Raw genomic sequence first — 69,225 nt, 5'->3', positions numbered from 1 at the left:
CCAAATATAAACTTGAAAATAAAAGACGACAATTTTTGCAATAAACCGGGACTTCTATTAAGATCCTTTCGTCCCTGTTAACTAACCACGAAAGATGTCTGATATACCTCTATTCTGAAGCAACAAAGTGTGCATGCATTTCAAGATGAAGTGCATTATGTGAAGTTCTGTGACGGAGATAGGAACCCAACACGTAATCGGATTGTTTACTATGTAAAATCAAATGTTACGTATCGGTTTTTCTGCCCAGCTGCTAGGTGTTTGAATATAAAATAAGGATACAAACTTTTGCGCCTAAGCGGCAATCGAACTACACACCTACCGTGCATCCACGAATATAGCTTAAGTAACAGTTGTTTACTAACCAATAGTAAGATGTGTGCGTGTTTGACCAGAAATAACGGTACCTATTGTGATTGTTGGCAACACATGAACAGAAATTAAAAATGCACGTTAATTTTCACTTACAGGCCGGTATGCACGTGATAGAGCTTGAAATGAAATTATGAATATTTTTGTACTGTATCAGGATTCGAACCCACACACTTGCCTTTGGAGGAGACCTAGAGAAGATTGGAGTCTTGAGAAAACGAACGAAATGATTGAACTGTACTGTTCCGAGGGATTCAGATCCTCGAAAGAGGAGATACGAATTCGAATCACAGTCCAGTATAAAGTTTTCAACGTCTCTATTTCAGTCACGTACAAGTAAAGTAAGAGCCCTGTTCCTTTAAATGCCTATCGGTTCATCAAATAAAATAAAATTTTCTAATGTAAGTAAGCTTGCTGGCGATTGTATTTCTGTTTACCAAGACTTCCACTATGTCATTTCCCAACGTAAACCAGCTCTGCCCAGTTGGTAATGAAGGAACGTGATGTTTAATGCGGGTTCTGGATTATAACGTCTTTCTCTTGACGTTACCAGGGGTAAAGAAAATCTGTTTGTGCCTCTTAAAAGTAAATGCCTGAACCCACGCATTGCACCTGTGATAGTTCGTCCCGCCAGACCATTGTGGCCACATTTCCCAGCCCCAGGAGTGTGCTGTAACAGATGATGTGCTTAGCTTACAAAAGTAGTCACGTTGAAAAAACTCGAGTCTATTAAATAGTTAAGTAGAAGCAAGCTTCTGAAGCGGAGATTATGCTATTCTCATGTCAGCAGGATGTAAAGACTCTTCTAGGCATCATAGGCTCGACGTGAAGCCATTTTGAAATTTTCACAAATTCTGTGAATTTCTTAGTTCGAGAAAATCCACTGGAAAGCGTGAAGTTACCGGATAATTCGATTATTACCGTCATTATTACTATCATTTTCTTGATACTACTGCTGGAACACTGTACTTGAACATCAGTTGATGCCTTTTGGTCATTATACAAGTATTTTCCCAAGAACAGGTTCTTTCCCTGTCTACGGAATCCTTTTCATGTTAATATCAAACATCAGTAATTAGTCGTAGATTACATTAAAACTAAAGTAACTGCCAAAGCAAAAGGCAAGAGATCTTACTGCCTTCCGATACACGTCGCTGTCAGTTCTTCCATATGATTTGGTCGACATGACCTGTTTCAAGTCGTGTATGACAGACAATGTTTTAGAAAACCAATTGTTTTAAGGCAAGAGATCTTACTGCCTTCCGATACACGTCGCTGTCAGTTCTTCCATATGATTTGGTCGACATGACCTGTTTCAAGTCGTGTATGACAGACAATGTTTTAGAAAACCAATTGTTTTCCTTTGCAATAAACAGAAAGATATTCATTCTAAGCTATCCAAGTACAACATTTTCGCAATATTAGTTCTAATTTAATATTCGCTTCTATAATGTAGGAAAGTCTTTCACAGTTTCAAAACCAGCATCCGACTCATTGTCCTTACACTTAGTCGCTTACCATAAATTCTAGCTCAAAGTGGCACCAGATTGAGTAACCTAATATAGCGAAGACTGTTTGCCAGTGCTCTTTCTCACCGGAAAATACGCAATTCGCTCATTGGGCTCCATAAGTACACTGTAGCAGTAATTTCTGTGTGTATGCAATGCATGCGGATTAGAATTTAGTGGTGCTCTCTCTTCCACTTCTGCATACAATATGCCTGGCCTAGACGGGCCCTTTATTGTTACAGGCCCTGGGTAGTGCATCATAATACTGACAACAGTAATGTGCTTACACTGACAACCTGATTTTGTAATAATTTAAATAAAACAACATGACCTTCCAGTGGGAGACATTTCGTCCCCCTTTTCCTTCTGTGAAATTTGTCAGTAAGCTTTTTGCCTTCCACCCAGTGAAATGCGGTAGAGTACGGCCGGTAAATCATTCACAAACCATTATTTAGTGCCGTTAAGACGGCTTATTTAAACGTCACAAGTTTGCACATAGGTGCAATCGATTTCGAGGTGCCAAGTGTTTGTTGCCTTACTTTTGTGACAGGTGGGCATAAGTGATTTCCACAGACTTTTTATTGTACTGAAATAGTCTTTTGTCACAAAGTAACAAGGGAAGTGTTTCATTCGTATATATTTTGTAGGGAACTGTAATCGTGATGGAAGATTACACACCTGAATGTTTGACACAACTGGTAGGAGAAAACGCTGCATATTAACCAAACCCGCGCCTCCTCTCCGTATCCTCCTATGACACGAGCACGGGATTCTCCTCCCATAATGCTACAGAGCTGTTCCTAACACAGCTGAGAATTGGCAACATCGTCACAAACATTAGGCAACACTGTGACAGTGCAATCACTTCCGCGTATGGTGCTGAATTGATTCGCTAAATTCACTTGATATTCCCTTTCCATTTGAATGACTCGGGCTATATAGCCCTCATGTAAACTAAGACACTGAGACATAAAATTCAATATTTTCCCTAAAGAAATGTTATTCTTCACATAAGTGACAACTTTTAGTATCTTTAACGATGCGTTATGAGGCTGAGCGACCAATACCATGATCAGAGTGGCGTACAGGCAGCAGTGTGTCCGTAGCCCGGTGGTACGGGCAATGTCTCGTGTCAGAACGGCTCAATCAGTCGTCAGTTCTAATCGTGGTAGGGGCCAGCTTTTTTCTGATTTATTTTATGGAGCTGGGAATTTCCAGAAAAAATTCTATATCGAAATCGGAAGAAAATCTTTACGCATCAAATCGTCTTGGTAGCTCGACTCAGTAAGTTGTGTTAATGGTCATAGATCTTGGCTTTCTGATTGCCAAGCTGCTTCGCAATAACAGCGTCTCTGAAGAAATTCGAATCGACCATCTGCGATACGAATTTCAATATTGTTATAGTTTTTCTATTGCACTGCATGACATTTTAAACAAACAGGTAGCGCAAGAGAGTAGCTCAAGTGGAAAGGAACACTTCTTATTTAAATTTCAGCATCCTACACTGTAGGCCGTTCTGTGTAGGTGGCAGTTACGTGATTTTATTTCGGTGATTAAAAAATAGTGTCGAATGTTTGCACTGGGTAGCTCTGGCAGCTAGTTCATGGCGATTCAGTCTAGTTCATGGCGATTCAGTCAACCAAGTAAATGAATATACTAAACATGGTGCAAACCACTGCAGGGAGCCTCTGTGTCAGACTTCTGATCCAGTGTGAGGAACTAAGCAGAGGATTCGGTGGTCTGTTGGATTGGTAATAGTTCCGTATACTTATGCTCTGGGTTCGATTCTAACTTCTGCTTATAATTTTTGCTAGGGAGAGACAGATTCTATTCTCTTCTGGCTATGCCAAGTGAAGACGTTGTAATGGAATTGTGGTCTGAAATTCACATTAATCATGATGTTCATTCTCTACCAAGTAGACGTTAGGTTGAACCACAATAAAGTCAGGAGTGACGACATGTAGAAACTCTATTACCAGTAACCTTTATTATACTAGTTATATACTACTAGTGACGAAACAAACGCTATGTAGGGTCACAGACGGCTTATTCCATCTTCTATTTGAGTTCCTGTATGTCGATAAAATTGGTTCTGAACTGGGAATGCAACTCAGACCACCCTTAACGCGGAATTTGATACCTTCGTGACAATACAGCTCGACTACAATTTGTTGTTTGTTCAAAACTCTCCACATATTGCGCGTGAATAGGTTCGAATCCTGGCCCAGTACTATAGTTTTCATTATGTATTATCAAGCTCTAGCATGAGAACACCTATCTGCTGGTGGATAATAATTTTGATTTTTAATGTATTTTCATTCGTTGTCAACACTAACGATATCTGACGTTTTTGACTCCCAGTGAGACACTATTTGCGAGATCACTGTAAGCTCAAGGATGCTGGTGGAGAAAAATTCTGTAGCTGACGTCTCTTTGTGTGTAGTCAACAACGATATGTGTGGTGTTCGATTCCCAGTCAGCACTGAACTCTTCGTCATATTATTTCTGGTTCAAACATGCTCACCTATCGCTGCTGGTGTAACAAACCCATATTTAGCGTTCGTTTTCTCTAGATTATAACAGCGATAGTGTCGGGTTGGAGTCCTGGGAAGGAAAAAATTAATGTTTCGTTTCGTCATTTCAGTTAAAATCCGATATGCACAGTTGATTGTGCTTCGATAACAATCTGAATAGGTTCTGGGTTCGAATACCTGTCCAACACAAAGCTTTACCTCACTGCATTTCAAGTAAGTTACTTGTTAAGAAGCAATATTTAACACGTCTCGTAGTTCGTTAACAGGGCAATGGATGCTGGGTAGGGATTCCCGTCCGTTAAAATTGTTTACGCTATGTAATTTAAAGTTGATACTTGCAATCGGAAACTGTCCAAAATCGAGGTATATCACTCTCTGTATGCACATTCAGGAATGACTGTTAATTTCCATCAGTCACGAAATCTTTGTTTAGTCTGCATGACCTGGGTTTGAATCCATGGGCAGATCGAGACGGTTCGTCGTGTCATTGGAAGTTCATACATATTCTCAACTAGCTGCACGTGAATAACTTAAATTTTTAATGTTATTGTGTGTTAAAGAATAAGTACGTTATGTTACTTTGAAGAGGAAATCATGAATACGACGAACTTACTACGTGCATAACCTATATGACGTAATAATGAGAGTGGTAACATTTCAGGTATGTCATTTATTGTAATAAATGTGAGCTTACAAGCCTTAACGGGGTCTTATCTGTGATAAAGTGTTCCCTGATATTTGTAGTATTGTGGTATAACCTTACATCTTGAGTTATTGCGATACAGAGCAGTGTTTTCTAGTGGTGACTTGTTGGAACCATTTTCAATAATCAAACGACTGCACTGAGGAGCAATTAGAGGACCTGCTAGACAGCTGCTTTATGTGGGTTGCATGCGAATCAAGCGAAATGCAATTCAGGTCGTTCGGATACTTTTGAGCATGACTGTACATAATGATGTTGCACTGAAACGACACCTGAACATATGGTTTATGCACCACGGGCGCTCCAGTACATTTTCACTTACGAATGCGCTGGCTTCTAGCTCGGACACGTGGTTCACTTCGGGAACGCCCTGTATACATGATGATAGCTGTCTGTGACACAGTGAAGGAACGGTGCTACTGTGGTATGAGGACCGTGACACTCGGCTCAGGTTGATGCATCGCCCCCAAATTCGCCTGATCCGAACTCAATGGAACGCAGCTGCGTCGCTGTCGTGCACCAGCCCCACGCCTGTAAACCACAGGGCAGCGATTTGTGTGAACTGCGTCACCTGCGCGTAGACGTCTGGTTTTACATACATCTTGAGATAGAGGATTTGTGGGATCCGTGCCGCGCAGAATCACAGCTGTGTTACGTTCTAAAGGCAGGCCAAGAAGTTTGTCACAACGTATCGGTCAGTCAGTGCATTTTCTTCAGCTAACCACCGCAACCTCTTATTCTAGGAGCAACATTTCAAATGGACTATCTGTACCTGCCACAGAAATATCGACTGCGTAGATGCTGGCCGCTCACCACTCTGCTCACTTTACTTGAACCAGGGATACGACAACGAGGGATTGCTTGCCCCACGATCCAGGACTGCGACGAGGACGGCGCAGCAGCTAATCACACAGAGGATCGGAGCGCGTGCTTTGATGTCCCCGGCTCATTGTCCCATGCGAACAAACTGTACGGAACACTGGTCAATGCGCTCGCCGGCCGTCTGTCGCGCGGTCGCACCCGTCAGCTGCGTGCGGCGCAACCTGCTGCTCGTTACGGGGGCCGTGCTGCTGCCCGCCTCCAAATGCTTCAGCTGCTTGTTACTTGTAACAGTTACAGCAACAGCTGCGTAGCGACTCATTTATTACGACACACGTTTTTCCTACTGTTGTTGCAAATTAAGAGGGAGTGCCTAAATTTACCATAAAAAATTATTTAAATCTCATCGATGTTATCTGGAATTTTATTGAAGTATCACAGGTAATGTCCTACGTGTTCAAACAAATTTCGGGCTTGCAGCCGGTCGTCGTTCAATACGTCGCACGATATTTCAACTGGGCGCCTGCCAGTCATCTTCAGGTGAGCCGTCGCAGACTGTTCACCATGGAAATAGAGAAAGATGGTTGTTTGCCTTTCTTGGATGTCCTGGTTCGAAGGAAGAATGATGGTTCTCTAGGGCATTCAGTTTACCGGAAACCCACTCGCACGGATTTGTACCTGCAAGCATCGAGTTGCGATCACCCATCGCAAGCCATGAGTTTGCTTGAAACACTTGTTCATAGAGCTCTCAGATCTAGATAGCTTACCTCAAGAACTCGCCCATCTAAAGACTGTATTCAGCGAAAATGGCTATTCCATCCGGCAGATTAACAGGGCACTAACAGTTAAAACTAAGAAGCAGGAAGTGAATAAAGAGGAGAACATGCCGGACCAATCTTTAGCTTTTTTTCCTTTCGTTGGCTTCGTTTAAAATAGCAAGAATCCTCCGAAAATTTCAGGTAAAAGTGGTTTTCCGCCCACCATCGAAGATTGCGGACCTTGTGGGATCAGTTAAGGACAATCTGTTACTACGAAAGGCCGGAATTTACAAGATAGCGTGCCAATGTGATATGGCTTACATAGGTCAAACCACACGCACCGTGAAAGAACGCTGCACTGAACATCAATGTTACACCCGCCTTTTGCAGCCAAGCAAGTCCGCTATTGCTGAACATTGTATTTCTACTGGACATTCAATGGAGTATGAGAAAACAATGATTTTGTCCACAGCAACGTCTTTCTGGGACTCCATTATTAAAGAATGCGTAGAAATACGACTGGCGGAAAATATGTTAAACCGTGACAGCGGCTACCAGCGGGACAGTGCATGGAATCCCATCATCTCCACGATTTGCTCAAATCGAAGACGACAGAGTGCGTCGACGGCCGCGGCAAACAGCAACGCAGAGGGCGACTGAGTTCCGCTATTCCACCAGCGAGGGCGCTGCCCGCGGGCAGTTTGGTTCAACTATCAAGTTTTTTTTTTCTTTTTTTTTCTCCGTCTGCGACGGCTCACCTGAAGATGACTGGCAGGTGCCCAGTTGAAATATCGTGCGAAGTATTGAACGACGACCGGCTGCAAGCCCAAAATTTGTTTGAACAGTCAATTCGCCGGGAAAATTTTAAAATTCACAATGTGCTACGTATTTACGTAATGTTTTTGGAATTACCAATGCGCTTATGGCACTGAAGTTCAGCGGAGGAGGTCTTCTGCTGCTAAGTTCGTCGTAGGCTTTAACTCCAAAAGAAATGAGACTTCTCTTAATAGAACGTTCGCCGGCCGCGGTTCTAGGCGCTACAGTCCGGAACCACGCGATTGCTACGGTCGCAGGTTCGAATCCTGCCTCGGGCATGGATGTGTGTGATGTTCCTATGTTGGTTCGGTTTAAGTAGTTCTAAATTCTAGGGGAGTGATGACCTCAGATGTTAAGTCCCATAGCGCTCAGAGCCATTTGAATAGAACGTTCGGAACTTGTCTAGGCACTGACACCACTCTAGATTGAAATCTGTTTGTATCAACCGTCCAAGTAAAACCTCAAAAAGGAGGAAAATGATTTTGTAGTGAGTAAAAATTCTCCCAGGGAAGTTCTGACCGTGCGCAGGTTAGAGTATTTGGTACCAAAATCCATCCATCCGAACGTATGTTCCGACGTCGGGTTTTATATATACTGTATCACTTGAAATAAAATCGTAGTTAACTATCTAGCCCGCCCGGCTAGCCGCGCAGTCTGAAGCACAGCTACCCGAGCGGGAAGGCGTGCGGGTCCCCGGCACGAATCCACCCGCTGGATCCGTGTCGAAGTCCGGTGTGCCGGCCAGCTTGTGGAATGCTTTTTGAGGCGGTTTTCCATCTACCTCGGTGAATGCGGGCTGGTTCTCCTTATTCCGCCTGAGTAACACTCTGTCGGCGATTGCTGCGGAAAACTCCACGTACGCATACAACATAATTACTCTACCACGCAAACATTTGGGGATACACTCTGGTATGAGACGTTCCCCGGGAGGGGGGGGGGGGAGTTTAGTGGGGGCCGAACCACACAACAATCCTAGTTTCGCCGGCCGGTGTAGCCGTGCGGTTCTAGGCACTTCAGTCTGGAACCGCGTGACCACTACGGTCGCAGGTTCGAATCCTGCCTCGGGCATGGATGTGTGTGATGTCCTTAGGTTAGGTTTAAGTAGTTCTAAGTTCTAGGTGACTGATGACCACAGATGTTAAGTTCCATAGTGCTCAGAGCCATTTGAGCCAATCCCAGATTCGATGTGGGGCGACGGTGGGGTGGGTGGACTGCTGTGGCCTGTTGTCCCCGGTTTAATACATACATACATAAGTAACTTTCTCAATTAGAGAGTGATGTATTTTTCTATGCTCTTCTAATGCTGCAGACAACGGCCTTGCCGCAGTGGTAACACCGGTTCCCGTCAGATGACCGCACTGGGCTAGCACTTGGTTGGGTGACCATCCGGTGTGCCGAGCGCTGTTGGCAAGCGGGGTGCACTCGGCAATTGTGAGGCAAACTGAGGAGCTATTTAACTGAGAAGCAGCGGCTGCGGTCTCGTAAACTGAGAAATGGCCGGGAGAGCGGTGTGCCGAGCACATGCCCCTCCACATCCGCATCCCATGACGCCTGATGACACGGCGGCCGGTCGATACCGTTGGGCCTTCCAAGGCCTGTTCGGGCGGAGTTAAGCTTTGATTTTAGTTTTAGTAAGTCTTGGGGGGGGGGGGGGGAATTAGCATTCACATTTAACTATATATGACGGTAGTATCTGTTCCCGAAAGAACAGTTACCATCGATGACCATGCAGCTTTGCTCGAAATGAAATGATAATTAAATAGACACCCTAGCTGCAAGCAGGCGTTGATAAACTTCATTGGGGACATGTTGAAAATGTGTGCCCCGACCGGGACTCGAACCCGGGATCTCCTGCTTACATGGCAGACGCTCTATCCATCTGAGCCACCGCGGGCACAGAGGATAGTGCGTGTGAAGTGTATCAACGCCTGCTTGCAGCTAGGGTGTCTATTTAATTATCATTTCATTCACATTTAAATTATTTCAATTAGAAAATTTACAGCACGACTGGCTGTGAACAATTCCAAAGACCCGAGACAAGCGCTAAACGGGGAAGCGTGGTGTCCCAGAAATAAATAGATACGATCCCAGCGCCTAGATTCCCACCAAGGTCTTCGGGACGCTGGAGCTGGTAATAGCGTCCTGTTTGTCCGCAGTTAGGGTGCCGCACATTCCTACTACCAGCTTGTCTGAGAATTGGCCGAAGAGAATCGCGACTCTTACTGGACAAGAACTCGAATGCGCGCTCCACTTTCTAGGAGAAGAGAACGAAAAGAGCTTCTATTTCTCAAAAAAAAAAAAAAAAGGCTCTGAGGACTACGGGACTTAACAACTGAAGTCATCAGTCCCCTAGATCTTAGAACTACTTAAACTAACCTAAGGACATCACACACATCCATGCCCGAGGCAGAATTCGAACCTGCGACCATAGCAGACGCGCGGTTCCGGACTGAAGCGCCTAGAACCGCTTGGCCACCGCGGCCAGCTCCATTTCTCATTGTAATGTAAACATTCGCAGCTCACAAACGGAAGAAACATTGTAGATGTGATATTACAGTATCCTTTTACTGCGAACACTGCATTTGTTTTATTTTTTATTTTACATATGCAGGGTGTTCAAAAAATAAGTGTCGAATACTATCAGAGATTGTAGTACTCGTAGAAACAAGAAAAATAATTCCAACAAACATGGGTCCGGAAACGCATGGTTTCCGACTTAGCCACGTGTTTATGGGAAGATGTGCGCTACGCTTGGTTGCGAATATTAGCACAGTCGTTGCATTGGCACTCCGTCAAATGTGTCGCCAGGGTATTATGATGTCTTACTCACAGTACTCTACCTACCATTAGGTGGTCTGCTGTCAGTTGTGTGGTTCGAATCGTTAGTTTTCGTCGTGTTTGTGTGTCTCGTTCTACAGTACTTCAAAAATACACTCCTGGAAATTGAAATGAGAACACCGTGAATTCATTGTCCCAGGAAGGGGAAACTTTATTGACACATTCCTGGGGTCAGATACATCACATGATCACACTGACAGAACCACAGGCACATAGACACAGGCAACAGAGCATGCACAATGTCGGCACTAGTACAGTGTATATCCACCTTTCGCAGCAATGCAGGCTGCTATTCTCCCATGGAGACGATCGTAGAGATGCTGGATGTAGTCCTGTGGAACGGCTTGCCATGCCATTTCCACCTGGCGCCTCAGTTGGACCAGCGTTCGTGCTGGACGTGCAGACCGCGTGAGACAACGCTTCATCCAGTCCCAAACATGCTCATTGGGGGACAGATCCGGAGATCTTGCTGGCCAGGGTAGTTGACTTACACCTTCTAGAGCACGTTGGGTGGCACGGGATACATGCAGACGTGCATTGTCCTGTTGGAACAGCAAGTTCCCTTGCCGGTCTAGGAATGGTAGAACGATGGGTTCGATGACGGTTTGGATGTACCGTGCAGTATTCAGTGTCCCCTCGACGATCACCAGTGGTGTACGGCCAGTGTAGGAGATCGCTCCCCACACCATGATGCCGGGTGTTGGCCCTGTGTGCCTCGGTCGTATGCAGTCCTGATTGTGGCGCTCACCTGCACGGCGCCAAACACGCATACGACCATCATCGGCACCAAGGCAGAAGCGACTCTCATCGCTGAAGACGACACGTCTCCATTCGTCCCTCCATTCACGCCTGTCGCGACACCACTGGAGGCGGGCTGCACGATGTTGGGGCGTGAGCGGAAGACGGCCTAACGGTGTGCGGGACCGTAGCCCAGCTTCATGGAGACGGTTGCGAATGGTCCTCGCCGATACCCCAGGAGCAACAGTGGCCCTAATTTGCTGGGAAGTGGCGGTGCGGTCCCCTACGGCACTGCGTAGGATCCTACGGTCTTGGCGTGCATCCGTGCGTCGCTGCGGTCCGGTCCCAGGTCGACGGGCACGTGCACCATCCGCCGACCACTGGCGACAACATCGATGTACTGTGGAGACCTCACGCCCCACGTGTTGAGCAATTCGGCGGTACGTCCACCCGGCCTCCCGCATGCCCACTATACGCCCTCGCTCAAAGTCCGTCAACTGCACATACGGTTCACGTCCACGCTGTCGCGGCATGCTACCAGTGTTAAAGACTGCGATGGAGCTCCGTATGCCACGGCAAACTGGCTGACACTGACGGCGGCGGTGCACAAATGCTGCGCAGCTAGCGCCATTCGACGGCCAACACCGCGGGTCCTGGTGTGTCTGCTGTGCCGTGCGTGTGATCATTGCTTGTACAGCCCTCTCGCAGTGTCCGGAGCAAGTATGGTGGGTCTGACACACCGGTGTCAATGTGTTCTTTTTTCCATTTCCAGGAGTGTAGTTCAAATGGCTCTGAGCACTATGGGACTTAACATCTGAGGTCATCAGTCCCCTAGAACTTAGAACTACTTAAACCTAACTAAGGACATCACACATATCCATGCCCGAGGCAGGATTCGAGCCTGCGACCGTAGCGGTCGCCCGGTGCCAGACTGTAGCGCCTACAACCGCACGGCCACTCCGGCCGGCTACAGTACTTCCAAACCTGCGTACGTGTCATGGTGTCATACGTTCTTCCAAACGCACATTCACTAATTTGTTTACTGTTCAAAAAAATGGTTCAAATGGCTCTGAGCACTATCGGACTTAACATCTATGGTCATCAGTCCCCTAGAACTTAGAACTACTCAAACCTAACTAACCTAAGGACATCACACAACACCCAGCCATCACGAGGCAGAGAAAATCCCTGACCCCGCCGGGAATCGAACCCGGGAACCCGGGCGTGGGAAGCGAGAACGCTACCGCACGACCACGAGATGCGGGCTGATTACTGTTGTTGCAGTGTTCGTACATATAAATTGTGTAGTAGACTTCCACCACTTGTTAGCAATGGAAGCCAACTACTCGACAAACGAAATGGTGTATATGATACCCTGCTATGGTTTAGCAACTGGACGTAGCCTGTGAGCGTCTGGCCACTACGCTGGAAAATATACACAGCGCAGAGTGGCTTCTGAAAAGCTGTTGGGTAGACCTCTCCATCGTCAGAAGGACACAGGTAGCCTCGCACCTCGGAAGTCTGACAGTGGGAGGCGCTGCACGGTCCTGACATGGAGGACCGTGTGTTACGTTCGATGGAACGACGATTAGCAGCAGCAGAAGCCGTGTATCACTCTCTTATCGGGGGGGGGGGGGGGGGGGTACTTCATGAACAGTTGCTGTACCCATACCATCTACAGCGCATTCAGGCCCTAAGGCCACAGGATCTGATGTGTTGGTGAATGTGCCAACACCTTGTAGATAGAGGAGGCCGAAATGCACGCTATCTAACGCAGACGGGCGTGAATTCTGGAACAGGATAAGTAGTGAATTCTAATAAGAAAAGTATGCAGCTCCTCTAATACTTAACTTTTATTTATCCTTGTTGTGAATACAGCATTCTTGATGAGACATTTCATACGATAACTATCAAACTATGTAAGGCTAATGGCGCCTTGCTAAGTCGTAGCCATTAACTTAGCTGAAGGCTATTCTGTCTCTCGGCAAATGAGAGGCTTCGTCCGTATAGTCGCTAGTAACGTCGTCGTACAACTGGGGCGAGTTCTCGTACGTCTCTCGAGACCTGCCGTGTGGTGGCGCTCGGTCTGCGATCACACAGTGGCGACACGCGGGTCCGACATTTACTAATGGACCGCGGCCGATTTAAGCTACCACCTAGCAAGTGTGGTGTCTGGCGGTGACACCACAGGATCATCATGGTAGATGGCGGTTCTGCCAATGGCTGTTGCAGAAGTTTGCCACAGGGCCACTGTTTACATCCAAGATTTTATTTACCGGTGAGGCAGGGCTCACAAGAGATGCTGTTGTGAATTTCCATAACCAGCATGTATGGGCAGATGTAAATCTCCAAGCAATTCAGGAAAGAGGGCATCAATCAACGTATGGGCGGTAGATTACCACAATTCTGCTACCAGAAAGGTTAACTGGTCCGCATTATCCGGTCTTTCTCATTAATGTATTGCTTACCTTGCTGGAGGCTGTGCCATTGCACCAACGAATACAAATGTGGTTCATGCGCGATGGCGCGCCAGCATACTTCCGTCACAATGTGCGCGAACATCAGGTGCAGACATTTCAGGACTGCTGGATAGGTCGGGGAGGGGGAAGAGGCGTATCGTGGCCTGCTCGTTCCTCAGACCTCAATCTCCTACACTCTCAGTTATGCCAAGAAGCAATGGTCTACACCACGTCAAACAACGATGTACGGGCCCTACAAGATCGCTTGTTCATAGAGTACAACAACAGCCACCGGGTGTACTCCGAAGGGTGCGCCATTCGTACGCCAGAGGGAAGAGGGGTGTTGGTGTTCTGTCGTGAATGGACCCCACGTTGCACACCTCCTGTAAACGCGCGTTTATTGCGAACTGTATGCGTTCCCAGACCCATGTTCATTGTTTTTCTTGTTTCCATGAGTACTGCTACCTCTCAAAGTATTCGACACTTTTTTTTCGAACACCCTCTGTATACATTTTGGGTCATCAGTCTTTCGACTGATTTGATGCAGCCAGCCACGAATTCTTCTCTTGCGCCCACCGCTTCCACTCAGTGCAGCACTTACATCCTATTGTAATGCGACTCAAAGACTAAGCGTTGTCACGGCAGAGGTCGTCACACTACCGTAGTTACAGACTCGTATGATTTGATTAATATTTTTTGCCTGTATGATTACACGTTTATACAGGGTATAAGAAAAACGCACGGCACAAATTGTAGGACACTTTTCTCAGACGTAGATGAAGAAATTATGTTATATGAACAGGGGTCTGTAAATTTACGCATTCGGTACGTATGGGTAGACGTCAATCGTCACGCAGCTCCTGAAGCAAATCATCAACAACGGTTTTTTGTCAATGTCTGGTCCGGCAGATTTGGTGAATATTCGGTAGGGCTTCACGGGCAAAGTTATCGTAATTTAGTAGAGAATGTTCTACATGATCTGTTGGCAGATGTGCCTTTAGCTGTGCAACAAAGCATGTACCTTACGTACGTTGAGACACTTCCTCATTTTAGTGTTAATGTCCGTCGACTTTTAAATAACAAATTCGTTGACAGATGAAGAGGTACAGATGGACTAGCTTCCTGGCCTGCACACTCTCCGACTTTTATTTGTTGGGGCATTTGAAAGCTCGTGTGTTTGGAACTCCAATACTAGATGTTCAGTGTCTCCGTGCCCATATTGTGGAAAGCTGCGAAATCAAACGCAGTACTATAGGGATACATCAGTGAATCCTAAATTCACTACGACGGTGGATTCATGCACGTATCAATGCCCACGGAGGGGATATTGAACATCTCCTGTGAGAAAGAGTTGCATGTTGTACGCTGATGCGTGTGTGTTTCCCAAGACTAACGAATTGGAGAAAATGATGGTAACATGGAAATAAAGCGTTTCCAGACCCATGCTCATATAGCATAATTTCTTCATCTACATGTGAGAAATATGTCCTGTGATTCGTGCCGCACATTTTGTTACACCCTGTATATTTCGACTTTATTTCTTTCATATGTAAAGCTTGTAAATAAAATGTGTTGTAGATGTGTTAGAACAAGGAGAAAGCTGCTCGAAGGGATAAAGTGGTGAAAATGACGCAGGTAGAAGCCCTGAAATGCAGCGACGGCCACGTACAGAAGCTGAACTATTGTTACAAGTGCTGAAGACGCCGCTATCTTGATGATGTTAAATGGTTTGGTAGTAATATACTACCAGATTGTTGGCAGTGAAGTTGATAATGGTTCAAATGGCTCTAAGCACTATGGGACTTACCATCTGAGGTCATCAGTCCCCTAGACTTAGAACTACGTAAACCTAACTAACCTAAAGACATCACACACATCCATACCCGAGGCAGGATTCGAACCTGCGGCCGTAGCAGCAGCGCGGTTCCGGACTGTAGCGCCTAGAACCGCTCGGCTACAAAGGCCGACAGTGAAGTTGATACTTTGCTCCTACAATGATCATAGTTGACCTGAGGTACTGAACCATTACTGAAACTGCGTACACCTAAGTGTAAGTTAAATTCTGCGGATTTTGTTATATAAGATCGTACCGACGAATTTGTGATCCTGTCTGTGAATTTAAGAAACGATCGACTATCAGAGAACAGTATTTTTGTAGCTTGATGTCGAAGTTAGATCGAATAACCACAATTTGCTGTGGTAAATCATTGAGACCAGTAGTATAGACAGAAACAAAGGCCTGAAGAGGTTGAGAATTTCTAAGATTTTAATATCAGACGGGCTTAAAGTGGCGGGGGCGATCTTTTTCTTTGAATAGCTCAAATGAAAAGAATAAAATAAAAGACTGGTTTATATATTTTTTGAAGTTGGATCTAGTCAAAGCCGCGTGGGATTAGCCGAACGTTCTACGGCGCTGCAGTCATGGACTGTAAGGCTGGTCCCGGCGGAGGTTCGAGTCCTCCCTCAGGCGTGGGTGTGTGTGTTTGTCCTTAGGATAATTTAGGTTAAGTATTGTGTAAGCTAAGGGACTGATGACCTTAGCAGTTAAGTCCCATAAGATTTCACATACATCTAGTCAAAATATAGCTTTAAATATACCCACTCTACTAACATTAAAATGAAAGATGAGGTAATATAAAAGAAAGGTACAGAAAATTAGGAAATCTCAAAAACTTTAAAAAAGAGCATTTAGAAAAACGAGTGAAGTAATTACGTATGTTTCGTTCGATATCCTCAATTCCTAGAAAATGACCGTCTTTCAAACTGTAGTATCTTTGACTGAAGCGTTGTTAGATCTTTGTCCTATTACTGTGTGTGCAGGAACAAATGAAGGAGATTCATCTGAATTTCAAAAAGGTTTACTGCATGAAATTAAATATTTTATTCCAATAAAAATGACTCATGATAACTTACGAGTCGTATATCATCTGAAAAGGGTGGGAATACATGTGATCGTCTGAGGAATTATGATACAGCAGTAAAGTTTAGGGATTGCTTGAATAGTATCGTAGTACATTGGCAAATATTATAACTCAAGTAAAGCAGACGATATTGTAAATCATGCAGATTTGTATATGAATCCGTCCTTAGGAATACTGGTATTGAGTAATTGCCTATTAAATATAGAAGCGGCTCTTTTTGTCAAGAGAAATGTATTAATAGATTTTTGTAACCGACAGCTCTAGTCCCTTAAAGGCGTGAAGCACAGGGAGCTAGAGAGTAGTTACCTCCGTATTCCCTACGTTTTCTCTAACCGTTAAATACCAGTTCTCCTGTATTCCGTACACTATTTAAGCAGTACCAGAACTATCATGGACAGACGGAGAATTGTTTATATGCAATTTCTAAATTCAGAGCCTGTTGGAGTATATCGCACTGCCTCGTTGAACGAATGCTTTCAACCATCTGGAAATGCAAATCGATATGTATAGCACGTTTCAGCTGACAGTTAACAATTTTAATGAAAATAATCGTCTGTTGTCGGAAATGATGGTTTCTTTTATTGCTGGTGACCTGTTTCAGTCTTAATAGTCCATCTTCAGATCAGTGTTGGTGATAAGATGGTGCGACGATGAGCAGAGCTGCTACGCAAAATGATCAGAAAAACCCTCGAAAGCTTGTAATGCTATTGCGGGGTAGGTTGTGCTGGGAAATAATTGTTAAGGAAAACATTCGATACGTTGCGCCGTTTCCAAGTTAATTGACACTGAAGTTAGCTAATCAGGCCGTTATGCGCCCAAATTCAACCAGCCTGCCATATAGAGTTAGTGTCATTTATTCTCAAGGCGTAATAACAGCGCATAAGACCGCTCAACATTTGGCTCTGGTTCGATCCTTACCAACGTTCCATGTCCAATTTCTACATCGCTCTAATGTTCGGTTTGCCTAACTTCAATGCTAATTAACTCGGAAAAGTATCAAGGTACTGAATTTTTTACTTAACAATTTTTTTTTTTTTTGCACCACCTACAGCCTTACAAGCTTTACAGACAGTTTTTGTCCACCCTGTACATGCCGAGGGGCACCAGTTGTCGATGCACTATACTAGACTTCAAATATCAGACATATCAAACTCAGCAATCTATATGTGGTATCGTGCTGATTGTGATAAAAAATTGATAAGACAAAAGGGAGAACCTAAGAATCATAAGCACTGAGCTGTTAAAAAACACTTATAAAATGACAAACATAGTGCGACACATATAAATAATAACCTGCAAATACCTCTTATTAGGCAATAAATGTGGGCGAATAAATGCAGTGAAAGAAATATACATTTTCATCCAGTTGCTTAAAGATACAACAAATATGATAACTGAAAAGGCCAAACTTAAGAGGGGAGCACTTTTCAACATATTCCATGTCATCATACCATGGAAATAATCAGTGTTTGTCTCTCAGAGAATAACGAGGCAATTCATATGTAAGGTGTCAGGCAAATCCAACACCTTCCATGAAAACCCTGACATGATAAGCAAATCCAGTAGTGTGTCACATAGCTCCGAATAAATCGTGACATTAAATTGACCACAGTAATACGAGTCACGTGTGAGTAAATGGAATACCACAGACTAACACAAGAATGCCTAAATGCATGTCATACCTTCCCACCGTGAGACAGACGCAGTTCCGAGGGGAGAAACGAGAACAGAAGCGAGAGGAGAACCGTGTTAAGCTGGAAGGCCCTACGATAAGGGACGGACACCCACGTCGCCAGCTAACAGCTAGGACCACCCCCCCCAAGCCCATGTTAACAGCTAGAGCCCTCCAGAAGAACAGTATAGATCTTACGATAACACAAAAAGGGCTACCCCAGCCGCAAGTTTTAGCGTGAGACTTTTTCGCGTCTCTGTTACGTCAGGAACACCCCCCAGCCTATGTTAAAAGATAGAGCCCTCCAGAAGAACAGTATAGATCTTACGATAACACTAAAAGGACCACACCAGCGTGAGACTTTTTCGCGTCTCTGTTACGTTGCAAACTTTAAAAACATTGCCCCACCAAGAAAAGTATAACGTTTCTCATTGGATGGACAGAATTTTTGTAGGTGGAGCTTAAGGTTAACATTGTGACCCTGATTGGTCAGATGAAAACACAGCCAGATAGTTTTTTTAAACCAACTTCGGTAAATTGTGGTAAGGAGAGAGTTACTTCCGAGACGGCGAGGTGAGCGGAGCTGTGATGCCCGCCGCCCCCTGACGAACACCGACAAGGTAATGAACGCACGCGATGCCGCATAACGGCGCATAAAGCTTCACTCAGAATTGAAGAAGTCTCATCTGTTACACCCCCTTTTTGCGTAATACTAGTGTCGATCGTCAATTAAAGCTCATGGTGTTCACATTTGCCACTTGAAATAAAAATTTGAAACGCGATGATTTTTCTGTTATACAGTTATTGAGAAGCCACATCAGCCACTGTAATTTACGACAAGTTAGATAAGTAATTAAAGATAATTGAGGGTCACTGTAGACCATTTTGATAGTTTTCTCTTTTGTGAAACTTAATTTAAACCTAGATTATAGATGTGATATGGCATAGGTCATCCCTCGATCCATTGTAGAACTTGGAAACCCACTCAGGGAATATTCGTTCACATTTTTGTTGAACGCAGTTGGTTTTTATCGTCCTGTATTAAAACATTTCCTTTTATCAATAGTGCAATTTATAAACAATGTTTTGTGAGTAGAATAAAATTTCCAATGGTAAAATTAACTGCTTTTTCGACGTTATTTTACCAGCTAACTAAAAATAGGAAAGCCTTGAACCCCTTGCACTAAATTTAGTTAGTATTAAGATTCTTTTACAGGGAGTGCAGTGGAGCTGACGCTGAAATCATTAAGTATTTGGTTATATCATCGCTAGTCTCACTGAACTCTTCTGAACTCTACATGTCATGTGTGGTCTGGCGTCTCCTTACCAGCAACAGGTCCCAGGTTCAAACTAGTCAATTCCCTAAAAAACACACTCAGACCGTTGTTGCGCGAAAGTGGTAGGGAGACACGACTTAGAACAAACAGATACCACGCAGAATGTTAGAGAATGGCGACCCTGCCAGGATGGTAAAATACCATGATTGAAGGTCGGCCACATGCCCAACTTGGTCAGAAAAATATCCTGTTAAAAAAGTTTCGTAATAAAAAATTTTTTTGAAAGGCGTAAATAGTTTAAAACAGTAGCTGCAGCGATAGATAGTAAGAAAGTATTAAATAGAAAGTGAGACATTCTAGCAGAGACAATAGCATAATTAAGTTATGAATTTTAATATTGTTAGAATTATGTTTTCTCTCCAATGCAATGGCACAGGTGGCGGATATATCGTTGACAAGTTGGTTCTGACCCAACAAGTAAGTGAATGGATTGTCAGTCTTGGGTGTAATAAGTGTCAAGTCGTTTGAGCAAAAAGTTTATGAAACGCGTGGGATCGTATGAGCGCAGATTGACGCGAAGTAGGGCGCGTGATTTGCTTTTAAAACAGAAAATAAGGGATTCGGAAAGATTAGCAATGGCAGATAGAGACATTGACCGAATTGAGGTAGAGACCCAGCATGAAGATGGACAGAGAATAGAGGACAGTACAACAGACGATGCAGTATCGCGAGAAATAGGCAGATAACGCACCATAACGAGGATAATGTACGCCAAGGCATAGAAAACGTAGGTCAGCATACGACAGAGGAGCAGGAAAGTAGAGAGGCAGTCGATGAGGATTCTTACTTGCGTATTGAATACGTAGAACCTATAGTACAAGTAATCAGAGCTCCCTCACAAATGAGTACAAGGAATTCGAGCAGAAATGTGTCACCGCACAGTACAATGCAATCGGTTGCGAACCAACACTTGGGCGAAAACACAGAGCGTCGGACGTCGGAAGAAAACGCAATAGGACCCACCAATCTGGCAGAATTATTACAACAAATTACGGAAACCATGACAAGGCAAAATGAAGAAATAGCGAACCAAATTCAAATTCAGAATGCAGAAACCACGAGAAAACTGCGTAAGATTAAAGAACAAACCAAAACAATTCAGTTACACCTAAGTCATATTGAAGACGAGGCAAAAGAATCTCTCCCAGAAATCTTGGTATTCCAGTTTGTCTTCTATACATTCATTTATGTTCCTTTCCCTACCAATGCTACCAGTACTACCGGTAATACTACCATTTACTACGCCGTTTATATAGCGCACCAAAACTACCGAGCCGTATTTTTGGTAGAGTGCAATTTTAGTCTTGAGGAGCTGTCCGAAGGCGATACCTAGCAAGTCTGCAGTGCCATCTGGCCTCATTCCGGTAACTATGTAAAGTAGATAAAATTATTCTATTGTAAATTGAAACATTTAAATGTTACTTGCTTTATGTATTAACACATTTTGCTTATCATGAGAATGTGGAAACAATCTGTAAAACCTCTGTATAAAAAAATCTGTAAACAGCACATATTTTGTCTAGTGGCCAGTCAGGCATTGTCGTATTTTCAAATTAATGGAGTAGAAAGAGGTCCTGCAATAGCCTTTGAATGTGTGTGGACATGTAAATTAAGTGTTGGGCGCTCATTAATGGAGTTTTCAAGTAGACGACGTGCGTATCAGTTCTCGAGAACGTCCATGACGACTACGCGAATGAGGTTCCGTGTGAATTATTTTATCGCTGCCTGAAACCTGTACCTAAAAGCGTGTTCTTATCAAAGAAATCAGATATTACAAATTGGCCTGATTGTTCGATGGCTCAAAAATGTTAATGGAAATCATACCGCATTGTACCTGGCGCTTTGCATTAGCAATTAACATTTATTTGTAGTTGTACTAGGTGCCCCCAGGTACGGAACGCGAGTAATGTTTGTTATTTAAGTCTCGGGCCCAATTCACACGGAAATGGCGCGCGGCGCGGACCCCTGGCCAAGTCGGGGGCGTACGTGGAGGGGGCGTGAGCAGTTCACACTGAACGTGGCGCTGGCAGAGAGACGCGGGACAGCAGTGCTACGACTGGAGTATGTTGTCTTCATCAGACGCAGCTACTGATGCACTGGATCTTTTGTTCTCGCAAATGTTGAGCAGTGAAAAAGATATTGTGTACATCCGATATGGTAGAAAAATAGGAAGAAACATGATACAGTCGCGTAATGGAAGAACTAAATACGTATCCAGAACGTTCCCTAGGCACCTTTACAGAATTTCTCAAAAGTGCTTCTATACTGCGTTAGCCAGAATGAAGGGCAGCATTCAGAGAAAAGCAAGGAAATTATAGAATGAAGGCTTTCACGGCAGTTGTTGTCATCACTCAACACTTCCTGACTGAGATGCCGTGGTCCATACATAAAACTCTCCCCTGACGTTTCGCCTTCGACTGCGGAAGGCATCCTCATAGGTCAATGGGCGAGCTGCCACCTTGACACGAGGCCACTTGGCGGGTACGCTGGACGACCGAGCGGCAGCCCGACGCCGGGCGCCGTGTCGCTGCCCGACGCCGGCACGCCATTCGTCGGTGAGCAAGAGTAAGTCGCGAGCTTCGCTTTGCGGGAGGAGACGCCGCCTGCTCCGGTGCTGCCTCATACGTAATCGAGAGCGGCCGCCGAAGACTTGTTGTTTGTTTTGGTGTCTGTATCTTACAACTGACAACGACAATATACAGAAGAACGGAAAAGTAAATTGAGGATCTCTTGAGTGTCGGTCAGTTTGGATTTAGGAAAGGTAAAGGCACCAGAGAAGAAATTCTGTCTTGGTAATGGAAACGAGACTGAAGAAGAATGAAGACAAGTTCGTAAGAGTTGTCAACCTGGCAGTAGCATTCGACAGTATAAAATGGTGCAACTTGTTCAGACTCTGAGAAAAATAGGGGCAAGCTATAGGGAAAGACAGGTAATATACAATATGTACAAGAGCCAAGAGGAAACAGTAAGAGTAGGAGACGAAGAAAGAAGTGCTCGGATAAAAACGGGTGCAAGGCAAGGATGTAGTCATTCTCCCCTAATGTTCAATCTAGACATCGAAGAAGCAATTACAGAAATATAAGAGAGATTAGAGAGCAGAATTAAAATTCAAGGTGAAAGTATATCAATGATAAGATTTGCTGATGACATTGCTATCCTGAGCGAAAGTGAAGAAGAATTACTGGGTCTGTTGAAGGGAATGAACAGGCCAATGAGTACAGAATATGGTTTGAGAGTAAAACGAAAAAAGACGAACGTAATCAGAAGAAGCAGAAATAAGGACAGCGAGAAACTTAACATCAGGATTAGTGATCGCGAAACATTTGAAGTTAGGGAATTCTGCTACGGAGCAACGAGGACATCAAAAGCAGGCTATCGCTGGCAGAAAGGGCATTCCTGACCAAGAGAAGTCTGCTAGTATCACACAGACGCCTTAATTTGAGGAAGAAATTTCTGAGAATGTACGTTTGGAGCTCAGCATTGTATGGTAGTGAAACATCTGTGAGAAAACCGGAACGAAAGGGAATCTAAGCATTTGAGATGTGGTGCTACAGACGAATGCTGAAAATTAGGTGGACTGATAAGGTATGCAACGAGGACGTTCTCTGGAGAATCGACGAGGAAAGGAATAAATGGTAAATACTGAAAAGAAGTAGGGACAGGATAGGAGGACATTTGTTACGACGTCATGGAATAACTTCCATGCTGCTAGAGGTAGCTGTATATGGTAAAATTTGTAGAGGAAACAAGGATTGGGATGCATCCGACGTGCTATTTTGAGATAAAGAGGTTGCAACAGGAGAGGAATTCGTGACGGGCCACATCAAACTAGAAAAAAAAAAAAACTAGGGAGAGAAATGGAGAAGTTTAAAACCATCACTGGATCACACGAACAGCTGCGACTGGATCGTGATATGCATGCAAGCCTTGATCAAGTCTGGGTAGAGAATGAAGATCTGCAAAGGCGCCTTAATAAACCAGTAATAAACGCGACGCCGCAAAGCTGGGAGCCTCACTTCCCCGTTTCTAGGGTTCCCACAGCCGGATCCCTCCTGGCCTGTAATTGATGTTGTAATGAGTTCCCACCTTCGCGAGTAAACGAGACGAAAATAGGTACACCTTCATATAAAATTTAACCTCTGTAGAGAAACTGACCACATGGGGTGCCGAAGTGTTGTCAGGAGTCTGTACGGAGAGACACGCACTTATGTAACTTCCATGGAAGGGCTCACAAATACCGAGGCATCTTACGTTCTTTCAAAACGGCTAGTGGATAGATATGGACCACCTTCCCACCCTACGCCAAAATTCTGGAGAGGATAGGAGTTCTGTCGTGTCGTACATATTAGTTAGTGGAATGTGACGCAGAAGCTTGCTGTGTAGATGTATTTATTCGTGGGACTGACCCATAAGTAGCGTCTCTACGCTAGGAATCTCGTTAATTCATCCAGTCTTCTAAAGTGGTAGACCCCGCTAAATGTGCAGCAATTGCGGAGGTGTACTGCACTCCGACCTGGTTTCAAGGCTGTTGAGTGTTTGGCACCGGGATGTACCTGTTGTAGAAAGATCTGACATGAGGGAGCAAACTGTAGGTCCGTATAGCATTGCTCGGCTAACCAAATAGGTTAGCAAGGTGCATAAAGGAAACACATACGGGAGTGGTTCTGTGGCAAAAGTAATGCTGCGAGGTAAAATCAACAGTAGACAGTCTTCCTTTATTGCCGATGCAGGTGCACAACTAAGCGTTTTGATCAGAATTAAGGCTGACACATTGCAGACTAATTTGACAAAAAAGATAATTTACCAGATAGTAAAACTGGTTCCATGCCATACTGGGCGCCTCGTACAGAAACGGTCATGAATTTCTTGAAATAAGATAGTCTCGGTTGCAAAATCTTTTCTGTTAACAGGAAATGACGAATTTCGGCCCTTTGGATCATCATCAGAGTGGCGTAAAGTCAATGTTCGATTTCCACATTAATTTTTACGGCCATCTGAAGATGCCCAAAAAGGGCGAAATGCGTGATTACCTGCAAATTAAAAAGATTTTCCAAGCGAGACTGTCTTATTTCAAGTAATTTACCCAATAGGTTTGCAAACTGTGGACCTGGAAATAGGTGGAAGAAGTACCAGTTCATATTCGAAATGGTTTGGAAGCATGACTTCGATTTCGATGTAATTTTAGCCAACAATTTCCTCCGCGATTTTGAAGACATAGCTAACTTTGCTCCCGCTGTAAGAACCCAAGGTCGTCCAGAACGAATGGCCCTTTTCTCAGTACCCACTAAACCACGTACCACGGCAGTGAAGTTCAGCAAAACCGAGAAAATGTCGGGCCGTACAGGGAAAATACACTCCTGGAAATTGAAATAAGAACACCGTGAATTCATTGTCCCAGGAAGGGGAAACTTTATTGAGACATTCCTGGGGTCAGATACATCACATGATCACACTGACAGAACCACGGGCACATAGACACAGGCAACAGAGCATGCACAATGTCGGCACTAGTACAGTGTATATCCACCTTTCGCAGCAATGCAGGCTGCTATTCTCCCATGGAGACGATCGTAGAGATGCTGGATGTAGTCCTGTGGAACGGCTTGCCATGCCATTTCCACCTGGCACCTCAGTTGGACCAGCGTTCGTGCTGGACGTGCAGACCGCGTGACACGACGCTTCATCCAGTCCCAAACATGCTCAATGGGGGACAGATCCGGAGATCTTGCTGGCCAGGGTAGTTGACTTACACCTTCTAGAGCACGTTGGGTGGCACGGGATACATGCGGACGTGCATTGTCCTGTTGGAACAGCAAGTTCCCTTGCCGGTCTAGGAATGGTAGAACGATGGGTTCGATGAAGGTTTGGATGTACCGTGCACTATTCAGTGTCCCCTCGACGATCACCAGTGGTGTACGGCCAGTGTAGGAGATCGCTCCCCACACCATGATGCCGGGTGTTGGCCCTGTGTGCCTCGGTCGTATGCAGTCCTGATTGTGGCGCTCACCTGCACGGCGCCAAACACGCATACGACCATCATTGGCACCAAGGCAGAAGCGACTCTCATCGCTGAAGACGACACGTCTCCATTCGTCCCTCCATTCACGCCTGTCGCGACACCACTGGAGGCGGGCTGCACGATGTTGGGGCGTGAGCGGAAGACGGCCTAACGGTGTGCGGGACCGTAGCCCAGCTTCATGGAGACGGTTGCGAATGGTCCTCGCCGATACCCCAGGAGCAACAGTGGCCCTAATTTGCTGGGAAGTGGCGGTGCGGTCCCCTACGGCACTGCGTAGGATCCTACGGTCTTGGCGTGCATCCGTGCGTCGCTGCGGTCCGGTCCCAGGTCGACGGGCACGTGCACCTTCCGCCGACCACTGGCGACAACATCGATGTACTGTGAAGACCTCACGCCCCACGTGTTGAGCAATTCGGCGGTACGTCCACCCGGCCTCCCGCATGCCCACAATACGCCCTCGCTCAAAGTCCGTCAACTGCACATACGGTTCACGTTCACGCTGTCGCGGCATGCTACCAGTGTTAAAGACTGCGATGGAGCTCCGTATGCCACGGCAAACTGGCTGACACTGACGGCGGCGGTGCACAAATGCTGCGCAGCTAGCGCCATTCGACGGCCAACACCGCGGTTCCTGGTGTGTCCGCTGTGCCGTGCGTGTGACCATTGCTTGTACAGCCCTCTCGCAGTGTCCGGAGCAAGTATGATGGGTCTGACACACCGATGTCAATGTGTTCTTTTTTCCATTTCCAGGAGTGTAGTTTGGGTAGAGATAGATGCAGACTTTATGAGAGGAGATATTTTCTTAGCGGAACCATTAACAAGAAATAAAGCTTTAGACAGTAAACAGATGCATGTGAAACGTAGTTTATTTCGAATAAATTCAACAGAAGACCTTACATTTTTACCACTGAGTATAGACAATTTTGGAAGGAGAGACGTTAAAATTCCCTGGGGTACCATACTCGCCAAAGTTCAGGAAGTAAATAGTAATGAGATAACAGTATACGAAGAAAACGAACAGCCTGAGAGAACAGCTTGTATAAATTCTACCTCAGTTACATTACAAAAGCGGAAATTGAAAAGAAACTTGAAAACCTGTGTAAGGCATATAGGTACGTGTTGCACCCTGTTCTAGCAGAGTTTGCGAGTTTGTTGAAGAAAAGGAACAACTCCCGGCAGCCTCTCTGGCGTGTCATGGGACTCCTACAGGTGATGCTAGACATATAGTCCAGCAGCCTTATCACTTACTGCATCAATTGAAACACCTAGTAGGAAAACATATTTCAGACCAGCTAGAAGCAGGAGTAATTCAACCTTCGTTAAATCCCTGGGCTTCACCAATAATGGTTGTCCCGAGAAAACCACTGATGGAGGATGAAGTTATCACATTTGTGTAGATATGAGATTTGTAAATAAGGTCTCATACGGAATACTTTTGCCCTTTCAAAGAGTAACGACACTTCGGATCACCTCGGCAAATGAAAATTCTGCATTTCCTTATATATGCTCTCTGGATATACCTGTAGCTATGGAGATCGGGAAAAGACAGCTTTTATACCTAAGGATGCTCTTTGGCCTCCGAAACGCTCCTGTACATTTCAACATTTTTTCTGATTTAATTCGCGAGGTTTAACGCCGATCATGTGTATAGTATACCTGGATGACACAATTTTATTTTCAAGTACAATGGGAGAACGTGCAGAACGACTGAGAAACGTGGTAAGTCGTCTTAGTGACGTTAATCTGAATTTGAAATCAGGAAAGTCTACTTTCGCGCAAGTGCATAACGTTGCACTTACGTAGTTGGTGTTGTTAATTCCGATCATCGTTTGACGTTTCCAGCAATGTATAACAGTGCAGACAATATCTTCAGTAAACACTTCCTAATACGTATAATGCGTTATTAAGAAATTATTCTCTTTCAGAAATGCTTTTCTTTGATTGCCAGTATGCAGTTCTCCCTACTTCGACCATCGTCGAATCATTTGCCGTCCAATAAAGAAAATATCTATCACTTTTAGCGTGTAATTTCCTAATACAGTTGCCTCTGCAGTGCTTGACCTAACTGGACTAAATTAAGTTACCCTCGTTTCACTTCTGATAACATGCATCTTGCAACCTCTTTGCAATACACAGTACTCTCGGTGAAACTGATATTTCAAATCATTTGTTGTATCTGACAGAATTACAGTGTCACACGTAAACCTCAAACTTTAAATTTTTCTCCCTGAAATCTAACTTCGTTGACCTCCTCTGTAGAGACCACCGAGAGTTGAACAGGGTCGTAATGCGTAATAGGCGGACATCTATCCAGACCATCACACAGGAATTCCAAACTGCATCAGGATCCACTGCAAGTACTATGACAGTCAGGCGGGAGATGAAAAACTTGGATTTCATCACGGCGGTAAATGCCAAATGACGCCTCGCTTGGTGTATGCACCGGAAACATTGGACGATTGAACAGTGGAAACACGTTGTGTGGAGTGAAGAATCACGGTAGACAACGTGGCGATCCGATGGTTGGGTGTGGGTATGGCGAATGACCGGTGAACGTCATCTTCCAGCGTATGTAGTACCAACAGTAAAATTCAGAGGTGGAGGTGTTATGGTTTGGTCGTGTTTTTCATGGAGAGGGTTTGCACCCTTTGTTCTTTTGCGTGGCACTATCACAGCACAGGCCTGCATTGATGGTTTAAGCACCTTCTTGCTTCCCACTATTAAAGAGCAATTCTGGTAAGGCGATTGCATCTTTCAAACGAAGGAGCACCTGCACGACAATAACATCCCTGTAATGGACTGGCTGCACAGAGTCCAGACGTGAATCTTATGGAACACCTCTGGGATATTTTGGAACGCCGACTTCGTGCCAGGCCTCACCGACCGAAATCGATACCTCTCCTCAGAGCAGCACTCCGTGAAGAATGGGCTGCCATTCCCCAAGAAACCTTCCAACGCCTGATTGAACGTATGCCTGCAAGAGTGGAAGCTGTCATTAAGGCTAAGGGTGGGCCAACACCATACTGAATTCCAGCATTACCGATTGAGGGCGCCGCTAACTTGTCATTTTCAGCCAGGTGTCCGGTTACTTTTGATCACATAGTGTGAGCTGGAGGGTCAGTACTGCCTTGTGTGTTCGTACCTTTCTCTGGATCCCAATCTCATCTTCCTCGAAGTCGGCTTCCCTCAGTCTTCCCATTCTTCAGTAAATAATTCTTGTCAGAATTACACAATTATAACTGTGGTGTCACCGCAAGGCACCACACTTGCTAGGTTGTAGGCTTCAAATCGGCCGCGGTCCGTCAGCACACATCTTACCCGCGAGTCGCCACTGTCGACGCTAGCAGACCGAGCGCCGCCACTCGGCTGGTCTTACGAGACAAGCTAGCGCACTGGTGAGCTCTACAGCCGACTTTAATAGGAATGGTTCACGTGTTATAGCTTCAGAGATCTCAAATGCAGAGACGCTAGTTAGCATAGCTTTCAGCTAAGTCAGTAGCTACGACCTAGCCAGGCACCACACACTGTTTATGCAGTGACAATTGATCTATATGTGTGAAGCAATTAGAATTGTAAAGAACGATTCACAGTTCCACTTGTAAGTATTTTTGTGCAAAGTCAAGATCGAGGTTCACCGCTGATGCTGAATTAAAGTTAAGTATTTCATTGTATTCCTGTCTACTAACTTTCTAATCACGTAAGATGTCCCGTCAAGTATAGTTCATTGATCCTCACGTCAACCTACGTGATCAACGCGTGCAATTAATGGCCGCACCTCGTGATCAGACTAAGAGCCAAATTGCGTGACTCAACCGGGTCACCCTTTTTTCATGAGGCCCATAGTTCCGCCTCATACATAACAACTGCCGACGAGTTGCTGCTAATTGGTTAGCTGTGATACAAAGATAAAAAGTATCTTTTTCTTGTCTTTTAACGAACCATACTGTTGGACGGATTATATACTTAGGCCAGACGAGTAAATGTGTGTGACAGTGGTTTGCGTAGCTCCCATACTGCCCAGTTGAGTTTGCCCTGATTTCATTTGTACAATGGTTACGCCACCATCACCAGATGTACTGTCAGAATTTTACCGCTTGCCGAATCAGCAAACGCAGGCGTTACAGGATGCACTTGGACAGCTGGTCTAAGGTCAGCGTGCGGTACAGCAAGATTACTTTAGTTTTAATGTAATCTACGAGTAATTTCTGATGTTTGATATTAACATCAAAAGGATTCCTTAGACAGGGAAAGAATCTGTTCTTGGGCAACTACTTCTATAATCACCAAAGGGCCCGGCCGGTGTGGCCGAGCGGTTCAAGGCGCTTCAGTCTGTAACCGCGCTACCGCTACGGTCGCAGGTTCGAATCCTGCCTCGGGCATGGATGTGTGTGATGTCCTTAGGTTAGTTAGGTTTAAGTAGTTCAATGTTCTTCGGGACTGATGACCTCAGATGTTAAGTCCCATAGTGCTCAGAGCCATTTCAACGATTTTTGACCAAAAGGCCTTAAATGATCTTTAAGCACATGTGTTCCAGGAACGGTATGAAGAAAATGATAATAATCGAATTATCCTGTAACTTCACATTTCACAGTGGATTTTCTCGAACTAAGAAATTTCCTGATTTAGTGAAAATTTCAAAATGGCTTCACATCGAGGCTATGATGGCTAGAAGAGTCTTTACATCCTGCTGACGTGAGAATAGCATAATCTCCGCGTCAGAAGTTTGCTTCTCCACCGTGACTAATTTTGTAAGCTAAGCACATCATCCGTTACAGCACACTCCTGGGGCTGGGAAATGTGGCCACAATGGTCTGGTGCAACGAACTGACACAAGTGCAATGCGTGGGTTCAGGAATTTACTTTTAAGGGGCACAAACATATTTCCTTTACCTCTGGTAACATCAAGAGAAAGATGTTATAATCCAAAATCCGCATTAAACATCACGTTCCTTCATTCCCAACTGGACACAGCCGGTTTACTTTGGGAAATGACATAGGCGGAGGTCATGGTAAACAGAAAGACTGTCGCCAGTAAACATACTTACAATTAAAAATTTCATGTTATTTGATGAATCGATAGCCATTTAAAGGAACAGGGCTCTTATTTTACTTGTACTTGATTGAACTAGAGACGTTGAAACATTTGGTGCTGGACTGTGATTCGAATTCGTATCTCGTCTTTCGAGGATCTGAATCTCTCGGAACAGTATAGTTCAATCATTTCGTTCCTTTTTCCAAGACTGCAGTCTTCTCTAGGTCTCTTCCTAAGGTAGGTATGTGGGTCCGATTCCTGATCCAGTACAAAAATATTCATAATTTCAATCCAAGCTTTATCACGTGCACACCGGCCTACTAGTGAAAATTAACGTGAATTTTTAATGTCTGTTCATGTGTTGCCAACAATTTCTGGTCAAACAAGCACACATCTTACTGTTGGTGAGTAAGCAATTGATACTTAAGCTATATTCGTGGACGATAAAGAAGAACGATAGGAGTGCGGTTCGATTGTTGCTCAGGCACAAAAATTTGTATCCTTATTTGGATTCAAACACCTAGCAGCTGGTAAGAGGAACCGATACGTAACATTTGGTTTTACTTAGTTAACAATCCGATTACGTGTTGGGTTTGTATCTCCGTCACAGAACTTCACATCATGCGCTTCATCTTTAAATGCATACACACTTTGTGACTTCTTTCGTGGTTAGTTAACAGGAATGGAAGGGTCTTGAAAGGAGTAACGGTTTATTACAAAAACTGTCGTCTTTTATTTTCAAGTTTAGATTTGGTTACAGATATTGGCGAAAATTTCAGTAATTCATGACTCTTCACGGCTAGTCAGCAATATGATATGGTTAGATTAGATTAATACTTGTTCCATAGAGCATGAATACGACATTGCGTAATGATGTGGAACGTGTCATTTTAATGAAAGATTTCTTTACATACCGGTGTTCAATTTCTTTACAGCAATTTTTTACCCTCTCTCTCATTCTTTTTTACTTTTCTCTCTCTCTCTCTCTCTCTCTCTTTCTCTCTCTCTCTATCTCTCTCTCTCTCTCTCTCTCTCTCTCTCTCTCACACACACACACACACACAAACACACACACACACACAGGCTTTTTTTATTTTTATTTGTTTGTGTGCTCGACTATCGGCGAGGCACGAAAACGTCCATGAATGAGTTTCTTAGTTTTGAGTACAGTTACGAAAGAAATATAAAACCAACTATGAGAGTTACTGATTTATGATGCTTAGTTGACAGTCAGTTCTGAGTATTGTTAGTAACTACGCTCCAGTCCCTAAACCTAGTTACAGATATGCGAATCAGACGCATTACGTATTCCAGGCCGAAGCAGCAGCGTCTTTGAGACGCCAGCTGTGGTCACTTCCCAGCCCGCTGTAGTATCACATCGGCTTGTCTTCTTCCTGGTGGTATTGTAACTGAGATTTGGCAACAAGGCAAGGTATGTTTGGCAACTCTGTGATCGACGAGTTGCTTCCTGGTATGCACGGAATTAGGCCTCGAAGTTCACTTGATTTTTCCTGTCGTTTCCATTGATTAATCTGAGTTAATATCGCTTGAGGTGTAACAAAAGATTGTAAATTTACGGTTTTCAGCCAGGAAAGTCGTTACACGTAGATATCACTACTAATCTCGTCCTTTAAATAGCAGTTTACGTGTTCTATCCACTATTGGCCTCGTAAGAGGAAGGCCCAGCACATACCTCTTCGCTAGCTCTGTGGTGGGGTGCTGACCTGTGAAAAAGCGTCCCTTATGGTTCGCGGTTCCAGCATGATGTATAGAAAGATTTTTACCCTCTCTCTCATTCTTTTTTACTTTTATCGCTCTCTCTCTCTCTCTCTCTCTCTCTCTCACACACACACACACACACACACAGTCTCAAAATCAATGTGTCGATGCTACATATAAATTATTATGCCTGTCCTGCAATGTCTAACCCCAAAACAATAAGATGAGAAATGGCCATCTATAAGGGTTCAAGGAACAACAACAAAAGAAAAACGAAAAAGGAAAAAATATAAAAAAGAAAACCTATAAAATGACTGTAATACTAACCAACACTAGAAATATAATAGGTTAATAGAATAAAATGTCTGTTTCTTAAATGTATGGTTGTTAATATACACTCCTGGAAATTGAAATAAGAACACCGTGAATTCATTGTCCCAGGAAGGGGAAACTTTATTGACACATACCTGGGGTCAGATACATCACATGATCACACTGACAGAACCACAGGCACATAGACACAGGCAACAGAGCATGCACAATGTCGGCACTAGTACAGTGTATATCCACCTTTCGCAGCAATGCAGGCTGCTATTCTCCCATGGAGACGATCGTAGAGATGCTGGATGTAGTCCTGTGGAACGGCTTGCCATGCCATTTCCACCTGGCGCCTCAGTTGGACCAGCGTTCGTGCTGGACGTGCAGACCGCGTGACACGACGCTTCATCCAGTCCCAAACATGCTCAATGGGGGACAGATCCGGAGATCTTGCTGGCCAGGGTAGTTGACTTACACCTTCTAGAGCACGTTGGGTGGCACGGGATACATGCGGACGTGCATTGTCCTGTTGGAACAGCAAGTTCCCTTGCCGGTCTAGGAATGGTAGAACGATGGGTTCGATGACGGTTTGGATGTACCGTGCACTATTCAGTGTCCCCTCGACGATCACCAGTGGTGTACGGCCAGTGTAGGAGATCGCTCCCCACACCATGATGCCGGGTGTTGGCCCTGTGTGCCTCGGTCGTATGCAGTCCTGATTGTGGCGCTCACCTGCACGGCGCCAAACACGCATACGACCATCATTGGCACCAAGGCAGAAGCGACTCTCATCGCTGAAGACGACACGTCTCCATTCGTCCCTCCATTCACGCCTGTCGCGACACCACTGGAGGCGGGCTGCACGATGTTGGGGCGTGAGCGGAAGACGGCCTAACGGTGTGCGAGACCGTAGCCCAGCTTCATGGAGACGGTTGCGAATGGTCCTCGCCGATACCCCAGGAGCAACAGTGGCCCTAATTTGCTGGGAAGTGGCGGTGCGGTCCCCTACGGCACTGCGTAGGATCCTACGGTCTTGGCGTGCATCCGTGCGTCGCTGCGGTCCGGTCCCAGGTCGACGGGCACGTGCACCTTCCGCCGACCACTGGCGACATCATCGATGTACTGTGGAGACCTCACGCCCCACGTGTTGAGCAATTCGGCGGTACGTCCACCCGGCCTCCCGCATGCCCACCATACGCCCTCGCTCAAAGTCCGTCAACTGCACATACGGTTCACGTTCACGCTGTCGCGGCATGCTACCAGTGTTAAAGACTGCGATGGAGCTCCGTATGCCACGGCAACTGGCTGACACTGACGGCGGCGGTGCACAAATGCTGCGCAGCTAGCGCCATTCGACGGCCAACACCGCGGTTCCTGGTGTGTCCGCTGTGCCGTGCGTGTGATCATTGCTTGTACAGCCCTCTCGCAGTGTCCGGAGCAAGTATGGTGGGTCTGACACACCGGTGTCAATGTGTTCTTTTTTCCATTTCCAGGAGTGTATTTAAATAAATACATATGGTTACAAAAAAAAAGTCTCGCTGACTGTAACGTTTTTATCTCTTCTGTGAAAGAGCTACAAGCAGTCAGATCAAACATCGATAAGGAAATCGCAAGAAAATACTTTCAGCTCATAGTGCAATGGTGAAAATCTTACAATGCTGCACAACAGGTAACGCCTCTTTCCGCTGCTGACAAGCAAATTTTGGGTTTCTAGGAACACATAACTTTATTTATGAAATGCCACATTTGCATATCTGTTGAGTATGACACAGCATACCACAGCAGACCCAAGTGAGTAGTATTTTACTAATTCATGCTGATAGAGGCACGCTTGTGTACAGATACTTAGTTTTATTAATTCCCCACTAGATTAATTTCTCACTAGAATACGGTCCCCGAAAGGAACCGCTGACAGCTCCCCGACATGCCTCCCACTACTGCCCATCACTTATGCACCTTGGTTATGGTCTGTAACACACGACAGATAATATCAACACAAGATAAAATTCTAAAATCAAATAACAATATAGCATCCTGAGAGGACATGATAACCATGGCGCCGTTAACTCGAGCGCTCGTAACAAGTGCCGGAATCCAACACACACAAATCTTAATAGACAATTCTCGCTTCTTAAAACAAAACAAGAAAAGCCAAGCGCACATGAATAGTCAAACCATAGTCGTAGAAGTGCCTTAACGACACCAAACGTGACTAATCCACCAAGTTAATAATAACACAGTATATAAAAATACAGAACATACCACTAAATGCTGTTACACAAACCAAATTCACGAGATCGTGTTGTTCAGGCCCCAGAAGACCACATATACCAAGCATCAGTAATTCACTATGCATATACCGTCCAAAATACATAAAATGCCAAATATACCACACATGAACGCAACTCCGGACAGGTAACAGGAACCACCTACGTGAATTCCTTCAAAAAGGAACAAACAGGCACCACCAAAGGTAACACTGAGGAGACCGGGTGGGCAACGACCCACTCAGCGGGATAACCAAAAGATACTCCGTGGAGCAAATAAATTGGTACCAACAAATATCGTAATGTGCCACACACACACACACACAGCAAAAACAACCAACAACGCTGTCCCACATCAGAATGAAGTTCAGAAACCGCTGCTGGAGCTTCTAGTGGAAGATCAGATGAGCCAACCGAGCCCAGACCCTAACCTGGCAGACGACTCCAAAATTCAGCAGCCAGATGTCTCCGGGCAGGAATATCACAGGACCCCACCGGACCTCCACATCAGACAGGCAGGCAGAACAAGTACGCCGACTTCCATTAATCACCACCGCATAGATAGTGCAGCGGCGAGTTGCCTCCATCCCAGACCACTCTGCTCGTATTTCGAGGCACAACCACCATGGCACTAGTCACTGGCAGGTCAGGCAGAGCGAACTTCACATTCTGTAAAAAAAACCCGGAAACCGACTACCCTCTCACTTATCGCTGGCCACCACAAACACACACCAGCGACGTAATAGCAAGTCACCACCGGAGCGCCACCCGCACCAGAACAAAGAACTATAATCGATTGTAGCAGGGGCTCTAAACTAGATCACAGGAAAGTGGCGTGCACAATATCAGTGATCTCTCCAACAGTAGCGAAATCCTGTGGTGCGCTGTCCCACAGGAGGCGTGTTTGTGCTGGTGCTGAGGCTCTTCAGCGCAGTGCAGCAGATGTGAGCGTGGTGTGTGGGTGTCTGGGGAGGCGGTGATATTTGTTAAACAGGAGACACGATCCCCCAGAGGCTGAGGCGCTGTGGCGCAGCCCGACATGTAGGGAGTGTGGGTGGCTGGGCAGGCAATGATGTTTGGTGGTGTCCCACAGGAGACACGTTCCTCCTGAGGCTGGAGCGCTGCGATGCGGCCCGGCATGCAGGCAGTGTGGGCAGCTGGGCAGGCGGTGATGTTTGGTGGTGTCCCACAGGAGACACGTTCCCCCTGAGGCTGGAGCGCTGCGGTGCGGCCCGGCATGAAGGCAGTGTGGGCAGCTGGGCAGGCGGTGATGTTTGGTGGTGTCCCACAGGAGACACGTTCCCCCTGAGGCTGGAGCGCTGCGGTGCGGCCCGGCATGCAGGCAGTGTGGGCAGCTGGGCAGGCGGTGATGTTTGGTGGTGTCCCACAGGAGACACGTTCCCCCTGAGGCTGGAGCGCTGCGGTGCGGCCCGGCATGCAGGCAGTGTGGGCAGCTGGGCAGGCGGTGATGTTTGGCGGTGTCCCACAGGAGACACGTTCCTCCTGAGGCTGGATCGCTGGGGTGCGGCCCGGCATGCAGGCAGTGTGGGCAGCTGGGCAGGCGGTGATGTTTGGTGGTGTCCCACAGGAGACACGTTCCCCCTGAGGCTGGAGCGCTGCGGTGCGGCCCGGCATGCAGGCAGTGTGGGCAGCTGGGCAGGCGGTGATGTTTGGCGGTGTCCCACAGGAGACACGTTCCCCCTGAGGCTGGAGCGCTGCGGTGCGGCCCGGCATGCAGGCAGTGTGGGCAGCTGGGCAGGCGGTGATGTTTGGCGGTGTCCCACAGGAGACACGTTCCTCCTGAGGCTGGAGCGCTGCGGTGCGGCCCGGCATGCAGGCAGTGTGGGCAGCTGGGCAGGCGGTGATGTTTGGTGGTGTCCCACAGGAGACACGTTCCCCCTGAGGCTGGAGCGCTGCGGTGCGGCCCGGCATGCAGGCAGTGTGGGCAGCTGGGCAGGCGATGATGTTTGGTGTTGTCCCACAGGAGACACGTTCCCCCTGAGGCTGAGGCGCTGCGGCGCGGCCCGGCATGCTGGGAGTGTGGGCGGCTGGGTAGGCGGTGATGTTTGGGGGTGTCCTACAGGAGACATGTTTCCCCTGAGGCTGAGGTGCTGTGGCGCGGCCCGGCATGCAGGGAGTGTGGGCGGCTGGGTAGGCGGTGATGTTTGGGGGTGTCCCACAGGAGACACGTTCCCCCTGAGGCTGAGGCGCTGTGGCGCAGCCCGACATGTAGGGAGTGTGGGTGGCTGGGCAGGCAATGATGTTTGGTGGTGTCCCACAGGAGACACATTCCTCCTGAGGCTGGAGCGCTGCGGTGCGGCCCAGCATGCAGGCAGTGTGGGCAGCTGGGCAGGCGGTGATGTTTGGTGGTGTCCCACAGGAGACACGTTCCCCCTGAGGCTGGAGCGCTGCGGTGAGGCCCGGCATGCAGGCAGTGTGGGCAGCTGGGCAGGCGGTGATGTTTGGTGGTGTCCCACAGGAGACACGTTCTCCCTGAGGCTGAGGCGCTGCGGCGCGGCCCGGCATGCAGGGAGTGTGGGCGGCTGGGTAGGCGGTGATGTTTGGTGGTGTCCCACAGGAGACACGTTCCCCCTGAGGCTGGAGCGCTGCGGCGCGGCCCGGCATGCAGGGAGTGTGGGCGGCTGGGTAGGCGGTGATGTTTGGGGGTGTCCTACAGGAGACATGTTTCCCCTGAGGCTGAGGCGCTGTGGCGCGGCCCGGCATGCAGGGAGTGTGGGCGGCTGGGTAGGCGGTGATGTTTGGGGGTGTCCACTGGAGACACGTTCCCCCTGAGGCTGAGGCGCTGCGGCGCGGCCCGGCATGCAGGCAGTGTGGGCAGCTGGGCAGGCGGTGATGTTTGGTGGTGTCCCACAGGAGACACGTTCCTCCTGAGGCTGGAGCTCTGCGGTGCGGCCAGGCATGCAGGCAGTGTGGGCAGCTGGGCAGGCGGTGATGTTTGGTGGTGTCCCACAGGAGACACGTTCCCCCTGAGGCTGGAGCGCTGCGGTGCGGCCCGGCATGCAGGCAGTGTGGGCAGCTGGGCAGGCGGTGATGTTTGGTGGTGTCCCACAGGAGACACGTTCCCCCTGAGGCTGAGGCGCTGCGGCGCGGCCCGGCATGCAGGGAGTGTGGGCGTCTGGGTAGGCGGTGATGTTTGGGGGTGTCCTACAGGAGACATGTTTCCCCTGAGGCTGAGGCGCTGTGGCGCGGCCCGGCTTGCAGGGAGTGTGGGCGGCTGGGTAGGCGGTGATGTTTGGGGGTGTCCTACAGGAGACACGTTCCCCCTGAGGCTGAGGCACTGCGGCGCGGCCCGGCATGCAGGGAGTGTGGGTGGCTGGGCAGGCAATGATGTTTGGTGGTGTCCCACAGGAGACATGTTCCCCCTGAGGCTGAGGCGCTGTGGCGCAGCCCGACATGTAGGGAGTGTGGGTGGCTGGGCAGGCTATGATGTTTGGCGGTGTCCCAAAGGAGACACATTTCTCCTGAGGCTGGAGCGCTGCGGTGCGGCCCGGCATGCAGGCAGTGTGGGCAGCTGGGCAGGTGGTGATGTTTGGTGGTGTCCCACAGGAGACACGTTCCCCCTGAGGCTGGAGCGCTGCGGTGCGGCCCGGCATGCAGGCAGTGTGGGCAGCTGGGCAGGCGGTGATGTTTGGTGGTGTCCCACAGGAGACACGTTCCCCCTGAGGCTGAGGCGGTGCGGCGCGGCCCGGCATGCAGGCAGTGTGGGCGGCTGGGTAGGCGGTGATGTTTGGGGGTGTCCTACAGGAGACACGATCCCCCTGAGACTGAGGCGCTGCGGCGCGGCCCGGCATGCAGGGAGTGTGGGCGGCTGGGTAGGCGGTGATGTTTGGTGGTGTCCCACAGGAGACACGTTCCCCCTGAGGCTGGAGCGCTGCGGCGCGGCTTGGCATGCAGGGAGTGTGGGCGGCTGGGTAGGCGGTGATGTTTGGGGGTGTCCTACAGGAGACATGTTTCCCCTGAGGCTGAGGCGCTGTGGCGCGGCCCGGCATGCAGGGAGTGTGGGCGGCTGGGTAGGCGGTGATGTTTGGGGGTGTCCCTCAGGAGACACGTTCCCCCTGAGGCTGAGGCGCTGCGGTGCGGCCCGGCATGCAGGCAGTGTGGGCAGCTGGGCAGGCGGTGATGTTTGGTGGTGTCCCACAGGAGACACGTTCCCCCTGAGGCTGAGGCGCTGCGGCGCGGCCCGGCATGCAGGGAGTGTGGGCGGCTGGGTAGGTGGTAATGTTTGGGGGTGTCCTACAGGAGACATATTTCCCCTGAGGCTGAGGCGCTGTGGCGCGGCCCGGCATGCAGGGAGTGTGGGCAGCTGGGTAGGCGGTGATGTTTGGGGGTGTCCTACAGGGGACACGTTCCCCCTGAGGCTGAGGCGCTGCGGCGCGGCCCGGCATGCAGGGAGTGTGGGCAGCTGGGCAGGCAATGATGTTTGGTGGTGTCCCACAGGAGACACGTTACCCTGAGGCTGAGACGCTGTGGCGCGGCCCGGCATGGAGGGAGTGTGGGTGGCTGGGCAGGCAATGATGTTTGGTGGTGTCCCACAGGAGACACATTCCTCCTGAGGCTGGAGCACTGCGGTGCGGCCCGGCATGCAGGCAGTGTGGGCAGCTGGGCAGGCGGTGATGTTTGGTGGTGTCCCACAGGAGACACGTTCCCCCTGAGGCTGGAGCGCTGCGGTGCGGCCCGGCATGCAGGCAGTGTGGGCAGCTGGGCAGGCGGTGATGTTTGGTGGTGTCCCACAGGAGACACGTTCCCCCTGAGGCTGAGGCGGTGCGGCGCGGCCCGGCATGCAGGCAGTGTGGGCGGCTGGGTAGGCGGTGATGTTTGGGGGTGTCCTACAGGAGACATGTTTCCCCTGAGGCTGAGGCGCTGTGGCGCGGGCCGGCATGCAGGGAGTGTGGGCGGCTGGGTAGGCGGTGATGTTTGGGGGTGTCCCACAGGACACACGTTCCCCCTGAGGCTGAGGCGCTGCGGCGCGGCCCGGCATGCAGGGAGTGTTGGCGGCTGGGTAGGCGGTGATGTCTGGTTGTGTCCCACAGGAGACACGTTCCCCCTGAGGCTGAGGCGCTGCGGCGCGGCACGGCATGCAGGGAGTGTGGGCGGCTGGGTAGGCGGTGATGTTTGGTGGTGTCCCACAGGAGACACGTTCCCCCTGAGGCTGGAGCGCTGCGGCGTGGCCCGGCATGCAGGGAGTGTGGGCGGCTGGGTAGGCGGTGATGTTTGGGGGTGTCCTAGAGGAGACATGTTTCCCCTGAGGCTGAGGCGCTGTGGCACGGCCCGGCATGCAGGGAGTGTGGGCGGCTGGGTAGGCGGTGATGTTTGGGGGTGTCCCACTGGAGACACGTTCCCCCTGAGGCTGAGGCGCTGCGGCGCGGCCCGGCATGCAGGCAGTGTGGGCAGCTGGGTAGGTGGTGATGTATGGTGGTGTCCCACAGGAGACACGTTCCTCCTGAGGCTGGAGCTCTGCGGTGCGGCCAGGCATGCAGGCAGTTTGGGCAGCTGGGCAGGCGGTGATGTTTGGTGGTGTCCCACAGGAGACACGTTCCCCCTGAGGCTGGAGCGCTGCGGTGCGGCCCGGCATGCAGGCAGTGTGGGCAGCTGGGCAGGCGGTGATGTTTGGTGGTGTCCCACAGGAGACACGTTCCCCCTGAGGCTGAGGCGCTGCGGCGCGGCCCGGCATGCAGGGAGTGTGGGCGGCTGGGTAGGCGGTGATGTTTGGGGGTGTCCTACAGGAGACATGTTTCCCCTGAGGCTGAGGCGCTGTGGCGCGGCCCGGCATGCAGGGAGTGTGGGCGGCTGGGTAGGCGGTGATGTTTGGGGGTGTCCTACAGGAGACACGTTCCCCCTGAGGCTGAGGCACTGCGGCCCGGCATGCAGGGAGTGTGGGTGGCTGGGCAGGCAATGATGTTTGGTGGTGTCCCACAGGAGACACGTTCCCCCTGAGGCTGGAGCGCTGCGGTGCGGCCCGGCATGCAGGCAGTGTGTGCAGCTGGGCAGGCGGTGATGTTTGGTGGTGTCCCACAGGAGACACGTTCCCCCTGAGGCTGAGGCGCTGCGGCGCCGCCCGGCATGCAGGCAGTGTGGGCAGCTGGGTAGGTGGTGATGTTTGGTGGTGTCCCACAGGAGACACGTTCCTCCTGAGGCTGGAGCACTGCGGTGCGGCCAGGCATGCAGGCAGTGTGGGCAGCTGTGCAGGCGGTGATGTTTGGTGGTGTCCCACAGGAGACACGTTCCCCCTGATCCTGGAGCGCTGCGGTGCGGCCCGGCATGCAGGCAGTGTGGGCGGCTGGGCAGGCGGTGATGTTTGGTGGTGTCCCACAGGAGACACGTTCCCCCTGAGGCTGAGGCGCTGCGGCGCGGCCCGGCATGCAGGGAGTGTGGGCGTCTGGGTAGGCGGTGATGTTTGGGGGTGTCCTACAGGAGACATGTTTCCCCTGAGGCTGAGGCGCTGTGGCGCGGCCCGGCTTGCAGGGAGTGTGGGCGGCTGGGTAGGCGGTGATGTTTGGGGGTGTCCTACAGGAGACACGTTCCCCCTGAGGCTGAGGCACTGCAGCGCGGCCCGGCATGCAGGGAGTGTGGGTGGCTGGGCAGGCAATGATGTTTGGTGGTGTCCCACAGGAGACACGTTCCCCCTGAGGCTGAGGCGCTGTGGCGCAGCCCGACATGTAGGGAGTGTGGGTGGCTGGGCAGGCAATGATGTTTGGCGGTGTCCCAAAGGAGACACATTCCTCCTGAGGCTGGAGCGCTGCGGTGCGGCCCGGCATGCAGGCAGTGTGGGCAGCTGGGCAGGCGGTGATGTTTGGTGGTGTCCCACAGGAGACACGTTCCCCCTGAGGCTGGAGCGCTGCGGTGCGGCCCGGCATGCAGGCAGTGTGGGCAGCTGGGCAGGCGGTGATGTTTGGTGGTGTCCCACAGGAGACACGTTCCCCCTGAGGCTGAGGCGCTGCGGCGCGGCCCGGCATGCAGGGAGTGTGGGCGGCTGGGTAGGCGGTGATGTTTGGGGGTGTCCTACAGGAGACACGATCCCCCTGAGGCTGAGGCGCTGCGGCGCGGCCCGGCATGCAGGGAGTTTGGGCGGCTGGGTAGGCGGTGATGTTTGGTGGTGTCCCACAGGAGACACGTTCCCCCTGAGGCTGGAGCGCTGCGGCGCGGCTCGGTATGCAGGGAGTGTGGGCGGCTGGGTAGGCGGTGATGTTTGGGGGTGTCCTACAGGAGACATGTTTCCCCTGAGGCTGAGGCGCTGTGTCGCGGCCCGGCATGCAGGGAGTGTGGGCGGCTGGGTAGGCGGTGATGTTTGGGGGTGTCCCTCAGGAGACACGTTCCCCCGAGGCTGAGGCGCTGCGGTGCGGCCCGGCATGCAGGCAGTGTGGGCAGCTGGGGAGGCGGTGATGTTTGGTGGTGTCCCACAGGAGACACGTTCCCCCTGAGGCTGAGGCGCTGCGGCGCGGCCCGGCATGCAGGGAGTGTGGGCGGCTGGGTAGGTGGTGATGTTTGGGGGTGTCCTACAGGAGACATATTTCCACTGAGGCTGAGGCGCTGTGGCGCGGCCCGGCATGCAGGGAGTGTGGGCAGCTGGTTAGGCGGTTATGTTTGGGGGTGTCCTACAGGGGACACGTTCCCCCTGAGGCTGAGGCGCTGCGGCGTGGCCCGGCATGCAGGGAGTGTGGGTGGCTGGGCAGGCAATGATGTTTGGTGGTGTCCCACAGGAGACACGTTCCCCCTGAGGCTGAGACGCTGTGGCGCGGCTCGGCATGCAGGGAGTGTGGGTGGCTGGGCAGGCAATGATGTTTGGTGGTGTCCCACAGGAGACACGTTTCCCCTGAGGCTGAGGCGCTGTGGCGCGGCCCGGCATGCAGGGAGTGTGGGCGGCTGTGTAGGCGGTGATGTTTGGGGGTGTCCCACAGGAGACACGTTCCCCCTGAGGCTGAGGCGCTGTGGCGCAGCCCGACATGTAGGGAGTGTGGGTGGCTGGGCAGGCAATGATGTTTGGTGGTGTCCCACAGGAGACACATTCCTCCTGAGGCTGGAGCACGGCGGTGCGGCCCGGCATGCAGGCAGTGTGGGCAGCTGGGCAGGCGGTGATGTTTGGTGGTGTCCCACAGGAGACACGTTCCCCCTGAGGCTGGAGCGCTGCGGTGCGGCCCGGCATGCAGGGAGTGTGGGCGGCTGGGTAGGCGGTGATGTTTGGGGGTGTCCTACAGGAGACATGTTTCCCCTGAGGCTGAGGCGCTGTGGCGCGGCCCGGCATGCAGGGAGTGTGGGCGGCTGGGTAGGCGGTGATGTTTGGGGGTGTCCCACTGGAGACACGTTCCCCCTGAGGCTGAGGCGCTGCGGCGCGGCCCGGCATGCAGGCAGTGTGGGCAGCTGGGCAGGCGGTGATGTTTGGTGGTGTCCCACAGGAGACACGTTCCTCCTGAGGCTGGAGCTCTGCGGTGCGGCCAGGCATGCAGGCAGTGTGGGCAGCTAGGCAGGCGGTGATGTTTGGTGGTGTCCCACAGGAGACACGTTCCCCCTGAGGCTGGAGCGCTGCGGTGCGGCCCGGCATGCAGGCAGTGTGGGCAGCTGGGCAGGCGGTGATGTTTGGTGGTGTCCCACAGGAGACACGTTCCCCCTGAGGCTGAGGCGCTGCGGCGCGGCCCGGCATGCAGGGAGTGTGGGCGTCTGGGTAGGCGGTGATGTTTGGGGGTGTCCTACAGGAGACATGTTTCCCCTGAGGCTGAGGCGCTGTGGCGCGGCCCGGCTTGCAGGGAGTGTGGGCGGCTGGGTAGGCGGTGATGTTTGGGGGTGTCCTACAGGAGACACGTTACCCTGAGGCTGAGGCACTGCGGCGCGGCCCGGCATGCAGGGAGTGTGGGTGGCTGGGCAGGCAATGATGTTTGGTGGTGTCCCACAGGAGACATGTTCCCCCTGAGGCTGAGGCGCTGTGGCGCAGCCCGACATGTAGGGAGTGTGGGTGGCTGGGCAGGCAATGATGTTTGGCGGTGTCCCAAAGGAGACACATTCCTCCTGAGGCTGGAGCGCTGCGGTGCGGCCCGGCATGCAGGCAGTGTGGGCAGCTGGGCAGGCGGTGATGTTTGGTGGTGTCCCACAGGAGACACGTTCCCCCTGAGGCTGGAGCGCTGCGGTGCGGCCCGGCATGCAGGCAGTGTGGGCAGCTGGGCAGGCGGTGATGTTTGGTGGTGTACCACAGGAGACACGTTCCCCCTGAGGCTGAGTCGCTGCGGCGCGGCCCGGCATGCAGGGAGTGTGGGTGGCTGGGTAGGCGGTGATGTTTGGGGGTGTCCTACAGGAGACACGATCCCCCTGAGGCTGAGGCGCTGCGGCGCGGCCCGGCATGCAGGGAGTGTGGGCGGCTGGGTAGGCGGTGATGTTTGGTGGTGTCCCACAGGAGACACGTTCCCCCTGAGGCTGGAGCGCTGCGGCGCGGCTCGGCATGCAGGGAGTGTGGGCGGCTGGGTAGGCGGTGATGTTTGGGGGTGTCCTACAGGAGACATGTTTCCCCTGAGGCTGAGGCGCTGTGGCGCGGCCCGGCATGCAGGGAGTGTGGGCGGCTGGGTAGGCGGTGATGTTTGGGGGTGTCCCTCAGGAGACACGTTCCCCCTGAGGCTGAGGCGCTGCGGTGCGGCCCGGCATGCAGGCAGTGTGGGCAGCTGGGCAGGCGGTGATGTTTGGTGGTGTCCCACAGGAGACACGTTCCCCCTGAGGCTGAGGCGCTGCGGCGCGGCCCGGCATGCAGGGAGTGTGGGCGGCTGGGTAGGTGGTGATGTTTGGGGGTGTCCTACAGGAGAAATATTTCCCCTGAGGCTGAGGCGCTGTGGCGCGGCCCGGCATGCAGGGAGTGTGGGCAGCTGGGTAGGCGGTGATGTTTGGGGGTGTCCTACAGGGGACACGTTCCCCCTGAGGCTGAGGCGCTGCGGCGCGGCCCGGCATGCAGGGAGTGTGGGTGGCTGGGCAGGCAATGATGTTTGGTGGTGTCCCACAGGAGACACGTTCCCCCTGAGGCTGAGACGCTGTGGCGCGGCCCGGCATGGAGGGAGTGTGGGTGGCTGGGCAGGCAATGATGTTTGGTGGTGTCCCACAGGAGACACGTTTCCCCTGAGGCTGAGGCGCTGTGGCGCGGCCCGGCATGCAGGGAGTGTGGGCGGCTGGGTAGGCGGTGATGTTTGGGGGTGTCCCACAGGAGACACGTTCCCCCTGAGGCTGAGGCGCTGTGGCGCAGCCCGTAATGTAGGGAGTGTGGGTGGCTGGGCAGGCAATGATGTTTGGAGGTGTCCCACAGGAGACACATTCCTCCTGAGGCTGGAGCACTGCGGTGCGGCCCGGCATGCAGGCAGTGTGGGCAGCTGGGCAGGCGGTGATGTTTGGTGGTGTCCCACAGGAGACATGTTCCCCCTGAGGCTGAGGCGGTGCGGCGCGGCCCGGCATGCAGGCAGTGTGGGCGGCTGGGTAGGCGGTGATGTTTGGGGGTGTCCTACAGGAGACATGTTTCCCCTGAGGCTGAGGCGCTGTGGCGCGGGCCGGCATGCAGGGAGTGTGGGCGGCTGGGTAGGCGGTGATGTTTGGGGGTGTCCCACGGGACACACGTTCCCCCTGAGGCTGAGGCACTGCGGCGCGGCCCGGCATGCAGGGAGTGTTGGCGGCTGGGTAGGCGGTGATGTTTGGTGGTGTCCCACAGGAGACACGTTCCCCCTGAGGCTGAGGCGCTGCGGTGCGGCCCGGCATGCAGGCAGTGTGGGCAGCTGGGCAGGCGGTGATGTTTGGTGGTGTCCCACAGGAGACACGTTCCCCCTGAGGCTGAGGCGCTGCGGCGCGGCCCGGCATGCAGGGAGTGTGGGCGGCTGGGTAGGTGGTGATGTTTGGGGGTGTCCTACAGGAGACATATTTCCCCTGAGGCTGAGGCGCTGTGGCGCGGCCCGGCATGCAGGGAGTGTGGGCAGCTGGGTAGGCGGTGATGTTTGGGGGTGTCCTACAGGGGACACGTTCCCCCTGAGGCTGAGGCGCTGCGGCGCGGCCCGGCATGCAGGGAGTGTGGGCAGCTGGGCAGGCAATGATGTTTGGTGGTGTCCCACAGGAGACACGTTACCCTGAGGCTGAGACGCTGTGGCGCGGCCCGGCATGGAGGGAGTGTGGGTGGCTGGGCAGGCAATGATGTTTGGTGGTGTCCCACAGGAGACACATTCCTCCTGAGGCTGGAGCACTGCGGTGCGGCCCGGCATGCAGGCAGTGTGGGCAGCTGGGCAGGCGGTGATGTTTGGTGGTGTCCCACAGGAGACACGTTCCCCCTGAGGCTGGAGCGCTGCGGTGCGGCCCGGCATGCAGGCAGTGTGGGCAGCTGGGCAGGCGGTGATGTTTGGTGGTGTCCCACAGGAGACACGTTCCCCCTGAGGCTGAGGCGGTGCGGCGCGGCCCGGCATGCAGGCAGTGTGGGCGGCTGGGTAGGCGGTGATGTTTGGGGGTGTCCTACAGGAGACATGTTTCCCCTGAGGCTGAGGCGCTGTGGCGCGGGCCGGCATGCAGGGAGTGTGGGCGGCTGGGTAGGCGGTGATGTTTGGGGGTGTCCCACAGGACACACGTTCCCCCTGAGGCTGAGGCGCTGCGGCGCGGCCCGGCATGCAGGGAGTGTTGGCGGCTGGGTAGGCGGTGATGTCTGGTTGTGTCCCACAGGAGACACGTTCCCCCTGAGGCTGAGGCGCTGCGGCGCGGCACGGCATGCAGGGAGTGTGGGCGGCTGGGTAGGCGGTGATGTTTGGTGGTGTCCCACAGGAGACACGTTCCCCCTGAGGCTGGAGCGCTGCGGCGTGGCCCGGCATGCAGGGAGTGTGGGCGGCTGGGTAGGCGGTGATGTTTGGGGGTGTCCTAGAGGAGACATGTTTCCCCTGAGGCTGAGGCGCTGTGGCACGGCCCGGCATGCAGGGAGTGTGGGCGGCTGGGTAGGCGGTGATGTTTGGTGGTGTCCCACAGGAGACACGTTCCCCCTGAGGCTGAGGCGCTGCGGCGCGGCCCGGCATGCAGGCAGTGTGGGCAGCTGGGTAGATGGTGATGTATGGTGGTGTCCCACAGGAGACACGTTCCTCCTGAGGCTGGAGCTCTGCGGTGCGGCCAGGCATGCAGGCAGTTTGGGCAGCTGGGCAGGCGGTGATGTTTGGTGGTGTCCCACAGGAGACACGTTCCCCCTGAGGCTGGAGCGCTGCGGTGCGGCCCGGCATGCAGGTAGTGTGGGCAGCTGGGCAGGCGGTGATGTTTGGTGGTGTCCCACAGGAGACACGTTCCCCCTGAGGCTGAGGCGCTGCGGCGCGGCCCGGCATGCAGGGAGTGTGGGCGGCTGGGTAGGCGGTGATGTTTGGGGGTGTCCTACAGGAGACATGTTTCCCCTGAGGCTGAGGCGCTGTGGCGCGGCCCGGCATGCAGGGAGTGTGGGCGGCTGGGTAGGCGGTGATGTTTGGGGGTGTCCTACAGGAGACACGTTCCCCCTGAGGCTGAGGCACTGCGGCGCGGCCCGGCATGCAGGGAGTGTGGGTGGCTGGGCAGGCAATGATGTTTGGTGGTGTCCCACAGGAGACACGTTCCCCCTGAGGCTGGAGCACTGCGGTGCGGCCCGGCATGCAGGCAGTGTGTGCAGCTGGGCAGGCGGTGATGTTTGGTGGTGTCCCACAGGAGACACGTTCCCCCTGAGGCTGAGGCGCTGCGGCGCGGCCCGGCATGCAGGCAGTGTGGGCAGCTGGGTAGGTGGTGATGTTTGGTGGTGTCCCACAGGAGACACGTTCCTCCTGAGGCTGGAGCTCTGCGGTGCGGCCAGGCATGCAGGCAGTGTGGGCAGCTGTGCAGGCGGTGATGTTTGGTGGTGTCCCACAGGAGACACGTTCCCCCTGATCCTGGAGCGCTGCGGTGCGGCCCGGCATGCAGGCAGTGTGGGCGGCTGGGCAGGCGGTGATGTTTGGTGGTGTCCCACAGGAGACACGTTCCCCCTGAGGCTGAGGCGCTGCGGCGCGGCCCGGCATGCAGGGAGTGTGGGCGTCTGGGTAGGCGGTGATGTTTGGGGGTGTCCTACAGGAGACATGTTTCCCCTGAGGCTGAGGCGCTGTGGCGCGGCCCGGCTTGCAGGGAGTGTGGGCGGCTGGGTAGGCGGTGATGTTTGGGGGTGTCCTACAGGAGACACGTTCCCCCTGAGGCTGAGGCACTGCAGCGCGGCCCGGCATGCAGCGAGTGTGGGTGGCTGGGCAGGCAATGATGTTTGGTGGTGTCCCACAGGAGACACGTTCCCCCTGAGGCTGAGGCGCTGTGGCGCAGCCCGACATGTAGGGAGTGTGGGTGGCTGGGCAGGCAATGATGTTTGGCGGTGTCCCAAAGGAGACACATTCCTCCTGAGGCTGGAGCGCTGCGGTGCGGCCCGGCATGCAGGCAGTGTGGGCAGCTGGGCAGGCGGTGATGTTTGGTGGTGTCCCACAGGAGACACGTTCCCCCTGAGGCTGGAGCGCTGCGGTGCGGCCCGGCATGCAGGCAGTGTGGGCAGCTGGGCAGGCGGTGATGTTTGGTGGTGTCCCACAGGAGACACGTTCCCCCTGAGGCTGAGGCGCTGCGGCGCGGCCCGGCATGCAGGGAGTGTGGGCGGCTGGGTAGGCGGTGATGTTTGGGGGTGTCCTACAGGAGACACGTTCCCCCTGAGGCTGAGGCACTGCGGCGCGGCCCGGCATGCAGGGAGTGTGGGTGGCTGGGCAGGCAATGATGTTTGGTGGTGTCCCACAGGAGACACGTTCCCCCTGAGGCTGGAGCACTGCGGTGCGGCCCGGCATGCAGGCAGTGTGTGCAGCTGGGCAGGCGGTGATGTTTGGTGGTGTCCCACAGGAGACACGTTCCCCCTGAGGCTGAGGCGCTGCGGCGCGGCCCGGCATGCAGGCAGTGTGGGCAGCTGGGTAGGTGGTGATGTTTGGTGGTGTCCCACAGGAGACACGTTCCTCCTGAGGCTGGAGCTCTGCGGTGCGGCCAGGCATGCAGGCAGTGTGGGCAGCTGTGCAGGCGGTGATGTTTGGTGGTGTCCCACAGGAGACACGTTCCCCCTGATCCTGGAGCGCTGCGGTGCGGCCCGGCATGCAGGCAGTGTGGGCGGCTGGGCAGGCGGTGATGTTTGGTGGTGTCCCACAGGAGACACGTTCCCCCTGAGGCTGAGGCGCTGCGGCGCGGCCCGGCATGCAGGGAGTGTGGGCGTCTGGGTAGGCGGTGATGTTTGGGGGTGTCCTACAGGAGACATGTTTCCCCTGAGGCTGAGGCGCTGTGGCGCGGCCCGGCTTGCAGGGAGTGTGGGCGGCTGGGTAGGCGGTGATGTTTGGGGGTGTCCTACAGGAGACACGTTCCCCCTGAGGCTGAGGCACTGCAGCGCGGCCCGGCATGCAGGGAGTGTGGGTGGCTGGGCAGGCAATGATGTTTGGTGGTGTCCCACAGGAGACACGTTCCCCCTGAGGCTGAGGCGCTGTGGCGCAGCCCGACATGTAGGGAGTGTGGGTGGCTGGGCAGGCAATGATGTTTGGCGGTGTCCCAAAGGAGACACATTCCTCCTGAGGCTGGAGCGCTGCGGTGCGGCCCGGCATGCAGGCAGTGTGGGCAGCTGGGCAGGCGGTGATGTTTGGTGGTGTCCCACAGGAGACACGTTCCCCCTGAGGCTGGAGCGCTGCGGTGCGGCCCGGCATGCAGGCAGTGTGGGCAGCTGGGCAGGCGGTGATGTTTGGTGGTGTCCCACAGGAGACACGTTCCCCCTGAGGCTGAGGCGCTGCGGCGCGGCCCGGCATGCAGGGAGTGTGGGCGGCTGGGTAGGCGGTGATGTTTGGGGGTGTCCTACAGGAGACACGATCCCCCTGAGGCTGAGGCGCTGCGGCGCGGCCCGGCATGCAGGGAGTGTGGGCGGCTGGGTAGGCGGTGATGTTTGGTGGTGTCCCACAGGAGACACGTTCCCCCTGAGGCTGGAGCGCTGCGGCGCGGCTCGGCATGCAGGGAGTGTGGGCGGCTGGGTAGGCGGTGATGTTTGGGGGTGTCCTACAGGAGACATGTTTCCCCTGAGGCTGAGGCGCTGTGTCGCGGCCCGGCATGCAGGGAGTGTGGGCGGCTGGGTAGGCGGTGATGTTTGGGGGTGTCCCTCAGGAGACACGTTCCCCCGAGGCTGAGGCGCTGCGGTGCGGCCCGGCATGCAGGCAGTGTGGGCAGCTGGGGAGGCGGTGATGTTTGGTGGTGTCCCACAGGAGACACGTTCCCCCTGAGGCTGAGGCGCTGCGGCGCGGCCCGGCATGCAGGGAGTGTGGGCGGCTGGGTAGGTGGTGATGTTTGGGGGTGTCCTACAGGAGACATATTTCCACTGAGGCTGAGGCGCTGTGGCGCGGCCCGGCATGCAGGGAGTGTGGGCAGCTGGTTAGGCGGTTATGTTTGGGGGTGTCCTACAGGGGACACGTTCCCCCTGAGGCTGAGGCGCTGCGGCGTGGCCCGGCATGCAGGGAGTGTGGGTGGCTGGGCAGGCAATGATGTTTGGTGGTGTCCCACAGGAGACACGTTCCCCCTGAGGCTGAGACGCTGTGGCGCGGCTCGGCATGCAGGGAGTGTGGGTGGCTGGGCAGGCAATGATGTTTGGTGGTGTCCCACAGGAGACACGTTTCCCCTGAGGCTGAGGCGCTGTGGCGCGGCCCGGCATGCAGGGAGTGTGGGCGGCTGTGTAGGCGGTGATGTTTGGGGGTGTCCCACAGGAGACACGTTCCCCCTGAGGCTGAGGCGCTGTGGCGCAGCCCGACATGTAGGGAGTGTGGGTGGCTGGGCAGGCAATGATGTTTGGTGGTGTCCCACAGGAGACACATTCCTCCTGAGGCTGGAGCACGGCGGTGCGGCCCGGCATGCAGGCAGTGTGGGCAGCTGGGCAGGCGGTGATGTTTAGTGGTGTCCCACAGGAGACACGTTCCCCCTGAGGCTGGAGCGCTGCGGTGCGGCCCGGCATGCAGGGAGTGTGGGCGGCTGGGTAGGCGGTGATGTTTGGGGGTGTCCTACAGGAGACATGTTTCCCCTGAGGCTGAGGCGCTGTGGCGCGGCCCGGCATGCAGGGAGTGTGGGCGGCTGGGTAGGCGGTGATGTTTGGGGGTGTCCCACTGGAGACACGTTCCCCCTGAGGCTGAGGCGCTGCGGCGCGGCCCGGCATGCAGGCAGTGTGGGCAGCTGGGCAGGCGGTGATGTTTGGTGGTGTCCCACAGGAGACACGTTCCTCCTGAGGCTGGAGCTCTGCGGTGCGGCCAGGCATGCAGGCAGTGTGGGCAGCTGGGCAGGCGGTGATGTTTGGTGGTGTCCCACAGGAGACACGTTCCCCCTGAGGCTGGAGCGCTGCGGTGCGGCCCGGCATGCAGGCAGTGTGGGCAGCTGGGCAGGCGGTGATGTTTGGTGGTGTCCCACAGGAGACACGTTCCCCCTGAGGCTGAGGCGCTGCGGCGCGGCCCGGCATGCAGGGAGTGTGGGCGTCTGGGTAGGCGGTGATGTTTGGGGGTGTCCTACAGGAGACATGTTTCCCCTGAGGCTGAGGCGCTGTGGCGCGGCCCGGCTTGCAGGGAGTGTGGGCGGCTGGGTAGGCGGTGATGTTTGGGGGTGTCCTACAGGAGACACGTTACCCTGAGGCTGAGGCACTGCGGCGCGGCCCGGCATGCAGGGAGTGTGGGTGGCTGGGCAGGCAATGATGTTTGGTGGTGTCCCACAGGAGACATGTTCCCCCTGAGGCTGAGGCGCTGTGGCGCAGCCCGACATGTAGGGAGTGTGGGTGGCTGGGCAGGCAATGATGTTTGGCGGTGTCCCAAAGGAGACACATTCCTCCTGAGGCTGGAGCGCTGCGGTGCGGCCCGGCATGCAGGCAGTGTGGGCAGCTGGGCAGGCGGTGATGTTTGGTGGTGTCCCACAGGAGACACGTTCCCCCTGAGGCTGGAGCGCTGCGGTGCGGCCCGGCATGCAGGCAGTGTGGGCAGCTGGGCAGGCGGTGATGTTTGGTGGTGTCCCACAGGAGACACGTTCCCCCTGAGGCTGAGTCGTTGCGGCGCGGCCCGGCATGCAGGGAGTGTGGGCGGCTGGGTAGGCGGTGATGTTTGGGGGTGTCCTACAGGAGACACGATCCCCCTGAGGCTGAGGCGCTGCGGCGCGGCCCGGCATGCAGGGAGTGTGGGCGGCTGGGTAGGCGGTGATGTTTGGTGGTGTCCCACAGGAGACACGTTCCCCCTGAGGCTGGAGCGCTGCGGCGCGGCTCGGCATGCAGGGAGTGTGGGCGGCTGGGTAGGCGGTGATGTTTGGGGGTGTCCTACATGAGACATGTTTCCCCTGAGGCTGAGGCGCTGTGGCGCGGCCCGGCATGCAGGGAGTGTGGGCGGCTGGGTAGGCGGTGATGTTTGGGGGTGTCCCTCAGGAGACACGTTCCCCCTGAGGCTGAGGCGCTGCGGTGCGGCCCGGCATGCAGGCAGTGTGGGCAGCTGGGCAGGCGGTGATGTTTGGTGGTGTCCCACAGGAGACACGTTCCCCCTGAGGCTGAGGCGCTGCGGCGCGGCCCGGCATGCAGGGAGTGTGGGCGGCTGGGTAGGTGGTGATGTTTGGGGGTGTCCTACAGGAGAAATGTTTCCCCTGAGGCTGAGGCGCTGTGGCGCGGGCCGACATGCAGGGAGTGTGGGCGGCTGGGTAGGCGGTGATGTTTGGGGGTGTCCCACAGGACACACGTTCCCCCTGAGGCTGAGGCGCTGCGGCGCGGCCCGGCATGCAGGGAGTGTTGGCGGCTGGGTAGGCGGTGATGTCTGGTTGTGTCCCACAGGAGACACGTTCCCCCTGAGGCTGAGGCGCTGCGGCGCGGCACGGCATGCAGGGAGTGTGGGCGGCTGGGTAGGCGGTGATGTTTGGTGGTGTCCCACAGGAGACACGTTCCCCCTGAGGCTGGAGCGCTGCGGCGTGGCCCGGCATGCAGGGAGTGTGGGCGGCTGGGTAGGCGGTGATGTTTGGGGGTGTCCTAGAGGAGACATGTTTCCCCTGAGGCTGAGGCGCTGTGGCACGGCCCGGCATGCAGGGAGTGTGGGCGGCTGGGTAGGCGGTGATGTTTGGGGGTGTCCCACTGGAGACACGTTCCCCCTGAGGCTGAGGCGCTGCGGCGCGGCCCGGCATGCAGGCAGTGTGGGCAGCTGGGTAGGTGGTGATGTATGGTGGTGTCCCACAGGAGACACGTTCCTCCTGAGGCTGGAGCTCTGCGGTGCGGCCAGGCATGCAGGCAGTTTGGGCAGCTGGGCAGGCGGTGATGTTTGGTGGTGTCCCACAGGAGACACGTTCCCCCTGAGGCTGGAGCGCTGCGGTGCGGCCCGGCATGCAGGTAGTGTGGGCAGCTGGGCAGGCGGTGATGTTTGGTGGTGTCCCACAGGAGACACGTTCCCCCTGAGGCTGAGGCGCTGCGGCGCGGCCCGGCATGCAGGGAGTGTGGGCGGCTGGGTAGGCGGTGATGTTTGGGGGTGTCCTACAGGAGACATGTTTCCCCTGAGGCTGAGGCGCTGTGGCGCGGCCCGGCATGCAGGGAGTGTGGGCGGCTGGGTAGGCGGTGATGTTTGGGGGTGTCCTACAGGAGACACGTTCCCCCTGAGGCTGAGGCACTGCGGCGCGGCCCGGCATGCAGGGAGTGTGGGTGGCTGGGCAGGCAATGATGTTTGGTGGTGTCCCACAGGAGACACGTTCCCCCTGAGGCTGGAGCGCTGCGGTGCGGCCCGGCATGCAGGCAGTGTGTGCAGCTGGGCAGGCGGTGATGTTTGGTGGTGTCCCACAGGAGACACGTTCCCCCTGAGGCTGAGGCGCTGCGGCGCGGCCCGGCATGCAGGCAGTGTGGGCAGCTGGGTAGGTGGTGATGTTTGGTGGTGTCCCACAGGAGACACGTTCCTCCTGAGGCTGGAGCTCTGCGGTGCGGCCAGGCATGCAGGCAGTGTGGGCAGCTGTGCAGGCGGTGATGTTTGGTGGTGTCCCACAGGAGACACGTTCCCCCTGATCCTGGAGCGCTGCGGTGCGGCCCGGCATGCAGGCAGTGTGGGCGGCTGGGCAGGCGGTGATGTTTGGTGGTGTCCCACAGGAGACACGTTCCCCCTGAGGCTGAGGCGCTGCGGCGCGGCCCGGCATGCAGGGAGTGTGGGCGTCTGGGTAGGCGGTGATGTTTGGGGGTGTCCTACAGGAGACATGTTTCCCCTGAGGCTGAGGCGCTGTGGCGCGGCCCGGCTTGCAGGGAGTGTGGGCGGCTGGGTAGGCGGTGATGTTTGGGGGTGTCCTACAGGAGACACGTTCCCCCTGAGGCTGAGGCACTGCAGCGCGGCCCGGCATGCAGGGAGTGTGGGTGGCTGGGCAGGCAATGATGTTTGGTGGTGTCCCACAGGAGACACGTTCCCCCTGAGGCTGAGGCGCTGTGGCGCAGCCCGACATGTAGGGAGTGTGGGTGGCTGGGCAGGCAATGATGTTTGGCGGTGTCCCAAAGGAGACACATTCCTCCTGAGGCTGGAGCGCTGCGGTGCGGCCCGGCATGCAGGCAGTGTGGGCAGCTGGGCAGGCGGTGATGTTTGGTGGTGTCCCACAGGAGACACGTTCCCCCTGAGGCTGGAGCGCTGCGGTGCGGCCCGGCATGCAGGCAGTGTGGGCAGCTGGGCAGGCGGTGATGTTTGGTGGTGTCCCACAGGAGACACGTTCCCCCTGAGGCTGAGGCGCTGCGGCGCGGCCCGGCATGCAGGGAGTGTGGGCGGCTGGGTAGGCGGTGATGTTTGGGGGTGTCCTACAGGAGACACGATCCCCCTGAGGCTGAGGCGCTGCGGCGCGGCCCGGCATGCAGGGAGTGTGGGCGGCTGGGTAGGCGGTGATGTTTGGTGGTGTCCCACAGGAGACACGTTCCCCCTGAGGCTGGAGCGCTGCGGCGCGGCTCGGCATGCAGGGAGTGTGGGCGGCTGGGTAGGCGGTGATGTTTGGGGGTGTCCTACAGGAGACATGTTTCCCCTGAGGCTGAGGCGCTGTGTCGCGGCCCGGCATGCAGGGAGTGTGGGCGGCTGGGTAGGCGGTGATGTTTGGGGGTGTCCCTCAGGAGACACGTTCCCCCGAGGCTGAGGCGCTGCGGTGCGGCCCGGCATGCAGGCAGTGTGGGCAGCTGGGGAGGCGGTGATGTTTGGTGGTGTCCCACAGGAGACACGTTCCCCCTGAGGCTGAGGCGCTGCGGCGCGGCCCGGCATGCAGGGAGTGTGGGCGGCTGGGTAGGTGGTGATGTTTGGGGGTGTCCTACAGGAGACATATTTCCACTGAGGCTGAGGCGCTGTGGCGCGGCCCGGCATGCAGGGAGTGTGGGCAGCTGGTTAGGCGGTTATGTTTGGGGGTGTCCTACAGGGGACACGTTCCCCCTGAGGCTGAGGCGCTGCGGCGTGGCCCGGCATGCAGGGAGTGTGGGTGGCTGGGCAGGCAATGATGTTTGGTGGTGTCCCACAGGAGACACGTTCCCCCTGAGGCTGAGACGCTGTGGCGCGGCTCGGCATGCAGGGAGTGTGGGTGGCTGGGCAGGCAATGATGTTTGGTGGTGTCCCACAGGAGACACGTTTCCCCTGAGGCTGAGGCGCTGTGGCGCGGCCCGGCATGCAGGGAGTGTGGGCGGCTGTGTAGGCGGTGATGTTTGGGGGTGTCCCACAGGAGACACGTTCCCCCTGAGGCTGAGGCGCTGTGGCGCAGCCCGACATGTAGGGAGTGTGGGTGGCTGGGCAGGCAATGATGTTTGGTGGTGTCCCACAGGAGACACATTCCTCCTGAGGCTGGAGCACGGCGGTGCGGCCCGGCATGCAGGCAGTGTGGGCAGCTGGGCAGGCGGTGATGTTTAGTGGTGTCCCACAGGAGACACGTTCCCCCTGAGGCTGGAGCGCTGCGGTGCGGCCCGGCATGCAGGGAGTGTGGGTGGCTGGGTAGGCGGTGATGTTTGGGGGTGTCCTACAGGAGACATGTTTCCCCTGAGGCTGAGGCGCTGTGGCGCGGCCCGGCATGCAGGGAGTGTGGGCGGCTGGGTAGGCGGTGATGTTTGGGGGTGTCCCACTGGAGACACGTTCCCCCTGAGGCTGAGGCGCTGCGGCGCGGCCCGGCATGCAGGCAGTGTGGGCAGCTGGGCAGGCGGTGATGTTTGGTGGTGTCCCACAGGAGACACGTTCCTCCTGAGGCTGGAGCTCTGCGGTGCGGCCAGGCATGCAGGCAGTGTGGGCAGCTGGGCAGGCGGTGATGTTTGGTGGTGTCCCACAGGAGACACGTTCCCCCTGAGGCTGGAGCGCTGCGGTGCGGCCCGGCATGCAGGCAGTGTGGGCAGCTGGGCAGGCGGTGATGTTTGGTGGTGTCCCACAGGAGACACGTTCCCCCTGAGGCTGAGGCGCTGCGGCGCGGCCCGGCATGCAGGGAGTGTGGGCGTCTGGGTAGGCGGTGATGTTTGGGGGTGTCCTACAGGAGACATGTTTCCCCTGAGGCTGAGGCGCTGTGGCGCGGCCCGGCTTGCAGGGAGTGTGGGCGGCTGGGTAGGCGGTGATGTTTGGGGGTGTCCTACAGGAGACACGTTACCCTGAGGCTGAGGCACTGCGGCGCGGCCCGGCATGCAGGGAGTGTGGGTGGCTGGGCAGGCAATGATGTTTGGTGGTGTCCCACAGGAGACATGTTCCCCCTGAGGCTGAGGCGCTGTGGCGCAGCCCGACATGTAGGGAGTGTGGGTGGCTGGGCAGGCAATGATGTTTGGCGGTGTCCCAAAGGAGACACATTCCTCCTGAGGCTGGAGCGCTGCGGTGCGGCCCGGCATGCAGGCAGTGTGGGCAGCTGGGCAGGCGGTGATGTTTGGTGGTGTCCCACAGGAGACACGTTCCCCCTGAGGCTGGAGCGCTGCGGTGCGGCCCGGCATGCAGGCAGTGTGGGCAGCTGGGCAGGCGGTGATGTTTGGTGGTGTCCCACAGGAGACACGTTCCCCCTGAGGCTGAGTCGCTGCGGCGCGGCCCGGCATGCAGGGAGTGTGGGCGGCTGGGTAGGCGGTGATGTTTGGGGGTGTCCTACAGGAGACACGATCCCCCTGAGGCTGAGGCGCTGCGGCGCGGCCCGGCATGCAGGGAGTGTGGGCGGCTGGGTAGGCGGTGATGTTTGGTGGTGTCCCACAGGAGACACGTTCCCCCTGAGGCTGGAGCGCTGCGGCGCGGCTCGGCATGCAGGGAGTGTGGGCGGCTGGGTAGGCGGTGATGTTTGGGGGTGTCCTACAGGAGACATGTTTCCCCTGAGGCTGAGGCGCTGTGGCGCGGCCCGGCATGCAGGGAGTGTGGGCGGCTGGGTAGGCGGTGATGTTTGGGGGTGTCCCTCAGGAGACACGTTCCCCCTGAGGCTGAGGCGCTGCGGTGCGGCCCGGCATGCAGGCAGTGTGGGCAGCTGGGCAGGCGGTGATGTTTGGTGGTGTCCCACAGGAGACACGTTCCCCCTGAGGCTGAGGCGCTGCGGCGCGGCCCGGCATGCAGGGAGTGTGGGCGGCTGGGTAGGTGGTGATGTTTGGGGGTGTCCTACAGGAGAAATATTTCCCCTGAGGCTGAGGCGCTGTGGCGCGGCCCGGCATGCAGGGAGTGTGGGCAGCTGGGTAGGCGGTGATGTTTGGGGGTGTCCTACAGGGGACACGTTCCCCCTGAGGCTGAGGCGCTGCGGCGCGGCCCGGCATGCAGGGAGTGTGGGTGGCTGGGCAGGCAATGATGTTTGGTGGTGTCCCACAGGAGACACGTTCCCCCTGAGGCTGAGACGCTGTGGCGCGGCCCGGCATGGAGGGAGTGTGGGTGGCTGGGCAGGCAATGATGTTTGGTGGTGTCCCACAGGAGACACGTTTCCCCTGAGGCTGAGGCGCTGTGGCGCGGCCCGGCATGCAGGGAGTGTGGGCGGCTGGGTAGGCGGTGATGTTTGGGGGTGTCCCACAGGAGACACGTTCCCCCTGAGGCTGAGGCGCTGTGGCGCAGCCCGTAATGTAGGGAGTGTGGGTGGCTGGGCAGGCAATGATGTTTGGAGGTGTCCCACAGGAGACACATTCCTCCTGAGGCTGGAGCACTGCGGTGCGGCCCGGCATGCAGGCAGTGTGGGCAGCTGGGCAGGCGGTGATGTTTGGTGGTGTCCCACAGGAGACACGTTCCCCCTGAGGCTGAGGCGGTGTGGCGCGGCCCGGCATGCAGGCAGTGTGGGCGGCTGGGTAGGCGGTGATGTTTGGGGGTGTCCTACAGGAGACATGTTTCCCCTGAGGCTGAGGCGCTGTGGCGCGGGCCGGCATGCAGGGAGTGTGGGCGGCTGGGTAGGCGGTGATGTTTGGGGGTGTCCCACGGGACACACGTTCCCCCTGAGGCTGAGGCACTGCGGCGCGGCCCGGCATGCAGGGAGTGTTGGCGGCTGGGTAGGCGGTGATGTTTGGTGGTGTCCCACAGGAGACACGTTCCCCCTGAGGCTGAGGCGCTGCGGCGCGGCACGGCATGCAGGGAGTGTGGGCGGCTGGGTAGGCGGTGATGTTTGGGGGTGTCCTACAGGAGACATGTTTCCCCTGAGGCTGAGGCGCTGTGGCACGGCCCGGCATGCAGGGAGTGTGGGCGGCTGGGTAGGCGGTGATGTTTGGGGGTGTCCCACTGGAGACACGTTCCCCCTGAGGCTGAGGCGCTGCGGCGCGGCCCGGCATGCAGGCAGTGTGGGCAGCTGGGTACGTGGTGATGTATGGTGGTGTCCCACAGGAGACACGTTCCTCCTGAGGCTGGAGCTCTGCGGTGCGGCCAGGCATGCAGGCAGTGTGGGCAGCTGGGCAGGCGGTGATGTTTGGTGGTGTCCAACAGGAGACACGTTCCCCCTGAGGCTGGAGCGCTGCGGTGCGGCCCGGCATGCAGGCAGTGTGGGCAGCTGGGCATGCGGTGATGTTTGGTGGTGTCCCACAGGAGACACGTTCCCCCTGAGGCTGAGGCGCTGCGGCGCGGCCCGGCATGCAGGGAGTGTGGGCGGCTGGGTAGGCGGTGATGTTTGGGGGTGTCCTACAGGAGACATGTTTCCCCTGAGGCTGAGGCGCTGTGGCGCGGCCCGGCATGCAGGGAGTGTGGGCGGCTGGGTAGGCGGTGATGTTTGGGGGTGTCCTACAGGAGACACGTTCCCCCTGAGGCTGAGGCACTGCGGCGCGGCCCGGCATGCAGGGAGTGTGGGTGGCTGGGCAGGCAATGATCTTTGGTGGTGTCCCACAGGAGACACGTTCCCCCTGAGGCTGGAGCGCTGCGGTGCGGCCCGGCATGCAGGCAGTGTGTGCAGCTGGGCAGGCGGTGATGTTTGGTGGTGTCCCACAGGAGACACGATCCCCCTGAGGCTGAGGCGCTGCGGCGCGGCCCGGCATGCAGGGAGTGTGGGCGGCTGGGTAGGCGGTGATGTTTGGGGGTGTCCTACAGGAGACACGATCCCCCTGAGGCTGAGGCGCTGCGGCGCGGCCCGGCATGCAGGGAGTGTGGGCGGCTGGGAAGGCGGTGATGTTTGGTGGTGTCCCACAGGAGACATGTTTCCCCTGAGGCTGAGGCGCTGTGGCGCGGCCGGCTTGCAGGGAGTGTGGGCGGCTGGGTAGGCGGTGATGTTTGGGGGTGTCCTACAGGAGACACGTTCCCCCTGAGGCTGAGGCACTGCAGCGCGGCCCGGCATGCAGGGAGTGTGGGTGGCTGGGCAGGCAATGATGTTTGGTGGTGTCCCACAGGAGACACGTTCCCCCTGAGGCTAGGCGCTGTGGCGCAGCCCGACATGTAGGGAGTGTGGGTGGCTGGGCAGGCAATGATGTTTGGCAGTGTCCCAAAGGAGACACATTCCTCCTGAGGCTGGAGCGCTGCGGTGCGGCCCGGCATGCAGGCAGTGTGGGCAGCTGGGCAGGCGGTGATGTTTGGTGGTGTCCCACAGGAGACACGTTCCCCCTGAGGCTGGAGCGCTGTGGTGCGGCCCGGCATGCAGGCAGTGTGGGCAGCTGGGCAGGCGGTGATGTTTGGTGGTGTCCCACAGGAGACACGTTCCCCCTGAGGCTGAGGCGCTGCGGCGCGGCCCGGCATGCATGGAGTGTGGGCGGCTGGGTAGGCGGTGATGTTTGGGGGTGTCCTACAGGAGACACGATCCCCCTGAGGCTGAGGCGCTGCGGCGCGGCCCGGCATGCAGGGAGTGTGGGCGGCTGGGTAGGCGTTGATGTTTGGGGGTGTCCCACAGGAGACACGTTCCCCCTGAGGCTGAGGCGCTGTGGCGCAGCCCGACATGTAGGGAGTGTGGGTGGCTGGGCAGGCAATGATGTTTGGTGGTGTCCCACAGGAGACACATTCCTCCTGAGGCTGGAGCACGGCGGTGCGGCCCGGCATGCAGGCAGTGTGGGCAGCTAGGCAGGCGGTGATGTTTGGTGGTGTCCCACAGGAGACACGTTCCCCCTGAGGCTGGAGCGCTGCGGTGCGGCCCGGCATGCAGGCAGTGTGGGCAGCTGGGCAGGCGGTGATGTTTGGTGGTGTCCCACAGGAGACACGTTCCCCCTGAGGCTGAGGCGGTGCGGCGCGGCCCGGCATGCAGGCAGTGTGGGCGGCTGGGTAGGCGGTGATGTTTGGGGGTGTCCTACAGGAGACATGTTTCCCCTGAGGCTGAGGCGCTGTGGCGCGGGCCGGCATGCAGGGAGTGTGGGCGGCTGGGTAGGCGGTGATGTTTGGGGGTGTCCCACAGGACACACGTTCCCCCTGAGGCTGAGGCACTGCGGCGCGGCCCGGCATGCAGGGAGTGTTGGCGGCTGGGTAGGCGGTGATGTTTGGTGGTGTCCCACAGGAGACACGTTCCCCCTGAGGCTGAGGCGCTGCGGCGCGGCACGGCATGCAGGGAGTGTGGGCGGCTGCGTAGGCGGTGATGTTTGGTGGTGTCCCACAGGAGACACGTTCCCCCTGAGGCTGGAGCGCTGCGGCGCGGCCCGGCATGCAGGGAGTGTGGGCGGCTGGGTAGGCGGTGATGTTTGGGGGTGTCCTACAGGAGACATGTTTCCCCTGAGGCTGAGGCGCTGTGGCACGGCCCGGCATGCAGGGAGTGTGGGCGGCTGGGTAGGCGGTGATGTTTGGGGGTGTCCCACTGGAGACACGTTCCCCCTGAGGCTGAGGCGCTGCGGCGCGGCCCGGCATGCAGGCAGTGTGGGCAGCTGGGTAGGTGGTGATGTTTGGTGGTGTCCCACAGGAGACACGTTCCTCCTGAGGCTGGAGCTCTGCGGTGCGGCCAGGCATGCAGGCAGTGTGGGCAGCTGGGCAGGCGGTGATGTTTGGTGGTGTCCCACAGGAGACACGTTCCCCCTGAGGCTGGAGCGCTGCGGTGCGGCCCGGCATGCAGGCAGTGTGGGCAGCTGGGCAGGCGGTGATGTTTGGTGGTGTCCCACAGGAGACACGTTCCCCCTGAGGCTGAGGCGCTGCGGCGCGGCCCGGCATGCAGGGAGTGTGGGCGGCTGGGTAGGCGGTGATGTTTGGGGGTGTCCTACAGGAGACATGTTTCCCCTGAGGCTGAGGCGCTGTGGCGCGGCCCGGCTTGCAGGGAGTGTGGGCGGCTGGGTAGGCGGTGATGTTTGGGGGTGTCCTACAGGAGACACGTTCCCCCTGAGGCTGAGGCACTGCGGCGCGGCCCGGCATGCAGGGAGTGTGGGTGGCTGGGCAGGCAATGATGTTTGGTGGTGTCCCACAGGAGACACGTTCCCCCTGAGGCTGAGGCGCTGTGGCGCAGCCCGACATGTAGGGAGTGTGGGTGGCTGGGCAGGCAATGATGTTTGGCGGTGTCCCACAGGAGACACATTCCTCCTGAGGCTGGAGCGCTGCGGTGCGGCCCGGCATGCTGGCAGTGTGGGCAGCTGGGCAGGCGGTGATGTTTGGTGGTGTCCCACAGGAGACACGTTCCCCCTGAGGCTGGAGCGCTGCGGTGCGGCCCGGCATGCAGGCAGTGTGTGCAGCTGGGCAGGCGGTGATGTTTGGTGGTGTCCCACAGGAGACACGTTCCCCCTGAGGCTGAGGCGCTGCGGCGCGGCCCGGCATGCAGGGAGTGTGGGCGGCTGGGTAGGCGGTGATGTTTGGGGGTGTCCTACAGGAGACACGATCCCCCTGAGGCTGAGGCGCTGCGGCGCGGCCCGGCATGCAGGGAGTGTGGGCGGCTGGGTAGGCGGTGATGTTTGGTGGTGTCCCACAGGAGACACGTTCCCCCTGAGGCTGGAGCGCTGCGGCGCGGCTCGGCATGCAGGGAGTGTGGGCGGCTGGGTAGGCGGTGATGTTTAGGGGTGTCCTACAGGAGACATGTTTCCCCTGATGCTGAGGCGCTGTGGCGCGGCCCGGCATGCAGGGAGTGTGGGCGGCTGGGTAGGCGGTGATGTTTGGGGGTGTCCCTCAGGAGACACGTTCCCCCTGAGGCTGAGGCGCAGCGGTGCGGCCCGGCATGCAGGCAGTGTGGGCAGCTGGGCAGGCGGTGATGTTTGGTGGTGTCCCACAGGAGACACGTTCCCCCTGAGGCTGAGGCGCTGCGGCGTGGCCCGGCATGCAGGGAGTGTGGGCGGCTGGGTAGGTGGTGATGTTTGGGGGTGTCCTACAGGAGACATATTTCCCCTGAGGCTGAGGCGCTGTGGCGCGGCCCGGCATGCAGGGAGTGTGGGCAGCTGGGTAGGCGGTGATGTTTGGGGGTGTCCTACAGGGGACACGTTCCCCCTGAGGCTGAGGCGCTGCGGCGCGGCCCGGCATGCAGGGAGTGTGGGTGGCTGGGCAGGCAATGATGTTTGGTGGTGTCCCACAGGAGACACGTTCCCCCTGAGGCTGAGACGCTGTGGCGCGGCCCGGCATGCAGGGAGTGTGGGTGGCTGGGCAGGCAATGATGTTTGGTGGTGTCCCACAGGAGACACGTTTCCCCTGAGGCTGAGGCGCTGTGGCGCGGCCCGGCATGCAGGGAGTGTGGGCGGCTGGGTAGGCGGTGATGTTTGGGGGTGTCCCACAGGAGACACGTTCCCCCTGAGGCTGGGGCGCTGTGGCGCAGCCCGACATGTAGGGAGTGTGGGTGGCTGGGCAGGCAATGATGTTTGGTGGTGTCCCACAGGAGACACATTCCTCCTGAGGCTGGAGCGCTGCGGTGCGGCCCGGCATGCAGGCAGTGTGGGCAGCTGGGCAGGCGGTGATGTTTGGTGGTGTCCCACAGGAGACACGTTCCCCCTGAGGCTGGAGCGCTGCGGTGCGGCCCGGCATGCAGGCAGTGTGGGCAGCTGGGAAGGCGGTGATGTTTGGTGGTGTCCCACAGGAGACACGTTCCCCCTGAGGCTGAGGCGGTGCGGCGCGGCCCGGCATGCAGGCAGTGTGGGCGGCTGGGTAGGCGGTGATGTTTGGGGGTGTCCTACAGGAGACATGTTTCCCCTGAGGCTGAGGCACTGTGGCGCGGGCCGGCATGCAGAGAGTGTGGGCGGCTGGGTAGGCGGTGATGTTTGGGGGTGTCCCACAGGACACACGTTCCCCCTGAGGCTGAGGCACTGCGGCGCGGCCCGGCATGCAGGGAGTGTTGGCGGCTGGGTAGGCGGTGATGTTTGGTGGTGTCCCACAGGAGACACGTTCCCCCAGAGGCTGGAGCGCTGCGGCGCGGCTCGGCATGCAGGGAGTGTGGGCGGCTGGGTAGACGGTGATGTTTGGGGGTGTCCTACAGGAGACATGTTTCCCCTGACGCTGAGGCGCTGTGGCGCGGCCCGGCATGCAGGGAGTGTGGGCGGCTGGGTAGGCGGTGATGTTTGGGGGTGTCCCACAGGAGATACGTTCCCCCTGAGGCTGAGGCGCTGCGGCGCGGCCCGGCATGCAGGCAGTGTGGGCAGCTGGGTAGGCGGTGATGTTTGGTGGTGTCCCACAGGAGACACGTTCCCCCTGAGGCAGAGGCGCTGCGGCGCGGCCCGGCATGCAGGGAGTGTGGGCGGCTGGGTAGGCGGTGATATTTGGGGGTGTCCTACAGGAGACATGTTTCCCCTGAGGCTGAGGCGCTGTGGCGCGGCCCGGCATCCAGGGAGTGTGGGCGGCTGGGTAGGCGGTGATGTTTGGGGGTGTCCTACAGGAGACACGTTCCCCCTGAGGCTGAGGCGCTGCGGCGCGGCCCGGCATGCAGAGAGTGTGGGTGGCTGGGCAGGCAATGATGTTTGGTGGTGTCCCACAGGAGACACGTTCCCCCTGTGGCTGAGACGCTGCGGGGCGGCCCGGCATGCAGGGAGTGTGGGCGGCTGGGTAGGCGGTGATGTTTGGGGGTGTCCTACAGGAGACATGTTTCCCCTGAGGCTGAGGCGCTGTGGCGCGGCCCGGCATGCAGGGAGTGTGGGCGGCTGGGTAGGCCGTGATGTTTGGGGGTGTCCCACAGGAGACACGTTCCCCCTGAGGCTGAGGCACTGTGGCGCAGCCCGACATTGTGGGAGTGTGGGTGGCTGGGCAGGCAATGATGTTTGGTGGTGTCCCACAGGAGACACGTTCCTCCTGAGGCTGGAGCGCTGCGGTGCGGCCCGGCATGCATGCAGTGTGGGCAGCTGGGCAGGCGGTGATGTTTGGTGGTGTCCCACAGGAGACACGTTCCCCCTGAGGCTGAGGCGCTGCGGCGCGTCCCGGCATGCAGGGAGTGTGGGCGGCTGGGTAGGCGGTGATGTTTGGGGGTGTCCTACAGGAGACATGTTTCCCCTGAGGCTGAGGCGCTGTGGCGCGGCCCCGGCACAGCATGCACTGCATGTGGGCGGCTGGGCAGGTGGCGGCGCGCCTCTGCCGCGGCCTGTGCTTCGTGGCGCTGTGCTACGGCAGCATCTGCGCCGGATTCCTGTTCATCTTCTGCCTGCTGCTGCCGCTCACCCTCCTGCACAAGGAGCTCTACCGCATCATCAACGACGTCATCTTCTCCATGTGGGAGCTCTACCCCATGGTAAGTGGCCAACACTACTCTTGAATCACGCCTACAGGAAATAGTCCCCCGAGGTTGAGGAGCAAGGAAGGTTATGTGGACATACGAGAGGAATTGCAATGGTACACACTGTTGCGTGTATTCTATATTGAACCGATGATCTAGAAACGACGTAGGGGCTTTGTGCGATATAGCACTCAGTGGTACACATCCCAACAAGAGAGCACAGCAGTCCACCCACCCCACCGCTGCTCCACACCGAACTCAGGGTTATTGTGCGATTCAGCCCCCTGTGGACCACCCCGGAAATGTCTCATACCAGATGAGTGTAACCCCAAATGTTTGCTTGTTAGAGTAATTATGGTGTACGGGTATGTGGAGACAGTGTTTGTGCATCAATCGCCGACATAGTGTAACTGAGGCGGAATAAGGGGAACTAGTCCGCATTCGCCGAGGCAGATGGAAAAACCATCCACAGGCTGGCCGGCACACTAGATATCGACACTAATCCACCGGGTGGCTTCATGCCGGGACCGGCAAGCTTCCCACACGGGAAGCAGCGCATTTGACCGCACGGCCTGCCAGGTGGGCATACCCCTTTGCAGGTTGAGATAAAAGATCTTTGACAGCGGAGGTTTCGACCTTCACCACATCCACATGTAGGCTACAGAGCATCGTCTCGGTACAGTGATAGCGAACCGTGGGCACCGGTTTAGCGTCAGTGTGTGAGTGGGCATTATCGGGAGCACCTCGTGTGGCCAGACGTCCTTCCACAACGCTTCATGTGTGAGCCATATCTGGTATTCGTACAGGTGAACCATCAGCCCCTGCTGGAAGACGTGTCTTCCTTGGTAATTAGGATAATGTGGTTTCTACATGATGGTGCTACAGCTCGCTTCCATATTTCTCTGCATAGGCATCTCACAACACCTATCCTGTATGATGGATCGGACGAGTTGATCCAGTTGCATGTACCACCTGGTCGCTAGACATCATCCCTTAAAACTGAGAGAGGTGGCGCAGTGGTTAGCACACTGGACTCGCATTCGGGAGGACGACGGTTCAATCCCGCGTCTGGCCATCCTGATTTAGGTTTTCTGTGATTTCTCTAAATCGCTCCAGGCAAATGCCGGGATGTTTCCTTTGAAAGGGCACGGCCGACTTCCTTCCCCGTCCTTCCCTGAACCGATGAGACCGACGAACTCGCAGTTTGGTCTCTTCCCCCAAAAGAACCCAACAACCCAACCAACCTTAAAATGTTAGAAATGTCAGCCCGCTGGGGCACCTGAAACAAGTTGTGTTTGGAGAGCCCAGGCACAGATGCAGTGCATTCGTGCAGCCTGTGACTTCTCTCAGTTGCAGGGTAACGCATTCGAAGGTGGGCGTCAGTTGCTGCTGCATATTGTCCGTGCATGCTTAGAGGCCCATCGAGGTCACTTGGAACAGCTTGTCTAATGGTGATCTCCTTACATAACGTCATTGCATTGTATAGGCGCCGTGACTTAGTAGAACTTCGTTGTATAGACACTATGCATTTCTGGCCGTATGTTTGTATGGCTTTTTTTTTTGCTATTTCTGCTCTCTGGTATCGTTTCTTGCATTTTGTCCCCATTTAACAAAGTCACCCTGACTATTGGATCCATGCATAAGGACATATCCTCGCTACTGTGACTGCATCGTTTCTAATAATATATTAACTGTTTTATCGCTGATATCAGTAAGTCTATATCTCGAGTCACAAATAAAGAATGTAATCAAACACTAGGTTATTTTCCTATGTTAAAAATGTTCAGGTATTGTTTTAAATCTGATTGATTACAACATTTAAATACCATTTACTGTCAATGTTCTCACAAAATATGTGTTATTTTTATGTATTTAAAGCTTATAAATCATTAAATATCAGGATCTGGTCACGTTATGGAAAACGCTATGCTATTGGCTCATACTCGGGTGATGTCACAGGCTAGGAGTAAGTCAAAAACGTCTGTTATAGGAGCATTAGCCGAAGTTACGAGGTTTTTGCATACTTTTTCTGAAAACAGTTCAACAATTTAGTGATGGAAAGTGCAGTTACAACTTTCAAGTAACAATAGAAAGGAATTTAGCGAACACTGACAGTGGAAGGCATGCGAAAGTTTATGCGTTTATGCTCTACCCATTTAGACCGGTGATATGTGCAACGACGGACATTCTTCATCATTTAACTCGCTCAGAACTAAGGACTTGTAGAACTTTGCAAATGGGACCGTATATAAAACTAGATTGTAGACTATCAATTATGAGGTACGACCCAAAGCACAATAAAATATTCTAGCAAAACTTAGCGCTGATTTCACTTGTAGAACACACGCAGCAGAGAACCTAGCAGGCGTTCGATGGCGTAACGGATAACGCATCCGACTGCAGAGAAACAGGTCACACATTAGAATCCAAGGAGGGTCATATGTTTTTAAAGGTTTTACGCGAAATACGAAAATAGCGGCACGAACTGATTGTAGCAGTTCTTTCGATTGTGGGATGTATTACACATAGCTCCACATCAGTCTTAGTTTGTGAAATGGACAACAGAGGATAAACGCATTTGCGAAGAAAGAATTCACTTTTCTGGAAAGCATTGCTACTAGTGAAGCTAGTAGGACTATGAGGCCATACGGAGAGATATAAAGCGTGTCTAACATGCAGGTGACGCAACGTAAGGGCTGCCGGCCGGTGTGGCCGTGCGGTTCTAGGCGCTTCAGTGTGGAACCGCGTGACCCCTACGGTCGCAGGTTCGAATCCTGCCTCGGGGATCGATGTGTGTGATGTTCTTAGGTTAGTTAGGTTTAAGTAGTTCTAAGTTCTAGGGGACTGATGACCACATAGTACTCAGAGCCATTTCAAACGTAAGGGCCGAGATGTTTGGGAGTGTAAACTAATGTTGGCGTCTGAAGCAGACTTACTTCATTTTTTTGTAAGATGTTGAAACTGCAAAGGTTTAAACAGTGAGGATCCTAGCTAGACAATACGAAGATAAAAACATTGTTTCTCATAAAGTAAAAAGTGTGTGGTCACATTAACTAGAAAATATCTTTTTGAACGTAAAGTATGGGAACAGCGGCTGCAAATGTAAGCGCATGTAAACAGCCAGGAAAATACAATAATATTCTGTTTTTGATCGGTATGATGAAGTTTTGTGGTTTGGTTAGCACTATGAGAGGACTGTCGAGTCGTCTTAGAAATAAGTTAAAATGTTCTTTCGGGTTAGATTCGAACCAGCGATCTGTGGACTCCAACTCGTAAAATTCGACTGTCTACCGCTCTAACAATTGACCAACTGAACAACTGACGTGTTGTTGTGTGAAACGACAATGTTCACAGGGAACTTAATTTCGATGAATGACACCACCTTTCTGTGTAACAGTGGGAGAACGTATCTCGGAGGCAAGTTAATGTTAGCTTCTGAGTGCAACATATTGTTAATGAAGTTAGTAAACTTGTGCGTCGACGTGGCAGCAATTTTCCGGTACAGTGCAGCCACATTCTGTTCACCACTCAAAAACTACTTTTCGGAAGTTTTTATAGATGTATTTGTACAATACGGTACCATACATCATTTCTAACCTATTTTCCGAAACGTGAATTCCAAAACAAGGCATCACTATGGATTAGCATTCTACAGTAGAAGCTAGCCAGTGACGTCACAGGCATCACATCAGTCGAATAGGTCGTTTTAGCGGAAAAAAAAGGAATTCTGGGAGCGCTTCATTGCAGTTTCGTTCCAAGCTCTGTAGCCTCCTGGGCCACCAGCAACAATCAGCTGTCCAGGGTCAATCCTACAGGGTGCTCCGTGTACCGATCCACTGGCCCTTGTAGGAAACCTCGCTACACACTTTGCGACAAGGTCTTTGACCTACATAAGGCAGACGACATGGCTTGGCACCGCCACAGTTTAGTTACCCACTTTCCATTTTTATCAAGTTTTAATCCCACTGGCTCGTTCATGTGAGAGTTGACACTTCACTCAGCATCCCTCGGATCCAGGAGACAAGTATCCCACAGGGTTCTGTGTCGAGTGTCACACTCTTCCTCATCGCCATCAGTGGGCTTGTAACCTCTGTTGAGCCTCTGGTTACGCCGGTGCTGTATGTTGACAATTTTTGCATCTGGTGCATCTCCCACTCAGTAACATCTGCTGGCTGCCAGCTCCAGTGTGCCGTCCGGCGGGCCTCTGCATTGTCCCTGTCCCATGGCTTCCAGTTTTCTCCCTCCAAAACGCGGGTTATACGTTTTTGCGGTTGACCCACAGTACACACTGATCCAGAACTTTATTTAGGTAACAGTGCCTGGATGTTGTAACACAGTCCTGTTTCTTGGACCTTCTTTTTCATAAAATGTAGACGTGGCTGCCACATATTAGCCACTTCAAAACTACACGCATGCGGAAGCTTAATGCTCTCCGTCCTCTTTCCAGCACATCTTGCTGCACAGACCGTGCTA

General features: G+C 54.3%; 8 protein-coding genes and 1 non-coding gene across 9 annotated transcripts; all 9 read right to left on the bottom strand.

Annotated features, from left to right (window-relative positions):
* Positions 1-9,330: 9,330 nt before the first annotated feature.
* Trnat-ugu (transfer RNA threonine (anticodon UGU)) lies at positions 9,331-9,405 on the bottom strand. The gene has a single exon. It is a non-coding gene; the product is annotated as a tRNA-Thr (tRNA).
* Positions 9,406-38,272: 28,867 nt separating this feature from the next.
* LOC126204357 (nascent polypeptide-associated complex subunit alpha, muscle-specific form-like) lies at positions 38,273-42,397 on the bottom strand. The gene has a single exon (XM_049938732.1). It carries the CDS (start codon positions 42,395-42,397, stop codon positions 38,273-38,275), a length of 4,125 nt encoding a protein of 1,374 aa, XP_049794689.1.
* A 1,234-nt stretch (positions 42,398-43,631) lies between these two features.
* LOC126204356 (proline-rich protein 36-like) lies at positions 43,632-49,919 on the bottom strand. The gene has a single exon (XM_049938731.1). It carries the CDS (start codon positions 49,917-49,919, stop codon positions 43,632-43,634), a length of 6,288 nt encoding a protein of 2,095 aa, XP_049794688.1.
* Positions 49,920-50,236: 317 nt separating this feature from the next.
* LOC126204354 (basic salivary proline-rich protein 4-like) lies at positions 50,237-51,304 on the bottom strand. The gene has a single exon (XM_049938730.1). The coding sequence runs from the start codon at positions 51,302-51,304 to the stop codon at positions 50,237-50,239; it is 1,068 nt and encodes a 355-aa protein (XP_049794687.1).
* A 145-nt stretch (positions 51,305-51,449) lies between these two features.
* LOC126204353 (nascent polypeptide-associated complex subunit alpha, muscle-specific form-like) lies at positions 51,450-55,163 on the bottom strand. The gene has a single exon (XM_049938729.1). It carries the CDS (start codon positions 55,161-55,163, stop codon positions 51,450-51,452), a length of 3,714 nt encoding a protein of 1,237 aa, XP_049794686.1.
* A 21-nt stretch (positions 55,164-55,184) lies between these two features.
* Positions 55,185-56,252, bottom strand: LOC126204352 (basic salivary proline-rich protein 4-like). The gene has a single exon (XM_049938728.1). The coding sequence runs from the start codon at positions 56,250-56,252 to the stop codon at positions 55,185-55,187; it is 1,068 nt and encodes a 355-aa protein (XP_049794685.1).
* A 145-nt stretch (positions 56,253-56,397) lies between these two features.
* On the bottom strand, positions 56,398-57,102 carry LOC126204351 (uncharacterized). The gene has a single exon (XM_049938727.1). The coding sequence runs from the start codon at positions 57,100-57,102 to the stop codon at positions 56,398-56,400; it is 705 nt and encodes a 234-aa protein (XP_049794684.1).
* A 2,165-nt stretch (positions 57,103-59,267) lies between these two features.
* On the bottom strand, positions 59,268-62,189 carry LOC126204350 (nascent polypeptide-associated complex subunit alpha, muscle-specific form-like). Its single transcript, XM_049938726.1, has one exon. It carries the CDS (start codon positions 62,187-62,189, stop codon positions 59,268-59,270), a length of 2,922 nt encoding a protein of 973 aa, XP_049794683.1.
* A 48-nt stretch (positions 62,190-62,237) lies between these two features.
* On the bottom strand, positions 62,238-64,580 carry LOC126204349 (nascent polypeptide-associated complex subunit alpha, muscle-specific form-like). Its single transcript, XM_049938725.1, has one exon. It carries the CDS (start codon positions 64,578-64,580, stop codon positions 62,238-62,240), a length of 2,343 nt encoding a protein of 780 aa, XP_049794682.1.
* Between the last annotated feature and the right edge of the window lie 4,645 nt (positions 64,581-69,225).

This window comes from Schistocerca nitens, chromosome 9 (genome assembly GCF_023898315.1).
Source record: "Schistocerca nitens isolate TAMUIC-IGC-003100 chromosome 9, iqSchNite1.1, whole genome shotgun sequence".
Lineage (NCBI taxonomy): Eukaryota > Metazoa > Arthropoda > Insecta > Orthoptera > Acrididae > Schistocerca > Schistocerca nitens.
This window is presented reverse-complemented; position numbering and strand designations above follow the sequence as displayed.

Bases quoted from the DNA above. Each gene is read 5' to 3' on its own strand.
- LOC126204349 (XM_049938725.1), bottom strand. From the start codon at position 64,580: ATGCAGTGCATGCTGTGCCGGGGCCGCGCCACAGCGCCTCAGCCTCAG.
- LOC126204356 (XM_049938731.1), bottom strand. From the start codon at position 49,919: ATGCCGGGCCGCGACACAGCGCCTCAGCCTCAGGGGAAACATGTCTCC.
- LOC126204352 (XM_049938728.1), bottom strand. From the start codon at position 56,252: ATGCCGGGCCGCGCCGCAGCGCCTCAGCCTCAGGGGGAACGTGTCTCC.
- LOC126204354 (XM_049938730.1), bottom strand. From the start codon at position 51,304: ATGCCGGGCCGCGCCGCAGCGCCTCAGCCTCAGGGGGAACGTGTCTCC.
- LOC126204353 (XM_049938729.1), bottom strand. From the start codon at position 55,163: ATGCCGGGCCGCGCCACAGCGCCTCAGCCTCAGTGGAAATATGTCTCC.
- LOC126204351 (XM_049938727.1), bottom strand. From the start codon at position 57,102: ATGTCTCCTGTAGGACACCCCCAAACATCACCGCCTACCCAGCCGCCC.
- LOC126204350 (XM_049938726.1), bottom strand. From the start codon at position 62,189: ATGCCGGGCCGCGCCACAGCGCCTCAGCATCAGGGGAAACATGTCTCC.
- LOC126204357 (XM_049938732.1), bottom strand. From the start codon at position 42,397: ATGCCGGGCCGCGCCACAGCGCCTCAGCCTCAGTGGAAATATGTCTCC.